The sequence below is a fragment of the Equus asinus genome, chromosome 2 (assembly GCF_041296235.1).
Source record: "Equus asinus isolate D_3611 breed Donkey chromosome 2, EquAss-T2T_v2, whole genome shotgun sequence".
NCBI lineage: Eukaryota > Metazoa > Chordata > Mammalia > Perissodactyla > Equidae > Equus > Equus asinus.
Genome location: NC_091791.1, coordinates 170653974 through 170725879, shown reverse-complemented (window position 1 = coordinate 170725879; position 71906 = coordinate 170653974). Strand labels below are relative to the sequence as shown.

Here is a 71906-nt window from a genome sequence, read left to right as displayed (position 1 = left end):
GCATGCTTCTCAGGAGAGCTTTCTTCCTTGGGGGAGACAGCACTTCCAAGCTAGTCTGCAGCAAATTGGCTCAATAAATATCACAGCATCTTTCTTATCTACTGATTGGCCATTGATTATTTTCGGCACCAATTATGACCCAGACAACCTTATTTTAGGATCGTGTATCCTTCAAACAGCACCACCAGTGAACTGGATGTGACAGAACACAGCAAATTCATGATAGCTCGATGAACACTGAATCAATTGGGACCAACATCAAAAAGAGAAGCACCATCATTAAAAAGAATAACAAATAAATCACACAGATATGAAAAGCAAAGTCCAGCACATTGAAAACTAAGATGAAAAGCAAAAGAAAGCTTATTTGTCATTCAAGACTGTCCCCATGATCATCTGCTAAGCCTCCCCTGGTGCTCACAGCACTGGCAGAAGCACAAGGGAGGGAAGAGCTGAATGCACATGAGGAGATGAGCAAGTGAATAGCAGAAGGTGCACGAGCCAGGGGACAACTTTGGGTCCCAGCAGTAGAAATGGACACTCTTAGGAGAAGCCGTCACACTACAGAATTAGAGACCACAGAAAGTCGGCCATGAGGAGCCCCACGGAGCCCCAGGGTGTAAGCCAGAGCCAGCAAGAGAGTAGCCAGGGAAATACGCCACCAGGGACGTGCATGTGTGTCCTCAAAGGACAGTGCCTGGTGGGTCACTTTCCCCTTACACCTGACAGGAACACTTGATATTGAATGACACACATGATGAAGGAAAACGATGACCTTCTAATGCCCGTAGCATCAGGAAGACTGGGCTGCTCCTGATGGCACCTGTTTCCTTAAAACGGCTTCCACATTATTTTACGTCTATTTCTGTCACTCAATCTAGTGATTTTTCTTATTCCTACATGAGATCTAAAAGCGTGTGTGTGTGTACGTATTTGTGTGCTATTCATAAAGATGATCATCACACTATTATTCAATAATGGACCCTAAATTAGAATCAGTATTAATTTCCAAGGAGGAAAATGGTGACATATGGTACATGCTCATTATTGATTCTATAGCTCTTAACATCCACGTTATCTATGGGTCTAAGAAACTTGACTAAGAACATTAATAGGCAAGTGATAAAAAGACTAATAAACATTTGGAAAAAACTAGAAGCTCACTAAAGGATCATGCAAATTAAAATATTAATAATTTTGTGCTTATCTAATTGGGAAGGATTTACAAAACCAATGATGTTTACACTCAGTATGGACATCGAGAAAATGGCTTTTTCACACCTTGTACACAAATGTCCTTAAAAGAAAAACAGGACAAAAAGTGTCTTTCACTAGTGATCAACCACACTGAGAAAAGTGGACAATGTTATTCCTTATAGACCTGTTACAAATGTCAAATCTAAATAGTACCAATGTTCAGCAGCAATCTGAGGATTAGTTTTGGAAAAGTTTCATACCATCGAACACTATGGAAACTTCAATGTTTTGAGATAGAATTACATTTTGTCACACGGAAGAATGTTCATCTGGTCTGTTGAAGTCAACACTAGTTAAAGGTCAGTATAGACTACAATCTTATCTTTGCTTATAAGTACATTTTCCTTTTGGCTTTTATTCCTCCTACATATTCATTTTCATAAGTTTTCTGTATTATTTAGATAACTTTAAAGTGTATTTATTAAATACGAATGAGATCATAAAATGATATTCAATAATAGATTTTTAATAAAATGAGGTTAAGTTTATGTTGAATAATCTAAATTATAGGAAGAAAAACTAAATATATTGTGATCACGCCTATAGAAAAATACACATAGAAAAACATCTACATGGAAAAACATCTCTTAACAGTGGTCAGTTGGGCGGTGAGATTAGAGCTGACATTTTTCTTCTTTCTATGTTTTAATTTGTTTACAATTTTGAAAGGTGTAATGATTAAAATAATTTTGTTTTTATGAATATTACAATTCAGAAAAAGGTAGGCTGCAGTAAGATGGTCCATGTGTTAGTTAACTTTAATTATTCTGACAAACTGTAGCATTTCAGTGACTAACACAATAGAAGTCTAATTCTTGCTCACACACAGAGTTTCGTGGTGAGTGGTGCCCCTCTTACTCTCAAGTGTCCTTGTTTGGCAGTAATTATGTGGTCACTCCATGATCAGAGACCAGGATCAGTCCCCTAAATGTGGCATCCGTGTTCCCCGTGTTCACCTGCGTCAAACCCTGGAAGGGGAGGAGTCTACACGGTCAGCGCAGGACTGTATTTGTGGCCTGGTCTGGAAGGTGCCCACAGCATTTCGACTCACATCCCATTTGTAGCAACAATCACACAGCCACACCCAAGCTCAAGTGAGGCTGCACAATGGGGTTCACCTGTGTCCCCTGGAAGAAAAGGAAATTGTTTCACTAAACTGCTAGCTCATCTGGACCACCGTGCAAAATAGTGTTTGCTGTTTATAGGGATCATGAGCCCTACATTTTTTTTTTCTGCTTGTAAAACTAATATATTTCTATTATAGAGAAAAATTGCATAATATAAAGGTGGAAATTAAAGCCACACAAAATGGTTGTTCTGGATCTTGTCTTTCACATTAAAAAAAGCGAGTTAAAATTGTATACGGCATTCGACAATCTACTTTTTCAACTTAAAACTGAATGACACAAACTGCCCCATGCCCCAAGCATGATGCTTTTTAACAGCTGGGCAGCATTCCATCCCATGAATATATCACAACTCTATTACCACTCTCCTATCTTGGATAATCGGACCTTCTGATGATTTGTGGCAGAGGGTCTTAGGGAACATGTCCACCTCCGCATCTTTCTACGTTTACCAAGAGCCCCAGGGTCAGAATCTCAGTCTCAGAAGTACCCTTTTCAGCCAAGAAACACTGAGGGTCTTGAAGTTCATTTAAACTGTTCTCTGCCACATCCAGGGTCTGGGTCCCTCTTTCTCACTGACTACTCTGTGGGCGAGACTGTGTGCAGATGTTACTGAAGGTTTTATGCTCCTTCCTACAAGGACAAGAGCACAGGCCACTTCTTGGAAAGAAGGTTTCTTGCTCCCAGAAGACACATGTGGTGGGAAGACACTGGCACGGGCACAGCCTTCTCCCAGCACTGACACTCCATGAAACATCACAGGCTCATCAGTAGAAACTTCCCAAGGAGCTTCCAAAACGTCCTTCTGAGAGTGACATTAAGGCCGCCCTGAGGACGTCTGGAATGGCTCAATAGTACACTGCTGTCCTACAAAGCCAAGAGCACTGAGATTGGTTTCTGACCACAGCAGCATCAGAGGGATGACGGGGAAGGGACCCAGCAGCAGCCTGCCCAGAAGATTTGCATGGTTGGCAGCCTAGGGGGCCCAGGGAGGAAGTGGAAACACACGACTTTAATGTCCTAACATCAGAGAAGAGAAAAAGATGTAACTGACAGAAATGTAATAAAACAGTCCAAAGTACATGTAGCCAGCTTTGAATGTGGTGAAAGGTTTCACATTCATGTTTGATCTAATATTACAATTTTCACTAAAATGGAAAAAAAACATTCATATCCCTATCTACTCACGTACGTTCCATTCTCCATGGACAACTTCAAGAAATAAATGAGTGAACAGCTAATTTTTTTAATTAAAGGAGCCAAGAACATACTTCAGAGAAAGTCCGGGCACCTGCAGTGTGTTCCCAGTGTGAGAAGACTGTGCTGATGGCAGCTCTCTGCTGGGGAACAGGGGGAACCAAGGAGCATCCTGGGCAACCGGTCACACAGGCCATGAAGAGTTCATAAGGGGACCATGAAAACCAGGGTGGTAGCAACGAAGGGGTGACAAAGAGACCAAGTAGGTCTGGGGGCAGAAACAGGCCAGTGTTAATGAGGAGAAAAGAAGGACGTGATCAAGAAGAGTGAGGGGGTAAAATGAAGGCTCCACTGGGGCCCAAAATATGAATTGAAGCTCTCTCTCAATATATTCCAGGGGAAGTAAAACTCAAGGTCCCTGTGTCCCCCACCATCCCCAGCTCAGGGCTTTGAGGAGCAGAGGGCACAGACAGCTCAGCCCCACAGCCCTCCCATCCCCTAAATTCCCTCAGCGACTGTCTCACCATCCTCCTTCCTTACAGCGCTAGTGGACCAAGCTGCTGCAGCTCACACCTACCTGTAGGCCACTTTTCCTTCCCAGCCCTGTAAATGTCATCCTGAGAGCTCAGAACATCAGGAAAGCACCCAGCAGTGCATAGCTGTGCTCAGAGCATCCACCACCCTGAATATGACCAGCAGAACAGCCTGAATGACATCGTGTTACTGCAGGCACCATCTACCTGATGCTCTGTTTCCCCAGCCCAGCTGGCTTTCTCCCAGCATGGAAGCTCCATCCTGTCTTGGGGCCAAGGAGGATGAGGCAGGCACAGAGTGGCAGATAATGGTGGGGGCAAGAGGTGAGTTCTGCCCAGGAGTCCCTGAGGGTCTGCACTCTTCCTACCAGCTGGAGAATAGAACCAGACTGAACCGAGTCTGAGGACAGCGCTCTGCCTCTGACTCAGGCCAGGCCAAGTCCTGGGACCAAGTGCACCATGGTGGGCTGGGGCCTGGTTGGCCTCTATTGTAGAACAGACATGCTCCGGGATGAATGACTGAGAGGGCAGAGGGATCAAGAGTGCAGCAGGTGCTTCAATTTCTATACCCGCCCAATGCAGATTTGTATGGGGAATCAAGGGAAGAGGAAGTCCACCTTCCTGATAAGGCCACAGGCATCAGCCAACATGACCCAAAGCAGACGGGCCCAGGTGGTACTGACCAGTCCAAACAGACGACATCCCCACAGCCTCAGTGCGGGGCCCAGACCTGAGTGATATGGGGGCCTTTTCTGAGGAGTCTGATCTCTAGGGGATTTGAGGAGCACCGGATACAAAGATACACATGTGCAGCCTTGTCCTGAGGAAGGGAAACATACCCTGACTTGGGTTGAGCTACAGACGGTAACCACAGTCAGAACCAAAGCCCAGCAATGGAAAGATCTGGAAGCTTTGCTTCTGCACCCCACCACCCACACTCAAGGAGCCCAGCGGTCCATATCTTCTCAGAGGGCTGTGATTTAGGGAAGCAGGAGTGGGGAGGCCTGACTTCATGTCCCTTCCTCTCATCATTCATAGGGGGACATCGAAGGCCCCTTGGTGTGTCACCATGAGGCCCAGGCCATCGTCTCCTATGGAAATAGGATGAGGACTCCTCCAGCAGTCTTCACCAGGGTTTGTAGCTTCCTGCTCTAGATAACGAGAACAATGAGATGCTTCATACAGAGAGGTGAGACTGAGATCCCCCCTTGTGACTCACTCTTCTATGGGACAGAGGCCAGCTCCAGGGGGTTGCCAGAGCCTAAACAAATGACCACATCTAGAGAGGAAATATCCAATTTCTCATTTGCTTAGTCAACATGATTCAGTACACAACAAGTATATGCCAGGACTAAGTCTGAACAAATCCAGGATTATGAAATCTCTTCCTCAGGACAAATCAAGCCCAGTCAATGTCTTGGAGATCAATATGGGCTTCTTCCCTCCTCAAAACCATCCATTCCCCCATCTCCCCTCCCTCCATGGTCTTGGGAAGGGCTAGAAGGACATCTCTCTCCCTAGGGCAAGGCTGCGCACTCCCCCCCTTACCAGCGACCCCCTAATAGTTATTCAAGTACAATCCAAATTCCATATTGACTGCGGATTCAACCAATGGGGATGAAAAAGCCTATGATGGTAGCGTCCTATTGAACATGCACAGATTTTTTTTGTCATTATTCCCTAAACAATAACTACAGTATTAACATCTATAGCATTTGCATTGTATTAGGTATTGTAAGTAATCTCGAGATAATTTGAAATATATGGAAGGGAGGATGCACATAGGTTACATTCAAATAATTTGTCATTTTGCACAAGGAATTGAACAGCTGCAGATTTTGATATCCACGGGCATCCTGGAACCCATCCCCCTTGGATACTGAGGGACGATTGTGTGCTCTAAAACTGTGTGCCATGGTGTGTGTGGGACAGGCAGAACAAAGGGCAGAACTGAAATGCCACACAAGGCCTAATTTAATACATGGTACAGGAGGCATCCCTAATCACTGGGAAACAATAAACGTCTGGTAGATGGTGATGTACAACTAGGTAGTTATTTGGGGAAAACGAGAAAGTTGGATCCACTCTTCACACCATAATCTAAAATAACTCTCACATATATCAGAGATCTAAATGTAAAAAAAAAAAATACAACGCTTGAAGGAAAGAAAAGAAAATGATTTGTTTGCTTACAAATAGTTAACAACCTACCATGTTCACAGCAGCACTATTCTCAATGGCCAAGAGATGGAAGCAACCCACGTGTCCATCACACCCAGAGTCCTTCTCCTAAATCCTTCACCACACCATCCCCACTTTACTGTGGACCAATGCTCTCATTGTCAATGTGAGGAGGGTCTGCTTCTTGTTTTGATGCTCTGAAGATACACAAAACTCCACACAAAATGCTCACCAAAATAAAATGACTTTTAGCCTAAAGATTAGCCCATATTCAAAGAAAAGATTACGTAAGTCACTTAATTTAAAATCATGCTTTAAAAACTTTCTTAAGGTAAGTATACAGAATGAGCTGTCAGATTTTTCTAGCTCCATCAAAATGTGAATTATTCTTACAGAAACTGATCAATAATAATGTACAACTGAAATTACACAATGTTATACACCATGATGACTTCAAAACTAATTATTTCAATTATTTATAAAATAATTTTTTAAAAAAAGTATAAGTTACTCTTTGCAGTGTGACATTTACCATCTTCACTTTCGCAGTTTCCGTGATCTTGCGTGGAATAATCACTTTGGACATATTTTGTCAAATCCGAGTGACTATACACAGAAATTCTCCTGTAAATGTGAACATTATTTTATGGGTTTTGCTTATCAGAAATTCATTAGCCTAACATTCAATGTAAGCCATGTATCAACAAAATTTTAATCAACAATACCTCTTTGAGAATACCCAGGCAACCTCTGTATTTGCTATCATGTCCCCAGAGAAATTCTCCTTTACTAGCGTGCTTGGGAGGAGAAAAGTCTCTTTACTAAATGTTTGCACTGGCAAAATGGAAAGAATCCTTGATGTGGGGGAGAGAGCAGTCACAGAGTCCCCCATTCAGCCCTTCCTCTCTGAAACAATTACTTAGAGCCCCAGAGCACCGCCCAGCCTCAGGTCTCAGTCCCCAGGAAACACCCAGGGCAGACATGTTCCACTCCCATGTCTTTCTCTGCCTGTCAGCACTTCCCAGGCAGCTCTCTGCCTCCAGCTGTTCTGCTGGAAAGGCTTCGGACATCATGGTGCTCACCTCCAGGAGACAATTCCTTCCTGACCATCCTAGAGGCCAGCCCCACCACCTTGCATTGCTCTGCACTCTTCTCTCTTAAGGAAACCTTGGCAGCAGAGCTCTGGAATTAGTGTTTTGCACATTGACGTCTAGTGCAAAAGGACACAATTCCTCCCACTCTTTCTCCAGGTGCAGACTGTGCATTAAAGTCACTACCGACTAGACTGGGAAGCTGTAAAACCATGACGAGCTCATGCTTAGCAACCTCACCTGGAACTGAAGTAGATTTCCGGTCTGCAGGGAGCACACACTGAACTCAAGCATATTTGTCATCAGCTGTCCTCTAAGGCTCCCCTTGTGGCCTTTCCTTCCCATTCTACTACTCTCCTTAACACCCCGTCTCCACCCCTCCCCCATCTCCATGCAGCAGCCGCACACCCAAGATTCTGCCGCAGTCTGAAACTACCCAGAAGTTGATGGATGACTGGGCTCTTGGCTAGCATGTTTCAGGTCAGACCAGAGCCGGGCAGTATTATTTTTTTTTAAGCATCCTCTTTGCTGAGGAAGTTGGGCCCTGAGCTAACATCTGTTGGCAATTTTCCTCTTTGTTCTTTTCTCCCCTAAGTCCCAGTACATAGTCATATGTCCTAGTTGTAGGTCCTTCTAGTCCTTATACGTGGGATGTTACCATAGTGTGGCTTGAGGAGCAGTGTGCAGGTCCAGGCCCAAAAGCCACACAGGTGAACCCTGAGCCACCAATGTGGAGCCCATGAACTTAACCACTTGACCAAGGGACAGGCCCCAAGGGCACTCTTGCATGAATACGGAAAAAGGGCTCAGGCTTCAAATAGTGAAAGACTAAAAGGGAAAGGATTAGGTCGAGTGATGATATTTTAGGAAGTAGCTTGATGCTAATCACACTCAAGGAAATGTGTGGTGATAGTCAGGTTCTTTGAACACCCAGAACTTGACCAAGGTGGGGAGCATCACTTCTGACTCAGGCCAGAGTCCCCCAAAGCCCTATTCATTCCTTCAGAGTTGCCAGTATCTCCTCCTGGTGAGTGTGGTCACACTGACTCAGCAACGCCTAAGAAGGGGGTTCTTACAACACCTTCAGCATTTGGCAGAGAGCCCCAACCAGGCTATCACTGTGACCCATCCTTGTCTCAGTCCTACCACGGCATTTGCCCACCCCAGTGCTATTGTTGAGAACAATTCACTGAAAAGATAGAAACTTCTCCAAGGGGCAATGGTGGGCCTCTCCGTTTCATGGCCCGCTCACTGGTAACCAGGACATGGATAAAGTATTAGGATGGCACATGATTCTAGTGGAAGGAAAGCTGAAAGGGAGCAATATAACTTTCCATCCTCCAATGCTAAGAATGATTTTCTATCCCAAGAGTTATTGTCTACATCAAAAATAGGAGAGCTTGTGAAGAGTTTCCTAGGTATCACCTTTACTTTGTCCCTCTACTGCTGTGCCATACAGCCCTACCAGGTCCAATACCCAGAACCTAACTGAGCCATCAGAGTATTCCATCACCACTACTCCAGTGGCCCAGGTGGAGAATGGATCCCACCCAGACCCTTCCTGCCAATTTCCCCATCTCACTCTGATTTCCCTTCCTTTCTATCTGCACTGATTTTTCTGAGATCTCAATGCCTTAGGAAGTTAAATCCATGCAGGAGTTCAGAAACCCATGTGGCCATCTCCCACACACATGCAAGCCAAAGCAAATTTGTATATTATTCACTCAGGCATCAAACACACTTTATGAATATTTCATATGTGTCCAACTCAGGATAGAAGAGAAAGTTACTAGACTATTCTGCTTGATCAGGTCCAAATATTCAGGTCTTAGAGACCAGCCTCATCCTGGAAGAGAGCAGGACACAGGGGTCTGAGATAGTCAAGGACAAAGAAGCAACCAGCATAGGCAAGAGAAAGTGTTTTCCATTTCTTCTGGACAGTCTACCCTAAAGATAGAAGCTTTCCCTGTGAGATGTATCTGAAGTATGCTTGATACAGACCAGAGGTGAGTTCCTTATCACAACAGGGAGAAACTGAGAACTAAGGAAGGACACGGGCCATGCCACAAGGCCGCCATGCTGTCCATCAAAGCCAGGAGCCCCATCTCAGTGTATAGTAGGCCTGATAAACAGCTCCCTTCCCCACCATGTCCACCTCCCCAGACCATCCCAGGCCCTAAATATCCTGTCTTCTGGTCACCAAACTTTTCCTCTTGTTTCTAGAATTCTCAGAGCACCAGACCAGGACCCCACAGACCTATCCTCAAGTTGAGATTTCTCAGACCTAATGCCAAGCTAACCTGTCAAGTAGTGAATGAGACCAGATAAGTGGAGGAAGATCCCATCCTCCACCCTACTGTGCAGCTCCACTGAGGATCAGCACTAGGGATGTGGTTTCTGGAGGCAATGCCACTTATATTCCCATTTCTCAGGGCAGGGAGTTTTGTAGAAAGACCATAGGAGCAGTGCACAGTCACTCTTTGTTTGGGCTAGTCTTTCCTTGGAAATAAGAACAAAGGCCCTCATGAGGCTCAAGCACCTTTCCGTTTTCCCTGATGACTTTAATACCCCATCCAGATGAGGAAATTTACTTCTCATCTCTCTCTTTGTCTTCCAAAATACTCAAAAGTGTGGAGAGCCAGGCCTCTCTTTCCCACCTGAACACCTTCAAGAGACGTTAGGAGGAACCTCAGCTTCCTCTTGGTGGTCAGGGGCAGAAGGATGAATTCAGGCAGGCTTGTGTGCCATCGCTTGCCCCTGCCCAGCTCTTCCTCTCTCCTTCCACTTCTCTTCAAAACTCTGCTTGCATTACTAGTTAAAATAATAACTCTCCTTATTAGTTTATCTACTTCCTAGTAAGGTCCAATTCCTAAAAAACAGGTAAATCTGAAGAGGAGACCATGCTCAAATTTCTTGCATTTACATAAGGATCTCTTGCAAATTGATGCAGACACAAAGGACAATGTTGATTCCCTGGGACTGTCAGAAGAGGGCAATGGGAAGTCCCTGTGTCTTGGGTTCAGAGTTTCAATTTGGGAAGATGGAAAAGCTCTGGAGATGGATTGTGGTGATGGTTGCACAAGAATGTGAATGCACTTCATGCCGCTGAACTGTACACTTAAAAATGGTTAATAGGGGTTGGCCCAGTGGTATAGTGGTTAGGGTCACTCACCCTGTGTCAACAGCCAAGAGTTTGCAGGTTCTAATCCTGGGCGTGGACCTACACACCTCTCATCAAGCCATGCAATGGAAACATCCCACATACAAAATAGAGTAAGATTGGCACAGATGTTAGCTTAAGGTCAATCTTCTTCACATAAACAAAAAAAGTTGATGGCTAAATTTTATGTTCAATGTATTTTACCACTATTTAAAAAGTAGTCGTAAAAACAAATCTCTTGTAATACAAAAGGAATAAAGCTCTAATGGTCGAAAACACTTCTTGTAGAAAGTGGGCAGTGATCTCCTCTGCATATATATGGCATCTTTGGAGCTACATTTTCCTTTTGAGCATTCAGGTTTCTAAGACAAGTAGAAAAGGCATAATGTCTGGTTGTTGTCACAGACTCACAAGTAGCTGCACACCAGCATTTCCCCCACTAACACGACATAGAAGCAGCAGCTGTGGGGAGAAGGAGCCAGAGGTCTGTCTGGAAAGAGGACTCGGCTGGAAATGAGACCATGAGATCTAGGGTAGAAGGGAGGGAGAAAGGAGGGAGATCTTGCCCATTCTTCTACGGTACTTTATCGTCCTTGAAGTTTCTTGAGCGTCTTCGGGGTGTATATTAAGGATTATGGTTTGTTTGGGGTCTATTTACAGCAAAATTGAGAAATTTTCAGCCATTATTTCTTCAAATTTTTTTTCTTCTCCTTTCTCTCTCTTCTCTCCTTCTGGGACTCCCATTACATGCATATTGCATGTGGTGTCCCACACATCCGTGACACTCTGTTCACTTCTCTTCTTTCTTTTCTCTTTCTGTTCACTGAAAAGTTCTAAAGCCATTGCAAATTTATTAATGAGAACCTCACAAGAGTAGCCTAGCTTCTCTCCAGACACAATGGCTAAGCAGAGGCACAGGTGCCTTCTGCCCTTGGCCAGAGCAGCAGAGTCATGATCAGCTAGGTGTGGGTCCAATGAGACAGGGGGCCAAGAGGGGCAGAAGGAGAGCAGACAGGGGCAACTGCTTGGCAATATGATCTGGATCCAGGGGGTACCCTGGGAGACCTGGGGTCTGAGTCACTTGTGGAGTAGACATGCAGCCCAAGGTAGTGTCCCAATAGCTTAGAGGAAAATTATCAGAAAAAATGTGATAGCGCAGCCAAACATGCAGGAAACCAGCTACAGCAATTGTGAGAACTCTCATGGATCTCTTGACAAGATGCACTCAAATGATAAATACCTACTTTGGGCCAAATTACATTCTATCATCTTTGATTTTCTATGCTTCCAAGACGTCATAAATATTATTTAATAGGCACTTAATAACCCAATGTGTTAACATGCAATTCATTAATAAATCACTTCAACATTGCTAAACAGATTGGGGTTTCCAAATCGAGGGTGGGGAGGAGGCCTAAGCCATCAAATGGAGTAAACAGTGATATCTCCTAAAAGCTACAGCCACATCTGGGATAGAGAAGGAAAGTGAGAAGACACTTGAGATGTTCCACCTTCTGGGTAATGACTGATCCAACAGATGCAAAAGCAGCATAAACATTATGCCAGTGTGAGAAAGATGTGAGAAGTATTCTCATATCTATATTAAATTATATAAGCACAAAGAAAAAGAATTTAAACTTTCATGCTCGATGCTTGTATTGTAAGTAGCATCATAACGAAATTTCACCTGTCTGAAAGGAAAGAGCCTCCAAGCATCTGTGTGCAGAGAGCTCTGAGAGCAACCATGCCCGGTTCCTCACCAGGGATGGGCAGCCTCGGGGGCAGAAACTTTGCCTACATCACGGTCTTCAATGGGGCATCAGAATACCTGTGCCAGGTGGGACAGGAGTGACTAAGGGAACTCAGAATGAGAGGCAAAGCTTTGTTTCTCCTCTTTCAGTCTCTATCTACATGACCCCCACCTACTTTAACAGTGGGGCCTTTAAAGCTTTGAAATATCAAGAAGTTGAGAACAACATTAGCTTTATCAGGACAACCTGCAACCACAGAGCGACCTCAAGTGCATTTCTCAGTCAAACCCCTCCTCTCAAGCTCTCCTATTCTGTCAATACCTTCTCTTCCTAGAACTCTCATCAATGCCCCATCTGTACTTCATTCCAAATCTCTGCTCCTCACTCTCATGCCCAACAGTTTGAAGTTGCCTGAAACTACCAAGAAGTTGATGAGTAACTCGGCTCTTGGCTAGTGTGTTTTACGAGAGACCAGTGCTAGTACTTTGGCATTTGTACAAAAAGAAATGTTCTTCAGTTAAAAAAACAACGAAGCTCTACAAAGAGTAGGATTGGATAGATGCATGTTGTTTTAGGAAGTACACAGTTGCCTAATTACAAATTCAAGGCATACTGTTGTCATATTCATACTTCGGAGGGTCTCATTTAGGGGAAAGGGATACCATTTCTGGCTAATCCCAAAGCCTCCAGAAAGACTGATCTCCTCTAAAGGATTCCAGAATTTTCTCCTAGAGAATGTGGTCTCCTAAGATTGTGTCTCTTGCAAAACCCTCACCGAACAGCCCTGTCTGAGTGAGGGCAATAAGGATGTAATGAAAGCTCTTACCTTGAGAATCAATAAAATTGGGTGGAAATTCGTGGTCACAGAGCTGGCTCCTTCTTCCTTCACCTCTAGGATTGAAAAGCCTGAGAGGAGAAGGCACAGAGCACTTCAGGCCTGATCAACCTTTCCGAGAAGATGCTGCTGCTCTGTTCTGGTTGGTCAGTCTCCTACCCTCCAGGGCTGAAGGAGGTAAGTGCCCCTGTAGAGAATCAGAGGCCTGGCTTATTCCAACACTGACACTTTCACAGTGTCCCAGTGAGGCTGCCATTATATCCTTCCTTGCCTCAGTCCATTCCCAGAAATTGGAAGATCTCCAGATCTGTCACTGGCTATGCAGTGTGGAGAAACTACAGAAAAGTAAGCTCCTCCTAAGGACACCTGGTGGATCTTCTCCCCGCAAGGGTCACATCCTTGTCACCTGGAAAATGACTTAGTATTAGGATAACACATGATTCTAGTGGAACGGGAAAGCTGAAAATGAGTGTTATAACATTCTCCATTCTCCAAAACTACCAGTGGTAATGTACACCTGGAGCTATTGTATGGATCAAGAACAGAAGAGCTAGCTAATACTCCATTCCCTAGGTGTCACTTTCACCTTCTCCCTATTCTTCGGAGCCACTCAGCTCTCCCAGGGCAGATATCCAGAACCTAATAGAATCATCAGAATGTTGCCTCACTGCTGCTCCCACCTTCCTAGTGGAGACTGGCTGCCACCCAGGCCCCTCTAGCCCATTTCCCCATCTCCCTCTGATTTCCCATCATTTGTATTCTGCTTTCTGGGTGACTTAGAAAGTTAAAGCTGTGATGAAGTTCAGATTGGATTAAAACCACTCCTCCTCTGCTGTTGACCAAAGCAGATTTGAGGACTGTTCATTAATGTACCCAGCAAGCATTTATGGGATTTGTAGTATGTGCCTGAGCCACATGGGGAAGAAAGAAACCAGAGTATTTGGCTCCATGAGCATGAAATGTTCAAGTCTAGGACCAGATCCATTCTAGAGGTAAGTGGATCACAGAGGTCTAAACAGCTTGAGGACCAATTCACCAGGCTAGGTCGGAGATATCAGTTTGCATGTCTTCTAGGAGAGTCCCATTAACATGTATTTGAAGTGTGTTTGCTCCAGAACAAGGGCTGAGCACCTCATCTCTACAGGAGGAAACAGAGAACTAAGCCAGGAAACAAGTCATGCTGCAAGCCCGCCAGCTGCCCTCTGAGGCCTGCAGCCCCCTCTCATTGTGTTGGTCCCTGAGGACACTCAAACCACCTCAGCCTCTGAACATCCCATGGGTTTAGGCCACGAGGCAGTGCTTGGCCCATGTTTGCCATGAACACAGAGATCCAGGGCAATTTTCTCTTTCAGGGAAGATCAGATGGGGCAGAGAGGCCAGACCACAGTCCCTGCCTTACATGGTGTCTGTACTTTCCTACAATAATGTAGATGGTGGGAGTAGATGTGGGGGGTCCTGGTACAAGACAACATTGTGACATAGCCCACTGCAACGGAAGGTGAGGAGCACAGATGAGTCCTTGTCTTCCTGGGATTCCATGGTAGCGTCTCAAGGCCTGGAACTCAGCAGAATCACTGAGCACACAGAGCCAATGACCAATCAGAGGAGCAACCTGATCTGCTGAGACCAGGACACAGTGACTGTGGGACTCAGGGGTGGACTGCATGGAGAGACATCTGGATGGAAAACAGGCTGCTGAAGAACCGGGCTGGGTCACTGCTGTCCAGCCAAGAAAGGTGACACTGTCCACTTTTCCCTTGCTCCCTATCTGACTTGGCTGCAGGTGTGCCTTAGGCTGGAACTTCAACCTGCCTTTCAGAGACTGAGTTGTAGCTCCTGTGATTTACCCAATCCACCTTTTCTTTATAGAAAAAGAAGTGTGATCCTGGGTGCTCACAATATCAGAAAAATGGAACATACCCAGCAGGTCATTCCTGTGCTCAAAGCCTTCCTTCAACAAGGATTATAATAATTATTCAAAGGTCAACGACATCATGCTACTGAACATACCATCTTGCTGAATTTCAGGTGCAATTGCACAGTTCACAAGGGAGCAGATAACTCATTCAGGGTCTCAGTCCCCCCCTCTCCTCCACCCTGTCTGCTCTCCTGGGCCTGTGTAATAGGAGGGGGCTTGGGAGACTTCGGGCAGGGAGTGGGGGCAACCTCACCTGTGGATCTGAGCCCGGCTGGACCCAAACTGCCATCTTTTCCCTTTCTGACCAGCTGCAGAGCAAGTCTCACCTCAACTCAGCTGTGAAGACCATCATCCTGCCACAGAGACAAGAGTAGGTGAGGCCCGGGCAGGGGTGCAGTGTGGCAGTCTGGGGACAAGTGACAAGTGGTAAAAAGGCAAACACACTCCAGGAGGTGGATGTAGACGTGCAGAATGAGCAGAAGTGCAAGGACCTCTTCAAAAACTCCATCCAGCTGTGTGTGGGGAAGCCTAAGGACAAGAAGGCCATTGCAAGCCTAAGGAGAAAAGAATCTTCCCATCCTTGCCCCAGGGACACAGTGATGCTGGGGTGACATTGCCAGGACTTCTCTCACTCAACAACCAATGGTTGACCTGGGTCCACTCATGGGTGGAGGCTTGCTGTTCCCAGCAGGTTTAACCCAGGCATCTCCCTCGAGCCAATCACTTGACCTTTGTCCAAGGACAATAAGATGAGGGCCTGGGACTGGGTGAAGCTGGAGAGAGGACACAGCCAGGACACAGGTTCATGGTGCAGGTAGATCACAGGGGATCCAGCAATCCCCCTGAAACTCAGAGCCAAGGTGTATGGTGAACACTCAGCCACTACCTCTCTGAACAGCTGGGCCCTGAGAGGTGGTCAGGAGAGCCCCAGGGAGAAAAGGATGCTGAGCAGGGTGAAGCCAGAGGGCTCTGACTGAGACTTCACCCTTCTCTGTGAACAGAGGGACTCCAGGGGCACACTCATGTGGAACAATGTGGCCAAGGGCATTGACTCCATGCAAGAAAGAATGGGAAGCTTTGACATAGCTTCACCAGGATCTTCAGCCTTCTACACCTGGAGAAAAGCACAATACTTCAGATGGCATGACCAGACTCAGGTACCCCCAGGATTTATCCGTCCATCTTTTCAGGGGCAGAGGCCAGCACTGCCCCCGCCAGAGTGGAGGAGAGGGGAGGCTGCCAGGGAATTAATAAACTCCCATCTCTAGAGTGGAAATCATTGATTCCTCCTTCATTCACCATAATATGCTAGAGCCTATAGCATATTGAGTAAATATGTCTTCTATTTATCAAGAATGTCTGTTTTATATGAGAATGGATTCAGAAAAGTAACCTCATTTTTAAAACATCCACCTTAGAGAAGGTAGAGCATAAAGAAGTAGTCTGCTGAATGCTTGCCGTTCATGAGTGTGTTTGACTATGGGAAAATGTACGCTGAGTGGAAAACTATTAATACTCATAGAGAAAAACAGTAGATGCAGAAAACAGCAATAAGAACATTAAAATTCCTGAGAATTCCACCGCCCAGTCATCTTCATCCTTAACGCTTAAGCAGGTTGCCTTCCTCTGTTTTCTATGTCTTCATAGGATGCTGTTCCTTCAGCAGAATTGGGGTTTGGCTGTTAGAACTCATGATGCCTCCCTTTCCATGACTCCTTCACCTCTCGTCACACTGGTGAGAGTGTTGGGATAATCTGTTTGCAAATGTTTATAACTGTTAGGCACAGGGACATCAGAGCCGTGATTCACTGCACCCCAGACAGACTCCTTAGTGCATAGGAATTATTAGGACAATTGGCATCCATTTCCCCATTGCCTGGCGACAGTGACCCACAGCTGTTGAGATGAACCCTCTCCCCAGATACCAGGCACTATGATATGGGTAACAGTCCCCACCTCGTGCTACAAGACCCAAGCATAAACCAATCAGGCCCCTCAATTCTGACAGACCCGCTAATGGTTTCTTTTGGTTCAAAGAATATCAAGTCCAGGAACTTGGTTCAAAATCGTGGGATAAGAGAAGCTCTGTTTGTCATAGAATATTTACATGAAAGAGGGGATTCTAAATATTCCAAAATACAAGCCTAGACTGGTGGCCAGTGAGGAATTGGGCTTACCATTTGGGGTTTGGGTTTGTCCAGCTCTATATGCTATTAAGGCAGGTCCAGCCTCTATCTCCCACCACCAAGCAGACCCCCACTACAGCCTTTACCAGCTGGTACCACTGATTCTCAGTCTACCCCAGCTGACCGCCATCTTCTCAAGCAGAGGAGCCATCATGCTCATCTCCCTGGAGTTAGCTTGGTAAATAATTATTCATGACTTCATCAGGATTGAAAAGGAGCCAAGAGCTGAGAAAAAGAGACATTCTTGATTTGGTCACTGAGGGGATCCTAGGGTCCAGCTCCTCTGCTGGCTGCAGCAAAGGCTCCCCTTTCTTGCTCTTTCTTCTTGCATTTACTTTGTGACTCAGCACTGGGAGTGCAAGTGTGATGAGACTGCTTCTGTCACCTACCCAAAGCCAGAGAACTTCGACAAATCACCTTGCAGATGATGCAGGATAACCAGCAGCACAGGTGGAGGAGGTCTGTAAGGCCCTGGGCCACACCCCTGCCTTCCTCTCCCCGACCAAGTATTTAGAAGGAAGAGCTACCAGCAGCTCTGACCTGGGCAGACTTTCAAGGAAGATGCAGCCACTCCTGCTCTTGTTGGCCTTTCTTCTGCCCCCTGAGCCTGCAACAGGTGAGTGACCATCCCCATGCCAGAGGCTCCAGCCCAACTCACAAAACCCTCTGGACTCCTGACCCTTCTACCCAGCACAGTCACTGATTTTCCTCAATTTCAGACCAAGAATTTTCTAGAACCCAGCTCCCAGCTCAAACAGACTAACAAGACTGATGCTACATAGACACACAATAAGGATGGCAGGAAGGCAGGGTGTTCACTAAAAGATTTAGTGTGTGAGCTTCTCTCTTATCAACTGGAAAGTGGGCTATTCATAGAAAGGCATTTGGCAGAGGAAATGGAGCTCTAAAAGATAAGTAATTAAAATCCCTCAGTCCAACTCAGGAGAGGGCAGATCAGACAAACCAGCTGCAGTAGTGGTACTGTCACTGGAACCAGCTAAAAAATAGTTTCACTTCTTGGTGCCCTCATCCCCTCACCCCTCCCAGGAGAGGACCCCAGGGAGCAGCGGATGTCAGAAGGGGCTGGGGGACTGCATGCAGGGCTCTCCTGTTGCTTTGGCTATGCCAGAGGCCCAGGGATCCCATTTTCCGCCCCACCACCCCCGCCTTCCCAAGCCATAGGCTGCTCCACACAGGGTCCTCCCTACATGGTGATGGTCTTCAATCCCACAAGCCTGATCCCCACCAAACCTCAGCAGAAAGCTAAGTGAAGGCCATTCATTCACACAGTCAAAATATTTTCACTGAGATCCCAGGACAGGTTAGCCCATAGGACATGAGGATTGTAGAAAATCCAACTCCATAAGCTCATGGACAGATTGGTAGATACAGGCACCAGTCACCTTAGCAAAGACTGAGAAGGGTTGGGAGACTCCCTGACACAGAAGGCGTCAGCAGAGCCCTGTCCACAATCCCTTCGGGCTCCACCATTGTGAAGACAGCTCTCATCCCTCCCATACGTGGTTTGAAGCAGGACAGGGACAAGAGGCACCATCCTCCGCTTTCTCACAGGGGCTTTGGAGGCTCCACATTCCGAAAAAGTTATTCTGCTCCAGGGAGAACCTGGGAGGACTCTTGCCTGGTTTCTGCATGGCATTGTAGACCCCACCCTCAATTGCCACATTCTGGAGCCTTCCCTCCTGACCACAGCTGTTTCCAGAAAGCCATCTTCCAGTTTTTCCTTTCAGGAATCATCATCGGAGGACATGAGATCAGGCCCCACTCCCGCCCATACACGGCATTGGTTCAGGTTTCCATGAAGAGGATGGCCAAGACTTGTGGCCGTGTCCTTGTGGAATTGGATGTTGTTCTGACAGCTGGGGACGGTGAGGAGATGCAGACAGCTGACACCTCCTGAGACCCCAACAGGGACTCCTGTCCTCTGCCCATGGACAGCAGCCGAGGGGAGCTCCCTCAGCTTCTGGTAACTCAGTGCCAGAAAAGCTCTTGCGAGGAGCCATCTGAGAGCATGACTGGGCCATGGAAAGTGAGAAATAGGACAGGGAAGCTTTGCAGTCCGAGGGTCAGAGGTGAGAGCAAGAGGCTCAGTTGAGAAGAGAGACCACAATGGCCAACTAAAGCAGCTGTGGAGGATGAAAGCATGCATTCTGGTCAAAAGGCAAACTCAGAGTCCTTTCACAATATTGCCTGAGGGCAAGAGAAAGCTTCCAAAAGCCCTCCTCTCAGTGTCCTTGAGAAGCATGGGACACACAGTCACTCAGAACCGGGTCCTCCAGTGCTCTCGATTTCCCCTAACTGGAGCCTTGCCCTGGCCCGGCTGGCACCCTCCCATCATGGCTCCAGGGCTGGATCTCCTGCGACTGATTGCCCCCACATCCCCACTCTCCTTTCTCTGCAGTTCAATCAGGGTGATTCTGGGGGCCCACGACATCCTGAATCAAGAGAGAACCTGGCAGGTCATCCCTGTGAAAGAAGCCATCTGCCACCCAGACTATATTCCTAGTGAATACTTCAATGACATCATGATACTAAAGGTAGGGATCCTCCCTGCTGCTCTTGCTGTCCTGGGTCCAGATTGCTTCCCCTCCCACTGGGACCTGTCCCTTCCCTCCTTCCCTTCCTGGCCACCTGACTAGTCCCAGTTGCTCAGGGGAGAGGGAAGTCAGTGCAGCCCCATCACTGTGTCCTGGCTCAGGAGGCCAGTGGCTGAGCTGGATTTACATGCCTCTTCTCATCAGCTAGAGAGAAAGGCCATGCGGACTGCAGCTGTGTGGCCCCTCATCCCGCCCAGGGGCACAGCCCAGGTGAGGCCCGGAGAGGTGTGCCGTGTGGCAGGCTGGAGGCTAATCGCCCCCAATGGCATAATTTCCAATGCACTGCAGGAGGTGGAGCTGAGTGTGCAGCAGGAACAGGTGTGCGAATCCTTCTTACATGATCATTACAACTGTACCACTCTGCTGTGTGTGGGGGACCCGAAGGAAAGGAAGATTTCCTTTCAGGTGAGACTGGGCATCTGCCTAGCTCGGCTTTGGGGAGAGGGGTGTTTCAGGACCTGGAGACCCAAGCAGTAGGGACTCCTCCATCCCCTAGACTCTGAGCATTCTCCTGGGAAGAGAATGGGGGAGAAACTGGAGTGGGGAGTCACAGGCCTTCTGGGAGCCGAACAGGGGCCTGAGATGCATCCAAACATGGTGCTCCATTTGGAAAATGAATTAGCAACACTCTGCCCCACGCCGGGCACAGGTGTTAGAAAACTGCTCCCTGAGTGTGCAGCAGTCAAACCAGGTGGTTCCTCAGAGCTGGCTCCCATGTTTGTTAAATGGCTCATCTGCCGTGCTGAGTGTCAGCCTCACCTGCCTGCTTCCATGTCCTTAAAGGGTAGAACGAAGCAGAGTCCCACAGCGCCCTCATGGGGAGAGGATCCAGGACCTAGTGGAGGAGAGGGAGCCGCCCCTTGAGTGAAATGAAGCTGGGACAATGTCCAGGGTCAGGACGGGGCAGCTGAGAGGGCCCACAGGGGCCTGCCCTGCTCTCTGATCTCCCACATGGAGGCCACGCCAGGCGGCCTTCTCTGAGAGGGCGCTTTGGATGCAGGTGGGCAGGATCGGGGAGCACGGACACAGTCCTCCCAACTCTCTGTCCACAGGGGGACACTGGGAGCCCTCTCATCTGTGCGAACGTGATCCAGGGCATTGCCCTCGGTGGACGAATTGACGGGACACCTCCACGGGTCTTCATCAAACTCTCGAGGTTCCTGCCCTGGATAAAGGAAACCATGAAATGCTATGAAATGCCCCTAAGTATAGGAACCAGCCCACCTTCTCTGGAGCTGATCCAGAATGTCACCAGCAACTAAATAAATGTCTCTTAGCTGAGCGGGGAGGGTTGGTTTCTTGTTTATTCATTGACCCTGATTCACAGACACTTACTTGTCCTTAGAAGGCCAATGATACAAATCTGCTGTATTCTGCTTCCTCCTCTTCCCCACCCCAGCAACACCTCCCGCAAACCTCAAGTAAATCTGTTACCCAGCTCGTTCTCACCCACATCTTTCTCTGGGCCTTCCCTTCTGCCAGGGCTGCAGCTGAGCACCATGAGAAGAAAACATGAACCTCTCTGGTCCTGGGGCTCAGGGTGAACTTCTTACCTCCTTCCCTGTGTTATATGGCAGAGAGGAAGGGGGATGACACAATGGGTCCCAGACACCAAGCAGGCAAGCCTGTGGCTGCAGCTCAAGGACATACGCACCACACTGGGGAGGAGAGAGGTGACCTGAGCAGGACATTTCTCTCCCACAGCCAGGGAGCTGGCGCAGAGTCAGGGTGGGTCGCTGGAGAAGCTCCTCGATCTCACCCAGCCTGAATTTCCTCCCTGCCCTCCTGTGACCTTGGGGCCCAGCTTGCCCTCCAGTCTCCTGGCTGCCCCTTCTTCTCCATCCCTGCTTTCCACGGAGAGTTCTCAGTGTCCACCAACTCATGTCCCCTTCAGACAAGCCTGATCTGAGTTGGCCACTTCTATATAGCCTCATTGCCTAAGACACCAAGAGCCCTGTGTGGTTCCAGCAGGGCCTCTCCCCTGAGAGGTCAGCCCAGCTCATGTTCTGTCCTAGAGGGCTACAAGGGACCAGGATCATGCTGGCAACAGGCGGACCCATGGAGTACACAACAGACAGGCTGTCTCTCCAGAACCCCTGCCCCATCTCTCACCTGGCAAGGCCGGCTCAACCCCTCACATCCAGCCCAGTGTCCCCAAAGTGCTCAGAGTGCATTGGCCACCTGGTCCCTTGATAACCTGAGTCCCTTTCAGCCTGTTCGTCTTAGTCACTGCTGGCCTCTAGGCTAAGACCCCTCACTGGCACCTAGGGCTGTCTCAGCCTTTTGAGTTATCCCTACCCTCTCTACAGTAGGGCTGAAAAGCACAATTTTTCCATCAATAAATAAACACACCCTGATTGAGCACCTGAGTGCTCAGCACTGGGGATCCACAGTTGACCTAACACACTCTGTCATCTGAAACCAAGGGACACTGACTGTGTGAGTTGTACCCAAATCATGTAAATTTCCTTCCCTCCTCACATGAGGCCACATGGCCTAGATCTCGTGGGTGGGATTTGTAAATGACATCAGTCATTTAGTTTCCAGGGGTAAAGTCACCAAACTCTGTCCACTGGAGCATCATCTTAACCTAGAGGCGAGGGCAGCCCATAGGGAGGGAGATGGGCAGCAAGGTGTGGGGGCTTGGAATTGGCCACACCAACATATCTCTCTTTGGCATGATGATTATTTGGCGCTGGTTACTTTGCAGACAGGGAAGCAACTGAAAAGTAGAATTTACTTACCCTTTGTAAGAGACATTTACATTGTAAAGGAAATCTCAATCTGTAAGGATATCTCCCTCTCTACCCTGAAGAATGGGGGATGACCTTATCGCTAGAAACTCTTAATCAATGGGGAAGGCAAGGACTTAAATCTGCATTTGTTTATTGTGCTTGTCTGGTAACCTCCTATAACTGACTCCCCCCACCCCCAACATCTTCCTTTGTCTTTAGCAGGATATGATATTTAAGGTGGGGGCTTCAGCCATTTTGGCAAGTTGCTCAGCTTGCCTGAGCCACTCCCATGTATACATGTTATAAAACTTTGTTTAATTTTCTCCTGCTATTCTGTCTCATGTGAATTTAATTCGTTATCCAGCCAGATGAACCCAGAGAAGGTAGAGGAAATGTCTTCCTCCACTACAGAGGACAGCCTTACCATCATTTGTCTTAAAAGTAGCAGGTAGGAATGTCATTGTACAGATTCAGATGGTAGGAAAAACTGTATTACGTATTTGTTCACAGGGAATTAGAGTCAGACTCTAAACACCCATCCAATTGGACTGCTCGGAAACATGATCCCTGTGGTTGCTGTACCTCCTGCCTGCGCAGAATCAAACGAGAATCAGGGAGGTTCACATGGTCTGGAAAACTGGAGATAGGTCTCTCCTCTTAGGCCACCGTGGATACTGCTGCATCCGTAGTTTCCAGACCACCCAGATTTTTCGACTTTGGGATGGTTTTGGCTTAGAGCCTACACATAGAGTACAGGATCCTTTGCTGAATGAGGATCTCCCTGAGTTGGGCTCAGCTCAGGAAACACTCCCAGCAGCCATCTCTCCAAGGGCTTGCTGCTCATATGGGGCAGGACCTGGGAGCTGAGCATACATTTCAGCTCTGAGCTCCTGCTCCAAACACACACAGCACTACCCTCTCATGACAAGGGGTACGTATTCTGGGATCATGTAACCCTCACAGGCATGGCCTTTCCCACCTTGTTGTGCACAGACCAGGCAGCAACACCACTTCTTCATGCCTGCACACACTTTCACAAGGGCAGAGCAGTGAGGACACACAGCTTCTGATCTAGAGCCGAGAAAATATCCCTGCTTCGAAGACATACTGACAAACTGGTTCCTTGATGGAAATAAAGAAAAAGGAACATGCCAAGAGCAAAACAAAAATAATATTTAAAAAATTTGCCCTGGCACATGCATATTGAGTGTATGTAACATGTACTTGAGGAAATGGTTCTGTGGCTTAAAACACGTTGACAACCCTGCTGTAAGTCTCCGTCCTCCTGTGAGAGATGAGGGAGGGACACAGTCCCAGGAGGGGGCACTGACCGACTGAAGGGACCACAGAGTTAGAACAGAGCCTGGACTGAGCCCAGGCACCCTGACAGCCAGGCCAGCAAGAGCCCTGACATGTTGTCTAACCCCTGCCTCATGATGACTTCCTGGCATCCCTGAACAAGAGCTGAGCTTCTGCTCACACACCTCCCTGGAGAGCAAACCTCTGGGCTGCTGTGCAGGCATTCTGTGACAAGGATTCCAGCACCTCGCTTAGTGAGCTGAGGTCTGCTCAGGGGCACATTTAGATGGGGGTGGGGAAACCCCCTAATCATGCTGATTCCTTCAAATCTCCTTTATCTGTTTAAGTGTCCATGCCCCACCCCTGCCTTTGAGGAAAAGATCCTTCTGTTCCTCAAATACCTCTGTAATGAAAATTTAAATAGAAATAAATAAAAGATCTCTGGAATGATCTCAAGGAAATGCCTCTACTCACCCAAACCCACTCCCATCTCCCCTCCTTCCCTCCAGACCCACCAGAAGAGCTGGGTCCCAGGATGCCAGGGAGAGAACCGCCAAGCCAGATCCTGGGGGAGAGAGCCCCAAAGGAATGTGAGATCTTGCTAATTTGGGAACATGTCTTGGGGTGGCTCTGCCTTCCTGCCCACCACCATACTTCTGCTGGTTCCCCTTTGTGGACTTACAGAAATCACAGTGTTGATTTCCTGTCTTGCTATGCCACACAACACTGCTTTTGTCCGGCAAACACATTTCACCATAAAAGAAGTGCAGCCACTGGTTCCTTTTCATCATAGGCCTATTGCTAGACTACATTCCTCATCCACAGATTCGGGAAGCTCAGTGAACCTCGGTGAGGACAAAGGAATCCACATGTAAGCATATAATAGTCAAACTGGTAAAAACCAAAGATAAGGGCCCACCGACTGGTGCAGCAGTTAAGTTCATGCACCCTCTTTTGGTGGCCCAGGGTTTGCGGATTTGGATCCCAGGTGCGGACCTACACACTGCTTATGAAGCTGTGCTATGGCAGGTGTCCCACAAATACAAAATGGAAGAGGACAGGCACAGACGTTGGCTCAGGAGTAATCTTCATGGAAAAAAAAAAAACAAAGATAAAGAGAAAATGCTGAAAGTAGACAGACAGGAAAGCAATATACCCTACTTTAAGAGAAACACCAATAACAGTAACAATGAGCTCTCATCAGAAACGACACAAGTCAGAAGACACTGGGATGACATTTCTAAGTAGTTAAAAGGAAAAGGCAACCAATATCTGAATTCTATCCTCAGTGAATATATTATTTAAAAATGAAGGCAAAGTAAAGACATTTCAGAAAAACAAATGTATGAGAATTTGTTGCTAACAGCCCTGTAGGGCAAGAAAAACTAAAGGCAGTTCCTCAGCCTGAAGGGAAATGATCCCCATTGTAGGCATGAAGCACAAAAGAGAAATAAACGTGTAAGATGTGACCAAATATAAAAGACTTTATATAAATTTCTTTCAAAGATGAATGACTATTAAGGCAAAAATGCTTTAGGATTTATGGAATACAGTGGCAAAATGTATGACAAAAATAACTCAAAGGGTAGGAGGGAGGATAAATGGAAATACATTACTCCAGTGTTCTTTCATGAAGTGGTATAACATTAGTTCAAAGTAGGCTGTGATATGTGAAGGAGGCAAATTGCAAACCTAGAGTAGCCACTAAAATATTATATACAGATCTAAGCGGAAGCCAATAAAGAAGACAAAATGAGATACAATAAAGGAAGTCTGGAAAAGAAGGAGAAAGGAACAAAAAATCAATCACACAAGTAGAAATCAAACAGTAATATGATATTCTTCAACCTAACCCTATCAGTGGTTGCATTAAATGCAAGCAGATTAAACATTCCAACTAAAGGGCAGAGATTGTCAGTCTGGATAAAACTGCAAGACCAATTTTGTGCTGTTTAGAGGAGACACTCAAATTTAAAGACATGGATAGGATGAGAGTAAAATTATGGAAGAAAAAATAAAGACATGTCCTGCAACACCGATCGAAAGAAAACAGCCTTGCCCATGGAGTGTGCTCTTTAATTTTAGAATTTTTGGCCACTTATGAGATGAAACAGAGTGTTTTAGAGACTTTTTATTTCCATTTTTTTCCATATTTTATTTCGATTTTTCTTAATCTGAGTGAGCTGAAAGTCTTCATTATGTTTTAAATATATTTTACTGTGAACTGTCTAGTCTTTTGCTCATTCTTCTTTCAGGTTCTAGATCTTTTTCTTCTGAATTTTCAGAGTTCTTTATATATTAGATAGATTAGCTCTTTAATTGTGATATGTGTTGCAATAGCTTTTTTTCCAAGTCCACTGTCTGTATTTTGAATTTGCTTACAGTGCTTTTTGACATGCAAATTTAAGAAGTTTTTTGTTTATATATTGAAGTTTATTTATCAATCTTTTCTTTTAGTGTTTCTGGATTTAGAGTCATTGCTAGAAAGGCTTTCCCCTTTCTAAGTTTATAAAGGAATTTACCCATGTTTATTTTTAGTGCATGCATGACACTATTTTTCATATTTGAATCTCTTATCTGTTTGGAGTTTCTGCTGGTGGTTTGTGTGAAATGTGACTCCAACTTAATCTCTTAGCAAATCACTGTCTAGTTGCTCCAGTATCATGTATTAAAAAGTCCATCATTTCCCCAATGATTTGAAACGCCCCCTATGAAAAAGTACATTTCCATATGTACTGGGGAATATCTCTGGATTTTCTATTCTGTTTGATTGGTCTCTCTGTCTGTTCATGAGTCAGTACCTGTCTGTTTTCAGGAAAGAAGTTTTCTAAGATATTCTTAATATCATTACGCTTAATAAGTTTACTTATTTGATTAATCCCCACAAAGATTTATATAACAAATCTCCCACATCCCCATTGTCCCCTATGTGGGTCCCCTACTTGCAACATGCAGGCTCTGGCATTCCACATCAGTAGCCCCTTTGTGCCAAAGCCCACCTCACCCTAATCAGCCTGCTCTGACAAATGACACCAGCCTGCCCCCTGTCTGTCTCCTCACTCGAGCTCTGATACCACCTACTAGGTCAGTCCCTGGTGTGAACATCCTGCTCACCCCACTTGGGCATCCACTCCCTGCACTGGGCTGCCATCCTCACCTCACAGGTAGTCTGACACCCCAAGCTGTGCTGCCCAGTGCAGGGTGTCTGAGCCAACGTGAGGTGAGGAGGGTGTCCTCTCAGGAGGGAGGTCTGGCATGAGCACCTTCCCCACTCCACACAGACACGACTTGGACACCTCCCTCTGGTTCACTGTGGCTCCACTGCCAGACTCACCATTGACATTGTGCTTTATTTCTTTAACTAAGGTTCCATCGTTTTTTAAGAGAATTGGGATCAACATGTTTAGAACCAGTAGTATTTTCAATTCCATGACTCACTCCTCTTTTTCCATCACAGGGAGATAATCAAGAGAACTCGTTTAGAGAATGTTATCAGCATATCAGAAATGTTGTTCTCTGGGCATGGTGTGAAAATACTGCTTTGGCTCCCTGGCATCTGTTCCCATTTCACGTGGTATCAGTAAGTCATTCAGGAGAATAACTTTGGGGAGAATCAGCACTCTTCCATTGTCAGGACCCAGGCTTTGGAGAAAGCAGACTCCAGCCAATCAAAGGCTGTGACCTGGGCTTAGACAAATCAGAGCCTCTGACCAACTCTACAGGCACCTAGAGCAGCGTGACAGATTGTGCTTTGCTGGGACAGCCTCTGTATATCTCCCGTCTCACAGGCTCTTCCTAAAGTACTGCAACATTCCTTCCCCTCACAGGTGGGATCTATGCCCTTTCCTATTTAATTGGGGCCAGGGATGCCTTTTGATGGCCCCAAGCAGTGAAATAGGGTAGAATGGATGCATTATGACTTCAAAGTCTAGGAAATAAAAGGAACACAGCTTCTGCCTGGCTGTCTTTTGGGAGGTGCTCACTCTGGGGAAGACAACTAGCACGTTGCGAGGAAGATCCGACAATCCCATGCACAGAGACTACTTGAGAGGCCCTCGTGGAGAGGAAGGGATATGCCGAGCAGACAGCCAGCACCAACATCTGGGCACATGTGAGCGAACCTTCAGGCGATTCTGGCCTCCGGGCTTCAAGCCTCCCCTGACTCCAAGGGGAGAAAATGGGAGCAAAGGGGAGCTGTCCACACTTAAATGTGACCAAAACGTAGATTTGTGTGCAAAAGCAATGTGGTTTGTTCTTTTAAACCACTCTCTCTTTAGTAACTGGAACCAGCCCTCTTGAGCAATACTCCCACTCCATCTGTAAATACCTCTAACCATGGCTTACACCAGCGTTATCTGATCACTGATGGCTTTGGCTTTCTGTCAGAAGCAAGGAATCTCATCTCAATGCCCCCGTCTCACACAGCAACGGGCTTCCTTTTGAGGCCAACAGTTTTTTCTGGTGACTTTGTAGGACTGAGCCCCACTCTTCTTTTGTTACTAAACTATTTGCCTATATAGTCATCTGATTTTCCCCACGAGATGCTTTGCCTTTAGAAGGCCCAAGTAATGCGTCCTTCCCTCAGTGAGGCAGAGAATCTCAGATTGCTCTTTGTAAGGCTGCCATGCTGGCTTTACTCTACCTAAAGAGAAAGCATTTAGGTGAAATTTCTGGTTCATTTCCCAGAAACTCCTTGTAAAAGGAATAAGAAAAGGCCTTCCAACGTAAACCCTGGTTAAGTGAGAGAGGGGAGAAATATCCCAAGACTGCTGGAAGGGAATCCCATGTGGAGAAAAGAGTGTAATGGAAGGACATCCAGGAGGATTATTTTCTTTGTGACTTATGAGACGACTCCTTCTGAACTTGAACTTCCAGCATGAGACACAAGGAAGAAATGCCAAATGGTACTTTCCCACTTTGTTCTGTTGTAACTCCTATAGAAAGCAGAGACTGAAGCAAAGATTATGGTGGGAACAATTTATTTGGGAGGTGCAAGGCTGACAATGACGGTGAGGAAAAAGGATTAGGTCAAGGAAAGATGCCATGCAGTGAGATATGTGACATTATCTCAGTTGGCCACCACTTCACAGCAAGCTGCTGAGAAGAAAAGGCAAGCTTCTCAGCAAGCTTAGTCAGCACATGGAACTTCTCCAGAACAATTGCAAGGTGTGTCACAGGAAGAGAAGAGCATTCAATATTGAAACAAAATATGAATTGAGTGCTTGCTAAGAGAGAGCTGCATTTGTAAAGAACAGTGTTTCTGAACCAAGCAAGAGCAAATCTTGTATAGGATTCAGAAGTGTGAAATCCAGAAATTAGTGGGCTTTCAGCAGTGTGAATGTTTTACATTTGCTGTCTTTCATCTGTGGGACCATGGACATTGGGATGAGGTTGTAGCTGGCTGGCTGATATGATCTGGCTCCTCAGTTGTCCATCGGGGAACCAAGTTTCATGCCTCATGGAACTTACTCTTTCATTCAAGACCAAAACTGGAGGGGCAAGTGGTAGAGATGGGGCATCAACTGAGAGGAAGAAAGAGGAGAGAGAGAGAGAGAAAGAGTGCACCCAGCTAGTTTAGTCGTGGAAGGAAAAGGGGCTTTATCAGTAAGTGAGAGACTGACTGAGAGAGTCTGGTCCAGGCCAGTAAGGACTAAGGAACAAACTCTTCCTGGGGAGAGGGCCTAAAGGGGGTTATCCACAGGGAACAATATCCCAGAATAACTGGGAATATCAGTTCTTCCTTCTCAGTTTTTCTTGAAAATAAACAGATCCCTTGAGCCCAACTGCTACCCCCACACTGTATCCGACAGTTTCTGACTCTTGTTGCCCAACACCTAGAGAAGCCAAAGCTTTTTCCGCATCCAGCTCAGTGAGGGACCATCACAACGACCTCTCTCTCTCCTGCACCCAGTACTTAGCAGTGGTTTGCAGGTGTGCCCTCTCAGGACAGGAGAGGAGCTTGGCCTCTGAGCCCTGATGATCTCCCCTGAACAAGAGAACCCAGGGCCCCAAATACAGGAACAACATGAGAGTCAGAGCATCAGGCCCAGGGAAGGGGCATTAAAGGTAGAAAAAGATCCAGCAGGGCTGCAAACCCTCCCCTTTGTAGCCCAGCCATGCTTCCTTCCTGGGTTCTGCTCTTCATATTCTCCCCCTTGAGTCTCCATAGACTTCCTGACAGGATCCCACTTGGGGTCATTTCCAGACTCAAGCCTGCCCAAGGGAAAGAGCTGGAGAACACCAGCATCACACACAGTGTGCAAAGTAGCTGAGAAGGAAGGGCTTTCTTGCAATCTTGAGGGAAGGATGGAAACCTTGGTTATCTTACTAGACAACGGGTTGGTTAAACGGTTTCTGTAGGTTTTACAGATACCATTTATTAGATTAAGGCAATTTATTTTACTTTTGGTCTGATAAAAGGTTATCTTTGTTATCATGAGTGGATGTTGTTTTTTGTCAAATGCCTTTCTGTCTATGGAGATAGTGATATGATTTTTCTCTTAGATCTGTTTGTTGGCAAATTGCATTAGTGGATCTTTCTAAGTTCAAATGAGATCTGCACTCTTAGTGTAAACTTAACTTGCCTGTGATGCTTTAACCTTTTTATGTATTGTTGGACTAGTTTTGAGAGTTGATATTGTTTAGGGTTCTGTGTCTATGAATCGTGCATGAGGTTGACCTGCATGTTTCCTTTCTTTTCCTGTTATTTGTGTCAAGGTTATGCCAGCCTTATAAAACGAGATGGTAGCATTCCTTCTTTTTCTCTTTTCTGGAAGCATTTGTAGATTCAAAGTTTTCCTTCCTTGAAATTTGGTAGAAATTAGCAGTGAAGCCGTCTAGGTCAGTTCCCTGTGTGGAAAATCTTTGATGGCTGATGCAATTTCTTTGATAGCTCCAGTATTACCTAAGGCGGCAGTTCCTTCTCAAGAAAGTGTTAGGCAGTGATATTTCTATTTTGTCTAAAATTTAAAATGTGTTTGCATAAAGTTTTTAATAACATTCTTGGGTTATCTTTTAATGGTCTGCAGCTTTGTAAAAATATTTCCTTTTTAGTTCCCGATCGTAAATATTCGCACTTCTTCTCTTTTTTCCATGATTAGTTTCTCCAGAGGCTTGTCAATTTTATCAGCCTTTTCAAATAATTAATATTTGCTTTATTAAACCTCTCTGTTGTATCTTTGCCTACTATTTCATTAACTTCTGCTACTTATTATTTCTTCCTCCTGCTTCATTGAATTTATTCACGTATTAATTCCTAACTTCTGGGGACATATGATCACCCCAATAATTTTGGGTTTTTGTAATATATGAGTTTTAAGACTATAAATTTTTCTCTGCCTGCTCTAGCTGCATGCTACAATTTTTAATAAGTACTGTTATTATTATTGTTACTCAACTCACAAAATATTCTATTTCTTTTTAAATTTTATTTTGACTTGTGGGTTATTTAAAAGTGTATTTCTTTTTTTCTAATATTGTGAGGATTTTTCTAGTTACCATTTTATTGATTTCTAGCTTGATTATGTTGTGGCCAAAAAATATTCCAAAGATTTACACTTTAGAGTTTCTCAAGATTTGCTTTATGGCCCAATATATGATCAATTTTGGCAAATGTTTTGTGTGTATTTTAAAAATATCTTAATATTGGATGCAATGTTCTAAATCTGCTATTAGGTCCAGTTGGTTCCTTGTTTTATTTAAATCATCTATATCCTTATGGAATTCTTTTATGGTCTACTTGCTGTACTAATTCTTGAGGTGATGGTAGGTTTATTTATCTCCTTGGAGTTCTTTCAATTTTCGTTTTATAGACTTTCTGGCCATATAATAGGTGCATTAAAGTGTAAACTCATTTTGTCTTCCTGATGAATTGATCTGTTTATCGTTTTGAAAGGACCCTATTTCTCTTCACAGACACTTTAGACTTGAAGTCACTTTTGTCTGGTATTGATACACCTACAATGGTTTTCTACGGTTATTGTCAATAACGGTAGATCCATTTCCTTTCTCTTACGTTCAACTTTTTAGACCTGTCTATTGCACAGAGCACACATTTATGTTTGTTTTCGTAGCTGACTTGATATTCTTTGAATTGTACCTGGCGTATTCAGGATGCTTACATTTGACGTAGTTATGGATACGTTTGCTTTTAAGTCTGCTCTGACTTTATGCTATGTATTTCTCCCAACTATTCTATGGGTTTTTTCCCTCTTCTTTCTTACTTTTTCTTGCATGGATTACTTTTTACCTTTCCTTTTTTCCCTTCTACTATTTGGAGGTTATACATTGCTTATATTATTTTAGCGGTTACATAAAAGTACAGGATGTCTCCACAACTTATCAAAGAATAAATTTAATCAGTAGGTTTACCCTTCTCCCTGAAAATGCAGGAAACGCAGGACTTTTCATCTCATTTATCTTCTCTCAAAATTTTGGATTTTATTCTATCCTATTTTCTTAAGTACATTAGAAATTGTGATTATCATTTTACATAAACAATGTTCATTTTTCTTTAACAGTGTGTAGTTACTAGGCTAGTTTTGTTTTTGCTGTATTGTACTCTAATAATTTCTTCAGATGTTTCTTCCACTTTAAGAATCCTCTTTTCTGTTGTCTTCAATGTGCAAGCAAATCCCCCCACTTCGTTTTTAATGTTGTTATTTTGTCAGAACGAATTACCCTGAGGAATTCAAGGGGGGGTGGTTGAAAGCATTTAACTGTTCTTCCAAATCATTTTTCTTCCCTTTTCTTATGTTAAGGAGATGCAACCAACCACCCTGAACCAGACCAAGCCTCACTAGGAGAGCTATGTCCATGACCTTGGCCGTATTTTAAGTGCTAAGATCTCTCCAGGAGGAGCTTAGGCCTTATTAACCTGCAGTATGCGGAAGCATGTTTTCCATCTGAGCCTGTGCAAGTGAACGCCCTCCTCTCCCTTTTCCTTTTTTTGAGGAAGATTAGCCCTGAGCTAACATCTGCCACCAACCTTCTTCTTTTTTCTCAGGAAGAGTGGTCCTGCGCTAACATCTGTGCCCATCATCCTCCACTTTATATGTGGGACACCTGCCAGAGAATGGCTTGACAAATGGTGCATAGGTCTGCAGGCGGGATCTGAACTGGCAAACCCTGGGCCACCAAAGTAGAACATGTGAACTTAAGTGCTGCACCACCAGGCTCACCCCATCCACCTCTCCCTTTTGAAACTCCCGTTCTCCATCTGAAATAAAAGTCCCTGCTTCCCTTTGTTTGGAGACACCATGACTCCTGCAATGATTCCTCATGGTCTCCTATTTGCTGCAAATACACATTACTGTGTGCGTCAACTCCTTCAGGGGGACAGTCTGATTTCACTTGCCAGGAGGAAACCGACTTTGCTTTCGATAACAATTTCGTTTTTTATATTTGGAAATTCTATCTAGTTCTTTATCCAATCAATAATGACATGTCATATTTTGCTGTTCCCTCCAGTCATTTTTGTTTGTCTTATAATATGTGCAAGATAATTCCAAAATCTCAAGCACACAGTTGCTGATCTGTCCCTACTAAGAGTTATTTCTGGTGGCTCTCGTTCACGGGGTCATGTTTTCATGTGTTCTTTGGCATTTTGATTATGTGCAGCTTGGTACTTTTTAAAAGATTTTGCATGTGTAGTGGGTAGAGGCCGAGGGTGGCAGGCTTCCCAAGGCCTGGAATAAAGGTATCTTCTTCAGAGAGGATTTGCAATGGCTTCTGCCTGGCCCCTGGAGGCATCTCCCTTCTAAACCACCTGAAAATCAAGACCAGTGCTGGAGACCCAATGAGAACCTGGGCTGTAAATCTTCAGGAAGGCTGTACCTGGTCACAGCTTCTCAGAATCTGGTTGTTTTTTGCTTTTCTCCATTTTTCCTGCATTGTTCAGTACCAAGGCTATCTTCTCTGTCTAGGGTAGATTTGCGTCTGCTCACTGTTATGCTAAGGGACGGCCTGTGGGGCCCCAGATTAACATGAGGACAGTTTCTTACTTGAGTCTCCATATTAGTTGGACCCAGGACCTTCACTTTTATCCCTCTTTCCCCAAGAAATCACCAAAACCCAAGGCCCAATTGTTTAGATGGCAAATACCTTCAGGGCAAAACCAGCTTGAGTTGTCTCGACTTCTGCTTATCTTTCTGGGTTTCAGAATTAAATCCAAAATTTAACCTGACAGTCCCTCAGTGTCTTCAGTTTGTCAATGCTTTAAAAAGGATTTTTCCCCTGTTTTTCCCTTAAATTTTTTTCATTCAGAGGCTTGGTCCAAATAACCTGGCCTGCTATCACTATGGATGGACGTCAGGGTGTTACCTTTGTATTTATTCAACCAACCTTGATTCAGTTTCTCTTATGAAGGATATAATTAGAACTATTTCATCTAGTCACTGCCCTATCATTTTGCAATTTATTCTTTACCTCACAAAATCACAGAAAATAGTTCAGTGACTACATTTTAGTGGAGTCTTGCCACTAAAAGGAAAGATAGTTTAACCTGAGTGAGCAATCTTCAAATTCATCCCAGGTTGGTTTTCTTCAGAGGAGGATTCCTACAAAAAGCTAATCCAATCCAGTGTGCAGACACTTTCCTGACTTTGGGATGCTATCCTCTTCCTGAATTTCAAAAATTCCCTTTTCTGGATTAGGGGCAATCTTGTACCACTTAGAAAAATCTATGAGTATGCAAGGACTCCATTTTCTAATGCATATCCAACAAAGCTAAGGACTATCAGGAACTGGGACCAGATGTCCGCCCCCACCTGGAGATCAGATGGTGGCCCCACCCAGACATCAGCTGCCTTCCCCACCTGGAGACCAACCCCCTATATAAGCAGCTTGTAGTCTTTGTTCTGTAAGATGATTCTTTTGGATGTTAGTCCTCCATCTTCCCTCTTGTTAGCAAGCTGCAATAAAGGAATCCTTTCTCTTCCACCACTTTGCCTCCTGACTATGGGCATGTCTTGCAGTCAGCGGAGGGCCCTCCCTTGGCCGGTAACAATATGACACAAGAACTCTCCTACAAGGAATCCATCCTGAAAACAGTGTGAAACACACACAGCAACATACACACACCCACACGTTCACACATTTCTACAACAAACTTTGAGCATAAAGATGTTCATCTCAACATTATCTAAAATTGTCAAAAATGAGAAACAACGTAAAGTACAAAGTGGAAAGCATTAACTAGGGTATATCCACATAATGGAGTATGATATAAACATAAATATGATTTTTAGGAACCTTGCAGAAAACCAGGCAAAAAACCTTAACTGGCTATTTGCATCCTCTCACTCCCAAAAGAGAAAAGTATTAAAACATCAAGTTAACACTTTAGCCTATTGGACTGGCAATAATTTTAAAAAATGACAATACTCTGTTTGGGCATATATGTGGAGTAACTGCCATAGAAATTTCTTGATATTGAGTACATAAATTGGCACTATCCTTTTAGAAAGCAAGTTGCTAATACGTGCAGTAAGTTAAAAAATACAAGTATGCTTTGAACTAGCAAACCCAGTTTATGTACTTATTCTCCGAAAATGAGACAAGTACTTCAATGTTGTTCATTGCAGTATGGTATATACTAGCAAAAAATTTAAAAATGAGAGCTACCTTGAAATAAAGCAAAAAGAGCATCAGTAAGTAAATTGTTGTAAGTTCATATATCACATCCAAATGACAAAATAGAAGCAGCCATTGAAATGATGACTAGTATTTCCTGACAGTCATATATGACCAAGTAACAGAAGCAGGTACAAAATCTCATGTGTGGGAGAGTAACGTCATCAAGATGGCAACATAGGTCATTCCCGACTTTGCTCCCCCTCACAAGATGAACAACTAACAATTATTCACGGACAAGACACCACTGAGAAAATCCTAGAACAGAGGACCGAGGCTGAAGCACCCCCTGCACTGCAGAGACCAAGACAAACCACGGTAGAAGGATGACGGATGTTAACTAAACTCATGTGATGACTGTTTCACAATATACGCAAGTCAAGTCGTTATGCTGTATACTTTAAACGTATGCAGTGCTATATGTCAATTATACCCAATAAAACAACGGAAAAGGTCTTATGTATAGCATGATCCCTTTTTTATTTTACTAAGTATACAAATTTTCATACTAAAAAGCCTATTAAAATGTACACCAAATGTTTGTTGGTGGTTGTAACTAGCTGGTGAATATTAGGTAATGCCATTCTTTTCCTGTTATCCTGGCTTATTTGTATTTCCTTTCATTATATTTTAGTATATTTTGAAGATGAAAGAAGAGGCCATGGACCAAGAAATGCACCTCCTGAAGCTGGAAGAAGAAAGAAACAGATTCCCTGGGAAACTGATGTTGGATTTCTGGCCTCCAGAACTGTGAGGGAATAAATTTGCACCCTTTTAAGCCATCAAGTTGGTGAGAATTTGTTTTGGGGGCCATAGGAAACTAATACAGCGCCTCATCTGGAAGTTTGCATTTGGAAATCATGTCCCCTGGGGTAGCTGCCTCAGAAAAAGCCACCCCCTCTGACAAGAGAAGTACAGACAGGCACCCCCTCAGGACTGTCACTCATGTGGCTACTGGGTATTAAACTACGCCATTGTGTGAAGAAAATGGTGGCCATTCCTCCAAGGCTCTGCAGCCCCAAGCTGGGGATTAGCCCCAGAGAGCCGAGTTCAGGCTCGCACCTGTGTGAGACCATGACCACCCAAAGCAAGGCAGCAGCTCCAGAGGTACAGCCTCACAGAAGTGGGCAGGGCCTAGGCCAGGGTCAAGCTGGGAGAACACTCGAGGCCCGGGCCGGCCCCCAGGACTGCCTCTGATCTCCCACGCAGACCCAAACAGAGACCACCCATGCCAGGAAGACGGGGAGAGCAGGACCACATGGAGGCCAGCTCAGTCCTCCCTTCCTCTGCCTGAAGGAGGCTCTGGGGGCCCCTCCTGTGTAAAAATGCCACCCAGGGCCTTGCCTCCTTTGGGTAAAAAACAGAACCCCTCCAAGTCTTCACCAAGATCCCGAGCTTCCTGTCCTGGAGAAAGAGATCAATGAGAGCCCCCTCTTTGATCATTTTCTTGGGGAAGAGTGCAGATCTCCCTGCATGGAGGCTGCCATGGCCTTAATAACTAGATGGAAATGACTGATTTCTCTTTTTTATTTATTGAACAAAGTCACTGGGTACCAGCTACGCACAGGCTAGCCTCTTCTTATGTTTGTCCCCAGCTTTCTGCATCCTCCTCTCTCCCACCTCCCACCACCTCCTCACAAACTCTTGCTGTGTTATCACCCAGCTTGATGCTTTTCCACATCTCTTCCTGGATGAGCTCTTCACATCCAGCCCCTTGCCCCCTATGGGCTAGACCTGACTCATAGACCTTTCACTCACAGCCTCGGCCCCATTCAGCCTGTCTCTTGGTCACCTGTGGTAATCTGGCTTCTGGCCTAGGATGTTGCAGGCCACTTGGGCTATAGCTGCCAGTTGAATAAGAGAGGGAGTCTTTGCAGAGGGACCGATCAGGACTACTTTTGCCATCAATCAGCAAAGAAACGAATATCGAGCACCCACTATGTGCCAGGCACTGGAGGCTCAGAAGTGGACGTGGCAGACACCAGTCCTACCCTCATGAAACTTACAGCCAAAGGACTTTCATCAGAATTTCCCCAAGTCTCCTTCCTTGTCCAGGCTGGTCAGATTGTCCTGAATCTGCGGGGGAAATCCAAACAAGTGAAAATCATCTTGTCGGAGAAAACAGCATTCATGTGCCTTACCACTTCCAGTTTTCACATACACTGTCACATTTGTCTCTAGAACAGCAGTGTTTGGGATTGGAAATGAAGTTTCCAGTTCTGTGGTCAGTGGAGCCCCACCTCTGGATGAAGGAGAGATACCAGGATGAAAAACACAATCAGGGCTGCCATTTCTTTATGGTTTACATCTAGGGTCCCCTATGGGTAAAAAGTTCAGTACAAACTCTGACATGGGAGACATACCACACTTCCTTGTCTTCCTTACATCACACCAGATCAGGGAGGCTCACATGGTGCCAGAAAAATGGAGAACAGCCTCCAATCCACAGGCCGCCATGGCTTCTGCTCCATGCTTAGCATTCAAGATCACAGTGACCCTCAACATTAGCCAGCTCTTAACTTGGAGACCACATGTGTGATAAGAGACTCTGTGTTGACATTGTGTCCCATGGGCCAGGTCAGTGGATCTGGGCATGCAGGGCAGCCATCCCCTCCCAGATCTTGGTGCTTATCTGGGTGCCTTATCTTGATGCTTATCTGGCTGTAGAGTTCAGTCCAGTCACAGCGGTAGATGAACATCCCCCGACCAAAACTCACACACACCAGACTCATTTTCACATGTGGTAAAGATCTCCCTCTGGGTTCTCGTCACCCTGGCAGGGGGGCCTTCTCACATCTTATTGCCACCAAGATCTCTGTAGCAGAATATCTTAATGATCTTGCCCACTTCCATGACACAGGGAGAACAGTTGACTTCACAGAGCTTTTGTTTGAGGGCCAAAAATCCTCCTGAAGCAAAGATGTTCCAAGATCATGCTCAGAAAGAGAAAAGGAAGGGAACAAAACAAACAAAAGTACACAATTAAACACACAAGCACACACAAATATATATGCACACACACAGACATATATTTGATTGTGTATCATATATGAAATATGCATGTGTGTGTCTATGTACATACGTATAGATACAGGTATAGGTATGGACATATGATTTCGAAAAGCAACCTTGGCACATACATACCCATTTGAAGAGAGATTTCTATGGCTAACAGTATTTACAAAGCCTCTGCTGTAGCCCGATGCTCTTTTGTTAGAGGAGGATAATGAGGCCAGAAATTGATATAATTGAGCAAGAGCTCAGGGCTCTTAAGCTCCAGGTCAGGTCGCTCTCAACTGAGAGATAACGGCTCAGAGCTGCGAAGTCTTAAGTGATCTTATGTCTACACCCAAGATAACCTCCCTGGCCCCTGAGGAATCTGTTTGCCAGCCTCTCTTCCAACAATTCCCTGGAGAGGAAGCTCCTGGGCCACCTGAGCAGCCATTCTAGGAGAACTCTGATTGTCAGAACACTCTCCTTTGCTGAGCTAACATCTGCCCGCTGTGGCTTCCACCACCTCTTAGAGTGATACAAAAGAGAGTTTGCAGCTGGGCAGGCACGCGTCCTGTGTGTGTATGTGTGTCTACACACTTTCTGTAACCATGTGACCTTGAGCACATCACTTAATTTCTCTGGGTCTGTTTCATTTTACAATGTGATTCCTGAGAATGCCCATGCCAAAAGTGGAGAATTCAGTGAGATCACATATACGAATCACATATGCCTGGGAACATAGTGAGGTGTGGATTCATAGTAATGCCCTTTGCCTTCTCTCTTCCCTGATTTCCCCCAAGCTGTATTTGTGTTAAAAAGCAGCTACCAAATAACAGCCCATTTGAAGATAGCATGGTACACACCCCTCCCCCACCCATATTTTTCCTACACGCATCAGCTGGGAGTTGGTGTACCACTGGGGACCCTCCCTTTTGGGACACTCAGCAGAGCCCAGGGTGGGCACCCTCTTGGAACGAGGATTTCCTCCTCTTATCTGTTATATCCTTTATGGGGTCAAGAAAAAAGTTTAAATTCCCTGCCCCTGTGAGACTTCAGGAGAGATGAGATTTCTGGGAGGCAAGGGCCAAGTCAAAGACACAAGCCAATGCTAATCACACTCATTCTGGTCCCCATTATCTCCTCAGGAGTTTTCAAGTGTCGCTCATGACTAGGTATTTATGTGTAGGTATGTGAGATGCTCATAGCTGCTCAGCCAAAGTCGTAGCATTTGATGCCCAGGGGGCCAGAAAGCTGACTCCTAAAAACCTCAGTGGTGGAGTTCAATGCCATCATGAATTAAGTGTGGTCCAGTAACAGATCCATCCTCCATTTTCCAGGCTTAGGAACCTGAGACAAGGCAACATTAAAAATGTTTAGAGTGTTGCAATCATATGCTGGAGGTTCTGGCAAATTAAGCCAGAGAGAGTACAGACAGAACAATAGTCTTTGGTATCTCAGTAAGTTATCCTGCTGCAGTTCCATTGGTAAAACACTCTCAGTGGCCCAGCAGGTTTCTGCAATGCCTGATTTCTCATGTACAGCTATTGAAGGGCTGGCTAGAATGGTCCAGATCTTTTGGTTTGTCCACACGTGGTTCCAGTGCTACTTCCTAGTACTTGGTCAGTCATAGAAGTTTAATATCAGTGGGCGACGGGGCCCTACTAGTAGGAGATGTCATGTCAAGACTGGAGGACAGATAGGGGACGTGACACAAGAATTCTTAGGTGTGAATTATATTTTGCAAACACTACACTACCTTATATCTATGCTGAAATATGAGACAGAAAGAAAGATAAAGACCTACCAAATTTGCAGTCATATACTAGGGGTTCTGGTAAATGATTCAGCAGCACAGCTCTTACCTACCCAAAAGCAAACCATTTGCCATATCCTGCACAGACACGGTAAGAAAGCACACAGCACTAGCTCCTGAGAGAGATGGGAGAAGAAAGAACTCGTTCACTCCAGAATGGCGAGGTGTGACCTTTAGGCCCTGTGGGAATGAATGCTTTGGAGAAAGGAAATAGCCTCTGTCAGCAAAATTCCCGGGGAGGTAAAGACCCTCAGGTGTGGATTTGGGGGAGAGAAGTCTTGAGTGTGATCCAAGCTCCCATTAAAAGTGACATCAAACCCAGAACATCACTCCCTTCCAACCTGCTCCCACTCAGAAGTGCAGTCAACACCTGTCCCTAGTTGGGAGGGGGTGGGCACACTGTTCTTACTCAAGCCCACGTCTCCTTCCTGTTCCTCTATAGTCCTCTGTCTACTCATCACCCCGGACATTGACCCACACCAGACTTTTACTGAATTATCCCCAACCCAACATCCACACATTGCTCTTTGTTGGTGGCTGGGCAATGATTAGAAAAGGCAACAAGGAGAAATTAAAGGGTGTTCTAGTGGTTACCAAAACTCTGGAAATCTCATAAATTTATATCTGTCTTATAGACATTTTTCTCTCCCCAATCCTGCCCTCTCTCCCTTATCCTTACCACTACAGAGGCAAAAAGGAAGTACAATCTTGCCCACTCCCACTCATAACCTAGGTTCTCCTTCACTGACACGTCTTTCCCTGAAAACTGTTTTTGATGCCCTGGAAACACCCCAGAAATTCTGACTATCATCCCAGCTTCCTAATAGGAATGTAGACACAACTCCTACCTGAGGCAGGAATCTCTTCTCAACAACATGGCTGTGTCTCATGGTCAAAAGAAATCACCTCGGGCCCTTTATGCTTGTAGGTTCTGATTTCAGGCAGAACTTAAGAGAATGATCAGACTCAGGGAAAGTGGTTTATAGCAGCAGACTCAAATGCCATGTACGAGTACAGGAATGCCATGTCGTTGTGCCATTGTCATTGCTGCAAGGAATGGCCCTCCCCACATCCAATAAGTACTAGATGTGATTCGGTAAGAGGCTAAGGCCCAAGGGGATTGCCCCCCATGGGCGAAGCATGACATTCTCCTACATATTGGGGAAGAAAATCAGGAGAATGAAGACTAAAAGCAAAGGGAGTGTGTGATCCCAAGGACCTTTTCCATCACAATATGATGGAATTTCCGTCACACTGTGGTGGACACTGAGGGACCTTTCTTTTCTAAGAGAATTAGAGCCACATATTAAAGATATAGACAGAAACTTTTACTCCTCAGAACCTCCTTAAATTTCCCCCCGGATTCCTTGAACACTGTATGATATGGTTAAGCTTGTAGAGGTGTGGAGAAGATCACAGACTTTGGAATCAGATCCCTGCATTCTAATCCCAAGTCCCCCTCCATTCTCATGAGCTGAGTCATGTGGAACAAGTCCCTTGGCTCTTCAGGGTCTTAGCTTTCTCATTTGCGAAATGGAAGAAACATCGGTAGGAACTCTGATGGTGGGGTGAGGATCTGTGGTTGGTGATCAATAAACATCAGCCGACATTATGACATTGGATATTATTGTCTCACTTGTTCGACAAACTGAAGAATCATATCTTCTTTTCTAGATATATTTTTATTATAAACTTTCGCCAATGAACAATCCAAAAAGGAAACTAAGAAAACAATTCCGCTTACAATAACATCAACAAGAATAAAATACCTAGGATTAAATTTAACCAAGGAAGTGAACAAATCATATATCGAAAACAATAAACATTGCCGAGAAAAATTAAAGGGCTAATTAAATAGAAAGACATCCAATGTTCATGGATTGAAAGACATATAGTGTTAAGATGGCAATACTCTTCAAAGCCATCTACAGAGTCAATGCCATCTCTATCAAAATTCCAAAGGCCATTTTTGCTGAACTGGAAAAGCCAATTCTAAAATTTATGTGGAATTGCATGGAGCTCCAAACAGCCCAAAGAACATTGAAAAAGAAAAACAAACTTGGAGGAATCATACTTCTTGGTTGCAAAACTTACTACAAAGCTGGGGCTGGCCAGGTGGTGCGGTGGTTAAGTTCACACATTCTGCTTTGGTGGCCTGGGATTCACCATTTTGGATCCCAGGTGTGGACCTACACACCACTTGTCAAGCCATGATGTGGTAGGCATCCCACGTATAAAGTAGAGGAAGATGGGCCCAGATGTTAGCTCAAGGCCAGTCTTCCTCAGCAAAAAGGAGGAGGATTGGTGGCTGATGTTAGCTCTGGGCTAAGCTTACTGAAAAAAAAACTTACTACAAAGCTATAGCAATCAAAAATAGAGTGGTACTGCATAAGGATATACATATAGACCAACGGAATAGAATTGAGAAGCCAGAAATAAACCCGAACATCTATGGCCAATTAATTTCTGACAAGGGTGCCAAGACCATTCAGTGGGGAAAGAGTAATATCTTCAATAAGTGGTGCTGGTACAACATGATAACTACATGAAAAGAATGTAGTTCGATCCCTACCTAACACCATACACAATAATTAATTCCAAATGGATAAACAGCCTAAATATCAGAGCTTAAATCGTTAAACTCTTAGAAGAAAATATAGAGTAAATCTTCATGACCTCTGATGTGGCACTGGATTCTTAAATTTGACACCAAAAGGACAAGCAACGAAAGATAAAATCAATAAATTGGATTTCATAAAAATTAAAAAGTTTCTTGTACTAAAGATAGTATCAAGAGAGTGAAAAGTCAATCTACAGAATGGGAGAAAATACTTACAAATCATGTATCTGATAAGGGTTGAGTATCCAGAATATATAAAGAATTCTTACAACTCAACAACAAAAAGACAAACAACTCAAGTAAGAAATGGGCAAGGACTTGAACCAACATTGTCCCAAGATATACAAATGACCAGCACTCAGAGAAAAGGTACAAACACCATTAGTTGTTAAGGAAATGTAAATCAAAAGTGCAATGAGATGTCACTTCATAACAACCAGAAAGGCTATAATCAAAAAGAAAGAAAGAAAGAAATATCACAAATGATGGCAAAGATGTGGACAAATGGGAAGCCTTGTACATTGCTGGTGGGAATGTAAAATGGTGCAACCACTGAGCTAAAAAGTTTGGTGGTACCTCAAAAATGTAAACATAGGATTACCATATGACCTAGAAGCTCCACTCCTAGGTGTGTATCCAAGAGAAATGAAAACGTATGATCCACACAGAAATGTCTACACAAATATTTATAGCAGCATTAGTCATAATAGCCAAAAGGTGGGAAAAACCCAAATGTCTACCCACAGATAAATGGATAAATTGTAGTATAAGTATACAAAGGAATATTATTTACCTTTAAAAAGAATGAATATTGATACATGCCACAGCTTGGATGGACCTCAAAATCGTTACGCTAAGTGAAAGAAGCCAGATACAACAGGTCAAATACCACTTGATTCCTTTTATATGAAGTATCCAGAACATGTAAATCCATAGAGACAGAAAGAAGATTATAGGCTGCCAGGGAGTGGGGCTGGGGGTTGGAGAGGGAGGAGGGAAATTGATTCCGTTCTCACTGTGCTGTGGACCTACAGCTTACCGGGTATGGTTGGATGTTCTTCTGGGTGATGAAAAAGTTTCAAAAGTAGGGAGGCGGGTAGTTGCACAATATTTTGAATGCACTAAATGCCACTGAGTTGTACTTTAAAATAGTTAACTGTATGTTATGTGAATTTCACCTCCATTTTTAATAAATGGTCATAGAGTTATGTTTAGCATAACACCCTTTTAATTTTAAAAAATGCAGATATACACAAGAGAAAAATGTTAGACCATACTTGAACACATTAAAGATGATTGTCAATGAGTGATGGGAAATCAGGTAATGATAATTGTTTCCTCTTCACTTAAATTATTTCAAAAATTTTCCAACAATGTTAGGAAATAGTTGCATGCTGAATTCTTTAGTATCTGGGAAAGAAATACTATAGTGATATTGACTAACAGATTTTCAAGAGCATGAGGAACATGCTTAAATTGTAGAGTTAAATGAGGACAAAAGAAAACTGTACTGTGTATATAACATGATGGCAAGTATTTAAAATGCACTGCTCATGGTAACAGGCTCTCTGTTGGTGAGAGGAAAAGGAGTGGCATTTTCCCTTTCTGCTTTCCAAATTTTCTTAACAAATATTTATTACCATTATAATCAGAGAAGTGATTTTATTTTTAAAATGTCTGCTACTGGGTAAGCTAGGCGCAAAAAGGTAGAGGTTTGATAAATGTACTTGGTTTGATAAACAGAATATTTACACTGGAATCATGGATTTTGATACGGAATATTCCTCATAAAAAAAATTGTAAAATACAGAAAATGTACACAGAGAAACTTAAATCACCAGGCCCTAACCTCTCAGATATGCTTAGTTGTTCTCTGAACAGGATTGGGCTTGGGCTGTTTAGAAACAACAGTCCTTCACTTCCATCATAGCGAGATCATCAGCAGAGTTTGTTCAGCAAATGTGAGTCTATGATGTGCCAGGCCGGATCCATCAGACGTGTGGATCTCTAGTCGGAGAACAGAGAATCCTGAAAGGATAATTACTGGTCTTTGGTTGCCTGGTAAGCTTTCTCACTTCACAAGGTATCGGCAATGCAGTCATCTAAGCTTCCTCTGGGGACTCAGCCCTTTCCCAGTCTTAGTCCATGTGGTTTGGGTGGGACTGACTCCAGCCTACCCAAAGGAAATTGACCTAGGCTTGAGTCAATTAGTGGGTTCACTTTCTAGGGTCATAACGATTTGTTAATTTAGGCCAATAAAGGTCAAGTGAAGGACTTTTGTTAAAAACATGGCCAAGAGAGATGGACTGTATCACTCTGAGCATTTGTAACTTAAAAAGAGATGTTAAAATTCCCTAGGAAGGAAGCTGTGATGACGAATGGGTTGCTACATGGATTTGGTAGATGGTGGCCATGCTTTGTTCTCATCTTGTGCATCCCTCTGCTATAGCCCTTCCCATGCTGTGCTCTGCTCACTGATGCTTCTGTCTCCTCCACAAGACAGACAGCTCTCTAAGGGAAGGAGACACATCTCCACTATGTTTGGTCATGGCACAGAGAAGGGCCCAAACGCATATCTGCTGAAGAAATCATCCTGATGGACTTAGCAACATGGAAATGAGGTATTGGTGGTTCCATCACTGGGGACTCAGGTTTCCGGGGCTCCAATACCTCTACTGGCCGATACCACAGCACACAGTCTCCACTATGTACCCTTGGGTTCCTGCTCTAGGCTGGCACAAGTGGTCCACCCTGAGTCATCCACTATTTGTTCCGATGTGGCCACTGCATGATTCTCTCATAACCACCCAGAGGATGTCATCAGGAAGAAGGAGTGGGGGCAGGGAAGCTTTCATAGATGGCCATCTAAGATGAAGCACCACACAACCACAGGGGGCCTTGAGGTCACTGATCCCATCTGTACCTCCTTCCTCTCCTCAGGGCTAAAAGAAAGCAAGGAGGAAGCACCAGCCTCCCCAACCTGGGCAACCTTCCTGGAAAGATGCAGCCTCTCCTGCTCCTGCTGGCCTTTTTACTGTCCTCTGGGGCAGAGGCAGATAAGTGGCCATCCCCGCCCTCAGATGCCCAACCCCTCCCACCAAACACAGTGGGCACAGGTCTCCTGCCCCTTCTGCACATCCCTGATCCGTCTATCATTCTGAATGCCAGCTCGTGTCCCACCTCAGAATCCCAAGTGTGACGTTGGATAAGCTACCAGCAGGAATGGAAGGGCAGAAGGCAGTTCTCAAGAACAACCAGTGGGTGCTATTCCCACCCTAGGCCCTACGTTTGCCATCTGCAAAGTGGAACTTAACTGGAAGTGCATGGCAGGGGGAGGGAAACTGGAAAAGAGAAAATAATCAATTCCCCTGCAGAGGGCAGACTGGGCCTGGCTTCCAGGTCTGGGATGACACAGATGCTCCCCTCGGTGTCTGCTTAGGAGAGAAGTCTAGAGCTCTGCAGACCCCGGAGTTGGTGGGACCAGTGTCCCCAGAGGACTGCTATGCCTTGCTCAGTCCCAAGGCCCCTCAGTCCCTTCTCCAACTCTGCTTTTCTTCCCAGGCCTTTAGCAGCTCCCTTCTTTCCAGGATGGAGCCGCTGTTTGGGGACCTGAACTTCTCTGCTTTCCAGAATCCCATAAGCACTGGCCCTACAAACTCTCCTTCAGGCCCATCGGGGGCCATTCCTTCATGCAGCCGTCAAACAGCTTTTGGGCCCCCACTATGTGTCAGGCCATGGAAAACAGGCTATGACAACATCTAGGTCCCTAAACCTAAGTCCTGGCCACTGGAAAGCAGCATCATCCCAGACATCACAGGACAACAGTGCCTTATACAGGCTCTTGAAACAAAGCAAAGTCAGGAGAGGAATTCTCAGGAGCCTCTAGACCTCACTGTCCCTAGGACGCATATGCTCACCTCCAATTATCTGTGGAGGACGCATTCACAGGCCAAGCCTGCTCCTCCTCCTTTTCCTAGAGGGAAAGCCCCACCCAAGCCCCTCTCAACTCCAGGCCATCTCGGGCTCCCAGATGCCCAGCAGTCCTGAGCATCAAGGTGACGCATGCCCGGTGGACTGGCTGGGTGCGTGCAAGTAGATAAGACTTTTCCTTCAGGGGAGATCATCGGGGGACATGAGGCCAGGCCCCACTCTTGTCCCTACATGGCATTGGTTCAATTTCTGGTTGAAGAGGCAAAGCACAGGTGTGGCGGTGTCCTCGTGCGACAGGACTTTGTTCTGACGGCTGCTCACTGCTGGGGAAGGTGAGGGGCCAAAGACCATTAACACCTCCTGAGACACCCCCCCAAGGGACCCCTGTTCTCTGCCCAGGGCCTGCAGCCCAGGACAGCTCCCCCAGCTCCTGGTAACTCAAGGCCATGAGAGCTCATGAGAGGAGCCATCTGAGAGCACGACTGGTGCCTGAAAGTGAGAAATAGGACAGGTAAGCTTTGGGGTCAAAGGGTCAGAAGTGAGAGCTAGTGGCCCAGTTGAGAAGAGAGACCACGCTGGCCAAATGAAGCAGCTGGAGAGGATGAAACCATGCACTAGGGTCAAAAGGCAAACTCAGAGTCCTTTCACAATATTGCCTGAGGGCTGAGAAAGCTCCCAGAATCCCCTCTCAGAGTCACCCACTGCCCAGTGCTCCCATTGTTTTGATTTCTCCACCTGCGGCCCTGCCCTGCCCCAGCTGTCACCTGCCCTTCATGGCTCCTGGGCTGGATCTCCTTTGACTCCAAGCCCCCACACACCCCCACCCTGCTTTCTGTGTAGCTCAATCAAGGTGACTCTGGGGGCCCACAACATCCAGAAGCAGGAGAGGACCCAGCAGGTTATCTCTGTGAAGAAAGCCATCCCCCACCCAGACTATAATCCTAAGAACCTCGCCAACGACATCATGTTACTAAAGGTAAGGGAACCTCTCTGCTGCTCTTGCTCTCCTGGGTCCAGATTGCTTCCCCTCCTACTGGGACCTGTCCCTTCTCTCCTTCCCATCCTGGCCACTTGGCTAGTCCCAGTAGCTCATGGGAGAGGGAAGTCAGTGCAGGGCCATCATGGTGTTCAGGCCCAGGAGGGCAGTGGCTGAGCTGGACTTTCTTGACTCTTCTCATCAGCTGGAGAGAGAGGCCAAGCTGACTGCAGCTGTGAGGACCCTCAGCCTGCCCTGGGGCACAGGCCAGGTGAGGCCTGGAGAGATGTGCCACGTGGCAGGCTGGGGGAGAGTCACCCCAAATGGCATAGCACCAGACACTCTGCAGGAGGTGGAGCTGACCGTGCAGCAGGACCGGGTGTGCGAATCCTACTTACGCAATTACAACAGTAACACTCAGCTGTGTGGGGGGGATCCGAAGCAAAAGAAGTCTTCCTTTAAGGTGAGACAGGGCATCTGCCTAGGTCAGCTTTGGGGAGAGGGGTGTTTTGGAACCTGTAGATGCAAGCAATAGGGACTCCTTCACCCCCTAGACTATGATGTTTCTCCTAGGAAGAGAAGAGGGGAGCAGCCAGACTGGTGAGTCACAGGCCTTCTGGGAGCCTACCAGGGGTCTGAGATGCATTTAAACAAGGTGGTCCATCCGGAAGATGAATTTGCAACACTCTGCCCCACGCCGGGCACAGGTGTTAGAAAACTGCTCCCTGGGTGTGCAGCAGTCAAACCAGGTGGCTCCTCTGAGCTGGCTCCCATCTTGGTTAAATGGCTCACCCTCCACGCTGAGTGTCAGCCTCACCTGCGTGCTTCCATGTTCTTAAATGGTAGACCAAAGCAGAGTCCCACAGCGCCCTCATGGGGAGAGGATCTGGGACCTGGGGGAGGAGAAGGACAAGACCCCTGAGTGAAATGAAGCTGGGACAACGTCCAGGGTCAGGACTGGTCAGTGGAGGGGCCCACCAGGGCCTGCCCTGCCCTCTGATCTGCCACATGGAGGCCACGCCAGGTGACCTTCACTGACAGGGTGCTTGGGATGCATGTGGGCAGGACCCGGGGGAGCATGGACTCAGTCCTCCCCACTCTCTGTCCACAGGGGGACTCCAGAGGCCCTCTCGTGTGTGAGAATGTGATCCAGGGCATTGTCTCCAATGGACAAAACAACAGGAAACCTCCACGGGCCTTCACGAAAGTCTCGAGTTTCCTGCCCTGGATAAAGGAAACCATGAAAAACCTCTAACTCTGGGAATGAGCCAATCTTCTCTGGAGCTGATCCAGAAACACCCAGCAACTAAATAAATGTCTCTGAGCTGAGCAGGAAGGGCTGACTTCTTGTTTATTCACTGACCCTCATTCACAGGCACCTACTCTGTGCTTAGAAGGCCAATGGCACAAATCTGCTGTTTCCTGCTTCCTCCTCTTCCCCGTCCCAGCACCACCTCCCACAAACCTCAAGCACAGCTGTTCCCCAGCTCCTTCTGACCCACACCTTTCTCTAGGCATGCCCTTCTGCCAGGGCTGCAGCTGAGGACCATCAGGAGAAAACATGAACCTCTCTGGTCGTGGCTCAGGGTGAACATCTTACCTCCTTCCCTGCGTTATATGGCAGAGAGGAAGGGGGATGACACCATAGATCCTGGACACCAAACAGGCAAGCCTGAGGCTGCACCTCAACATCATAGCCACCCACACTGGGGAGGGCAGAGGCGACCTGAGCAGGACAGTTCTCTCACACAGCCAGGGAGCTGGTAAGGAGTCAGGGTGGGTCTCTGGAGAAGCTCCTCCTTCTCACCCAGCCTGAGTTTCCTCCCTGCCCTCCTGTGACCTTGGGGCCCAGCTTGCCCTCCAGTCTCCTGGCTGCCCCTTCTTCTCAATCCCTGCTTTCCACTGAGAGATCTCAATGTCCGCCAACTCCTGTCCCCTCCACATAAGCCTGATCTGAGTTGGCCCCTTCCTTCTAGCCCTCCTGCCAAGGACACCAGAGGTCCATGCGGTTCCAGCAGGGCCTCTCCCCTGAGATGGCAGCCCAGCTCATGCCTTAGCAGAGAGTGGAACAAGGACCAGGCTTGTGCTGGCAGAAGGCGGGGTCCATGGAGGACACAGCAGGCAGGCTGTCTCTCCAGAGCCCCTGCCCCATCTCTCACCTGGTACGGTCACCTCAACCCATCACATCCAGCCCAGTGTCCCCCGAAGTGCTCAGGGTGCATTGGCCACCTGGTCACTTGATAACCTGTGTCCCTTTCAGCCTGTCCCTCTTACTCACTGCTGGCCTCTAGGCTAAGACTCCTCACTGGCCACCTAGGGCTGTCTCAGCCTTTTGAGTTAGCCCTACGCTCTCTGCAGTAGGACTGGAAAGCACCCTTTTTCCATCAATAAACAAACACACCCTGATTGAGCTCCTAAGATCCCAGCACTGGGGATCCACAGTGGACGTAATACAGACTCTGTCGTCTGATCCCGGGTGACACTGAAAGAGTGTTTCACCCAAATCATGTAACACTCTCTACCTCCTCACATGAGGCCACATGGCCTAGATCTCGTGGGAAATCCACAGGAATAAAGTACTTGTGTTGTGTTTCTATTGCTGGTCACAGTCCGTGTGAGCGTGAACACGTGTGACTCTAGAACAGGAGGCATGGGATTTGGAAATGACATTAGTCATTTAGTTTCTAGGGGTGAAGTCACTGCACTCTGTCCACTGGAGCCTTGTCTTAACCTAGAGGAGAGGGCAGCGCGATGGGAGGGAGAAGGGCATTGAGGGCAGCCTTACATTCCTTTGCCTTTAAAGTGGGAGGTAGTGGGGCTGGCTCCAGGGCCAAATGGTTAAGTTTGCAGGCTCAGCTTCCCCAGCACAGGGTTTTGCCTGTGCGCCTCGTGGGTGCAGACATAGCACTGCTCATTAGGCCATGCTGAGGTGGCATCCCACATAGCACAACCAGACGGACCACAACTATAATATACAACTAGGTACAGGGGGGCTTCGAGGGAAAGAAGAAGAAGAAAAAAAACATGATTAGTGACAGATATTAGCTCAGGTGCCAATCGTAAAAAAACAAAAGTAGCAGGTAGGAATGTCATTGTACAGATTCAGATCATGGGAAAAACTGTATTACATACTTGCCTGCAGGCAACTAGAGTCAGACTCTAAACACCCATCCAACTGGACTGGCCAGAAACATGATCCCTGTGGTTACTGGACCTCCTGCCTGCACAGAATCAAACCAGAATCATGGAGGTTCACATGGTCTGGAAAACTGGAGAAAGGCCTCTCCTCTTGGGGCCACTGTGGTGACTGCTGCATCCATAGTTTCCAGACCACCCTAATTTTCAACTTTAGGTTTTCGGCTTGGAACGCACACATAGAGTACGGGATCCTTTGCTGAATGAGGATCTCCCTGTCTTGGGCTCAACTCACAAAACGCCCCCAGCAGCCATCTCTCCAAGGGCTTTGCCGCTCGTATGGGGCACGACGTGGGAGCTGATCATACATTCTAGCTCCGAGCTCCTGCTCCAAACACACACAGCACTACCCTCTCACCACAAGGAGTAAGTACTCTGGGATCATGTAACCCTCACAGGCACGGCCTTTCCCACCTTGTTGTGCACAAGGGAGGCAGCAACACCATCTCTTCATGACTGCGGGCACTTTCACAAGCGCAGAGCAGTGAGGACACACGGCTTCTAATCTGGAGCTGAAAAAATATCCCTGCTTCTAATACATACTAAGAACCTGGATCCTAGATGGAAATAAACAAAAAGGAAAATGCCAAAAGCAAAACAAAAATAATATTCAAAAAATTAGCCCAGCACATGCATATTGAGTTTAGATATCACATTTACTTGAGGAAATGGTTCTGTGGTTTTGACACAAGTTTGAGGACCCTGCTGCAGGTATCCTTCCTCCTGTGAGAGATGAGGGAGAGACACAGTCCCAGGAGGGGCCAGTGGCCGACTGAAGGCACCACAGAGTTAGAACAGAGCCTGGACTGAGCCCAGGCGCCCTGACAGCCAGGCCAGCAAGAGCCCTGACATGTTGTCTAACCCCCGCCCTGTGATGACTTCCTGGCATCCCTGAACAAGAGCTGAGCTTCTGCTCACACACCTCCCTGGAGTGAAAACCTCTGGGCTGTTGTGCATTCTGTGACAAGGATTACAACACCTCGCTTGGTGAGCTGAAGACTGCTCAGGGGCACATTTGCATGGAGGTGGCTCAGCACCCTAATCATGCTGATTCCTTCAAATCTCCTTTGTCTGTGGAAGTGTCCCCTGCCCCACCCCTGCCTTTGAGGAAACAATCCTTCTGTTCCTCAAGTACCTCTGTAATGAAAATTTAAATACAAATAAATAAAAGATCTCTGGAATGACCTCAAGGAAATGCCTCTACTCATCAAAACCCACTCACATCTCTCCTCCTTCCCTCCAGACTCATAAGAAGAGCTGGGTCCCAGGATGGCAGGGAGAGAACTGCCAGGCCAGCTCCTGGAGGGGAGAGGCCCAAAGGAATGTGAGATCTTGCTTATTTGTTTCATAACGTGGCTGGGGATGGCTCTGCCTTCCTGCCCACCACCATACTTCCGCCACTTCCCCCTGTTATTTTCCTGTCTTACTATCCCGCACAACACTGCTTTTGTCCAACAAAAACTTTTCACCATAAAAGAAGTGCAGCCACTGGTTCCTTTTCGTCATAGGCCTATTGCTAGACTACATTCCTCATCCACAGATTCAGGCAAAGGAATCCACATGTAAGCATATAACAATCAAACTGGGAAAAACCAAAATAGTGACCTGCCGACTGGTGCAGCAGTTAAGTTCATGCACTCTCTTTTGGTGGCCCAGGGTTTGCGGATTTGGATCCCTGGCAAGGACCTACACACCGCTTATAAAGCCATGCTATGGCAGGTGTCCCACAAATACAAAATGGAAGAGGACAGGCACAGACATTGTCTCAGGACTAATCTTCTTCAGGAAAAAAAATGATAAAGAGACAATGCTGAAAGTAGACAGACAGGAAAGCAATATACATTACTTTAAGAGAAACTCCAATAAGAGTAACAATGAGCTCTCATCAGAAAGGACACAAGTCAGAAGTCACTGGCATGACATTTCTAAATAGTTGAAAGGAAAAGGCAACCTATCTGAATTCTATGCTCAGTGAATATATTATTTAAAAATGAAGGCAAAGTAAAGACATTTCAGAAAAACAAATATAGGAGAATTTGTTGCCATCAGCCCTGCACTGCAGGAAATACTAAAAGCAGTTCCTCGGTTTGAACAGAAATGATACCCATTGTAGGCATGAAGGACAAAAGAGAAATAAACACATAAAATGTGACCAAATATAAAAGATTTTATGTAAATTATTTCAAAGATTAATGACTATTAAGGCAAAAATGCTTTAGGATTTATGGAATATAGTAGCCAAATGTATGACAAAAATAACTCAAAGGGTGGGAGGGCGGATAAATGGAAATACATTACTCCAGTGTTCTTATATGAAGTGGTATAACATTAATTCACAGTAGACTGTGGTATGTGAAGGAGGCATATTGCAATCCTAGTGTAACCACTAAAATATTATATACAGATCTAAGCAGAAGCCGATAAAGAAGAGAAAATGAGATATAACAAAAGAACGCAGGAAAAAAAGGACAAAAGAACAAAAAATCAACCACAGAAGTATAAATCAAATAGTAACATGATATTCTTCAATGTAACCCTATCAGTAGTTGCATTAAATGTAAGGAGATTAAACATTCCAACTAAAGGGCAGAGATTGTCAGTCTGGATAAAAACTGCAAGACAAATTTTGTGCTGTTTAGAGGAGACACTCAAATATAAAGACATGGAAAGGATGAGAGTAAAATGATGGAAGAAAAAATAAGACATATCCTGCAACACTGATCCAAAGAAAACAGCCTTGCCCATGGAGTGTGCTCTTTAATTTTAGAATTTTTGGCCACATATGAGATGAAATAGAGTGTCTTGGTAGAATTTTTATTTCCTTTTTTTTCCACATTTTATTTCCATTTCTCTTAACATGAGTGAGCTAAGACTTCATTATGTTTTAATTATATTTTACTGTGAACCGTCTTGTCTTTTGCCCATTCTTCTATCAGGTTCTGGATCTTTTTCTTCTGAATTTTCAGAGTTCTTTATATATTAGATAGATTAGCTTTTTAATTGTGGTATATGTTGCAATAGTTTTTCTAAATTTGCTGTCTGTATTGTGATTTTGCTGACAGTGCTTTTTGACAGACAAATTAAAAAAGTTTTTATTTGTATATTGGAGTTTATCAATCTTTTCTTTTAATATTTCTGGATTTAGAGTCATTGCTGGAAAGGCTTTCCCCTTTCTAAGTTTATAAAGGAATTTACCCATGTGTATTTCTAGTGCATGCATGATATTATTTTTTATATTTGTATCTCTTATCTGTTTGGAGTTTCTGCTGGTGGTTTGTGTGAAATATGTCTCCAACTTAACCTCATAGCAAATCACTATCTAGTTGCTCCAGTGTCATTTATTAAAAAGTCCATCATTTCCCCAATGATTAGAAATGCCCCCTTATGAAAAACTACATTTCCATATGGACTTGGGAATGTTTCTGGATTTTCTATTCTGTTTGATTGGTCTCTAGGTCTGTTCATGAGGCAGGGCCTGTCTGTTTTCAGGAAAGAAGTTTTCTAAGGTATGCTTAATATCATTACGCTTAATATGTTTACTTATTTGATTAATCCCCACAGAGATTTATATAACAAATCTCCCACATCCCCATCGTCCCCTATGTGGGTCCCCTCCTTGCTCCATGCAGGCTCTGCCATTCCACATCAGTAGCCCCTTTGTGCCAAAGCCCACCTCACCCTAATCAGCCTGCTCTGACAAATGCCACTGGCCTGACGCCCTGTCTGTCTCCCCACTTGAGCTCCGATGCCACCTACTAGGCCAGCCCGTAGTGTGAACACTCTGCTCACCCGACTCGGGCATCCACTCCCTGCACTGGGCTGCCATCTTCACCTCACAGGTAGTCTGACACCCCAAGCTGTGCTGCCCAGTGCAGGGTGTCTGAGCCAACGTGAGGTGATGAGGGTGTCCACACAGGAGGGAGGCCTGGCATGAGCACCTTCCCCACCCCACACAGGCACAACTTGGACACATCGCTCTAGTTCACTGTGGCTCCCCTGCCAGACTCACCATTGACATTGTGCTCTGTTTCTTTAACTAAGGTTCTATTGCTCTTTAAGAGAACTGGGATCAACATGTTTAGAACCAACAGTATTTTCTATTCCATGACTCACTCCTCTTTTTCCATCATGGGGAGATAATCAAGAGAACTCATTTAGAGAATGTTACCAGGATATCAGAAATGTCGTTCTCTGGACAGTGGTGTGAGAATATTGCTTTGACTACCTGGCATCCGTTCCCATTTCACGTGGTATCAGTAAGTCATTGAGGAGAATAACTTTGGGGAGAATCAGCACTCTTCCATTCTCAGGACCCAGAATTTGGAGAAAGCAGACTCTAGCCAGTCAAAGGCTGTGACCTGGGTTTAGACAGATCAGAGCCTCTGACCAACTCTACAGGCACCTAGAGCAGCGTGACAGATTGTGCTTTGCTGGGATGGCCTCTGTGTATCTCCCATCCCACAGGCTCTTCCTAAAGGACTGCAACCCTCCTCCCCTCACAGGCGGTGTCTATGCCCTTTCCTATTTAATTGGGGCCAGGGATGCCTTTTGATGACCCCAAGCAGGGAAATAGGGTAGAATGGATGTAGTATGACTTCAAAGTCTAGGAAACAAAAGGAACACAGCTTCTGCCTGGCTCGCTCTTGGGAGGTGCTCACTCTGGGGAAGCCAAGCACCACATCGCGAGGAAGACCCGACAATCCCATGCACAGAGACTACTGGAGAAGCCCTCATGGGGAGGAAGTGATGTGCCAAGTGGACAGCCAGCACCAACCACTGGGCATGTGTGAGTGAGCATGCAGGTGATTCTGGCCACAGGGCATCAAGCCTCCCTTGACTCCAAGGGGAGCAATGGGGAGCTGTCCACACTAAAACCTGACCAATAGGCATTTGTGGGCAAAACCAATGTGGTCCGTTCTTTTAAACTAGTCGATCTTTAGTAAGTGGAACAAGCCATCTTCAGCAATACTCCCACTCCATCTGTAAATGCCTCTAACCATGGCTTACACCAGCGTTATCTGATCACTGATGGCTTTGGCTTTCCTTCAGAAGCAAGGAATCTCATCTCAATGCCCCCAAGTCTCACACAGAAACGGGCTTCCCTTTGAGGCCAGCAATTTTTTCTGGTGACTTTGTAGGACTGAGCCCCAACTCTTCTTTTGGTACTAAAGTATTTGCTAATATAGATGTCTCATTTTCCCCATGAGATGCTTTGCCTTTACAAGCCCAAAGTAATGCTTCCTTCCCTCAGCAAGGCTGAGAATCTCTGAATGCTCTTTGTAAGGCTGCCATGCTGGCTTTACTCTACCTAAATAGAAAGCAGGTAGGTGAAATTTCTGGTTCGTTTCCCAGAAACTCCTTGTAAAAGGAATAAGAAAAGGCCTTCCAACGTAAACCCTGGTTAAGTGAGAGAGGGGAGAAATATCCCAAGAGTTCCAGAAGGAATCCCATGTGGAGAAAAGTTTGTAATGGAAGGATATCCAGAAGGATTATTTCCTTAGTAACTTATGAGACGACTCCTTCTGAACTTGAACTTCCAGCATGAGACACAAGGAAGAAATGCCAAATGGTACTTTCCCACTTTGTTCTGTTGTAACTCCTATAGAAAGCAGAGCCTGAAGCAAAGATTATGGTGGGAACAATTAATTTGGGAGGTGCAAGGCTGACAGTGATTGTGAGGAAAAAGGATTAGGTCAAGGAAAGATGCAATGCAGTGAGATACGTGACATTGTCTCAGTTGGCCACTACTTCACTGCAAGCTGCTAAGAAGAAAAGGAAAGCTTCTCAGCAAGCTTAGTCAGCACATGGAACTTCTCCAGAACAATTGCAAAGTGTGTCACAGGAAGAGAAGAGCATTCAATGTCTGAAACAAATCTGAATTGAGTACTTGCTAAGAGAGAGCTGCATTTGTAAAGAACAGTGTCTCTGAACCAAGCAAGAGCAAACCTTGTATAGGATTTGGAAGCGTGAAATCCACAAATTAGTGAGTTTTCAGCAGTGTGAATGTTTTGGCATTTGCTGTCTTTCGTCTGTGGGACAATGGCCATTGGGATGAGGTTGTAGCTGGCTGGCTGATATGATCTGGCTCCTCAGTTGTCCCTCGGGGAACCAAGTTTCATGCCTCATAGCACTTACTCTTTTATTCAAGACCAAAAATGGAGGGGCAACTAGTAGAGATGGGGCATCAACTGAGAGGAAGAAAGAGAGAGTGAGAGAGAGAGAAAGAGAGAGAAAGAGTGCACCCAGCTGGTTTAGTCATGAAAGGAAAAGGGGCTTTATCAGTAAGTTAGAGAGTGACTGAGAGAGTCTGGTCCAGGCCAGTAATGACTAAGGAACAAACTCTTCCCGGGGAGAGGGCCTAAAGGGGGTTATCCACAGGGAACAATATCCCAGAATAACTGGGAATATCAGTTCTTCTTTCTCAGTTTTTCTTGAAAATGAGCAGATCCCTTGAGCCCAAACTGCTATCCCCACACTGTATCCGACAGTTTCTGACTCTTGTTGCCCAACACCTGGAGAAGCCAAAGCTTTTTCCATGTCCAGCTCAGTGAGGGACCATCACAATGACCTCTCTCTCTCCTGGACCCACTACTTAGCAGTGGTTTGCAGGTGTTCCCTCTCAGGGCAGGAGAGGAGCTCGGCCTCTGTGCCCTGATGATCTTCCCTGAACAAGGGAACCCAGGGCCCCAAATACAGGAACAACATGACAGTCAGAGCATTAGGCCCAGGGAAGGGGCATTAAAGTTAGAAAAAGAGCCAGCAGGGCTGCAAACCCTCCCCTTTGCAGCCCAGCCCTGCTCCCTCCCTCGGATCTACTCTTCATAATCTCCCTCTTGAATCTCCATACACTTCCTGAAAGGATCCCACTTGGGGTTATTTCCAACTCAAGCCTGCCCAAGGGAAGGAGCTGGGAGGACACCAGGATCACACACTGTGTGCAAAGCAGCCGAGAGGGAAGGGCTTTCTCGCAATCTTGCTCGAAGGATGGAAATTTTGATTATCTTACTAGATGAGGGGTTGGTTAAACGGTTTCTCAGATACCATTTATTAGATTAAGGAAATTTCTTTCTGTCTTGGTCTGATAACAGGTTATCTTTGCTATCATGAGTGGATTTTTTTTATCAAATGCCTTTCTACGTATTGAGATAATGATATGATTTTTCTCTTGGATCTGTTTGTGTGGCAAATTGCATTAGTCAATCTTTCTAAGTTTAAGTGACATCTGCACTCTTAGTGTAAACTTAACTTGCCTGTGATGCTTTAACCTTTCTATATATTTTTGGACTAGTTTTGAGAGTTGATATTGTTAGGCTTTTGTGTATTTGAATTGTGCATGAGGTTGACCTGTACGGTTCCTTTCTTTTCCTGTTATTTGTGCCAAGGCTATGCCAGCCTTATAAAACAAGATGGTAGCATTCCTTCTTTTTCTCTTTTCTGGAAGCATTTGTAGATTCAAAGTTTTCCTTCCTTGAAATTTGGTAGAAATTAGCAGTGAAGCCGTCTAGGTCAGTTCCCTGTGTGGAAAATTTTTGATGGCTGATGCAATTTCTTTGATAGCTCCAGTATCACCTAAGGAGGCAATTCCTTCTTGAGAAGGTGTTAGGCAGTGATATTTCTATTTTGTCTAAAATTTAAAATGTGTTAGCGTAAAGTCTTTCATAATATACTTGGCTTATCTTTTAATGGTCTGCAGCTTTCTAAAAACATTCCCTTTTTAGTTCCCGATCTTAAATATTCGCACTTCCTCTCTTTCTCTCATGATTAGTTTCTCCAGAGGCTTGTCAATTTTATCAGCCTTTTCAAATAATTAGCATTTGTTTTATTAAATCTCTCTGTTGTATATTTGCCTACTATTTCATTAACTTCTGCTACTTACTATTTCTTCCTCCTACTTCACTGAATTTATTTACTTACTAATTCCTAACTTCTGGGGATATATGATCACCCCAATAATTTTGGTTTTTTGTAATATATGAGTTTTAAGACCATAAGTTTTTCTCTGCCTGCTCTAGCTGCATGCTACAATTTTTAATAAGTACTGTTATTGTTATTATTCAACTCATAACATTCTATTTCTTTTTAAATTTTATTTTGACCTGTGGGTTATTTAAAAGTGTATTTCTTTTTTTCTAATATTATGAGGATTTTTCTAGTTACCATTTTATTGATTTCTAGCTTGATTATGTTGTGGCCAGAAAATATTCCAAAGATTTGCATTTTTAGAGTTTCTCAAGATTTGCTTTAGGGCCCAACATATGATCCATTTTGTCAAATGTTTTGTGTATATTTTATAAATATCTTAATATTGGATGTGTGGGGGCCTGGAATTGGCCACCCCAAGAGATGTCTCTTTGGCATGACGATTATTTTGGCTGGTTACTTTTAATACACTATGGCCAGGAAAGCAACTGAAAAGTAGAATTTACTTACCTTTTTGTTAAGAGACATTTACATTTGTAAGGGAAATCTCCACTTGTAAAGTTGTCTCCCTCTCTGTACCAAGAAGAAGGGGGATTACCTTATCTCTAGAAACTCCTATCAATACAGAATGCAAGGACTTAAATCTACATAGTAGTCTTATTCCTGCTTATTGTGCTTGTCTGGTAACCTCCTGTAACTGACTCCCCACACCCCCAACATCGTCCTTTGTCTTTAGCTGGATATGATATTTAAGGTGGTGGCTTCAGCCATTTTGGCAAGTTGCTCAGTTTGCCTGAGCCTCTCCCATGTATACATGTTATAAAGCTTTGTTTAATTTTCTCCTGTTATTCTGTCTCATGTGAATTTAATTTGTTCTCTGGCCAGACGAACCCAGAGAGGGTGGAGGAAACGTCTTCCTCCCCTACAGTTTGGCAACTTAGACGGGATAAAATTTCACTGGCTGGACACTGCTTGCTCCTGGACTGCTGCAGCTGAGAGATCCCAGACCCCTGACGAGAGCCGGCAAGAGGTGAGAGTTCTTACCACTTGAGTCTCCCAGAACTCTGCCTGCAGGGTCCAATGGAAGCAAGGGTGGTGAGTTTTTTTGCTCTTCTAAATTTAGATTAGCAGGAGAAAATGTTGGTGAGGCTAGCTTCTTGGATTCAGTGACTCTAGGATTTGGTTGAGCGCTCACTGGTTGTAGATCTTTTTCATCCCAGAGATAGTAATTTTCCTTGTCTCTGTCTTTTTTTGTTGTTTGTCATAAGACACAGGCGTCTATAAGCCTGTTGCCTAGGTTTTTTGTCTTGTTCTATGTCTTGAGAGCTTGGCCTTGTGAGCTTTCTGGTCTCCGCCATTGGAGGATGCATGTACCAGCACGCATCTTGGTGGCCAGTTGCGTAGACTGGGGTTCCGGGACACACTCTTTTTGTCCAGCTGTGTTAGCTCTTAGGGGAGTTTGTCATAAAAGGTCCCAATTGCCTTCATAAGGAGACTTTGTCGTCTGAACCTTTGTTGCTTGCTGTGCAATGAAGGCCTTTACTTTCTTAGACTATTTTTGGGAGTGAACTTTCTGGATCTCTTTTGGGGACGCCTCTTTGTGTCCTTGGTTAAGCTTTGGTTGAGTCGCTGTTAAGATCCTACTTGTCAATTTGGCCAGACAATGGATCATTTAAATTTGGAAAACTTCTAAGTTGGGGGAAAAAACTGTGAGAGCTCTCATCATAATTTTTATTGGTATCTATGAAAAGGCCAAATTAAAAAGGAACCACAAGAAAATGATGACTAGGTTTAAAACCCTGACTCAGGTTATAATTGATTTGGTGAAATATAAAGGTCTAAGTGTCAATAAGATTGTAAAAGTTGGAATGCTTGAGCTGATTTTATTTATAAAGAGGTTATATCAACTTTGCCTGAGCATGTATGTTTTAAAATGTCTGGCTGGGAATACTTCCCTATCCAATAGTATAAGACCAAGACCTGTTAAGTCCTGGCCATGGGTCCTGCCCCCATGCTGCAGCTCTTCACTGCCCATGGGCCCTGTCCCCACACTATTCTCTGAATAAAGGAGCACTATTTCCAACCCTTGAGAGTCCAAGAAATCTTTCTTTTGGCTCCTTGGCTTGCTGAGCCCACTTGCTTCACCACCTTGTGAGCTGAAGTTATAGTCTTCCTTGTGCCTTTCTCTTTTCAAGGATGGATCTAAATTCACTTCTCCATCGGGAACCTTCTCGGACAGCTGTGTGAATCCATGTTTGCTGCCCATGGCTACTCTATGGGGCAAATTGTGGCATTCAGCCTGAAGAGAATCAGTACCTTAAGACTGAGGGTGATGGACAATGACTTAATCCATTGTTTCCTAATTCTATCTCTAACATATAAATTTTACATGGGTGCGGGCCCACCGCTTAAGTCATTAGGATGGTGGCCAATCTCCAAGACTCCTGTGACAGGTTTCTTTTCCTAAGGCTGGATTGGGATTCCTCCCTATGGCTCCTGACCACACTCTGAACCACGGGAAAGTCCCAATCAGGACTCTGGTTCAAGGAAAGTACCAAACTCTAAACTTTGGTTGAGTATGGGAACCCCTTCTTGGGTGAACGGCTCCAGGATGCAATTGGGTAGAATGTCCCCCAGACAGGCAGAAAATTCTTCACTATTTTTTGCTATTCTTTGTCTTTGGGACAATTCACCCAGCACTTATTACAGCCAGGCATAATAGGGAAGGTATACAAGGGATGCAATGCAGAGGGAGGCCCCCATCGCCCCCACTATAGGAACCCCGCAGGCACAATGGGCAGGATGCTGCCCTAGGTTCAGGGGAGATTTTCAAGGTAATGGACCCTTTTCTTTCCTCTCTGTTAAAGTTACAGTGGCCATTTTGGGCTCCTTTTGAGCTTTGCAACAGAGAAACCACCCCTGGGAGCCCCCACTCAGGTCTTTGGGCCTGATCACCCCAGCAACCAAGTGGGGTGCTCTCTCTTGGCAATTGGCACATTAAGCATTTTAGGTGGCCTACTGAGTTGGTTATGAGGGTAGAAGACCTGTGATTTATTCTTTGAACTGTCCTGATGGTGTTTTATGCCCCAGCACAGGAACTGTTGTGTGACTCTTATCTCAATAACCCTTGGGGAAGAGGCCATGAGAGCGAGGCCTGATCTCTTTTCCTTTCAGTTTGTCACTTCCTCTCTTGTCACCAAGTTGAGGTTAAGTTCAGACTGGACCTAACCTTCTCTACTTAACTCTCAACCCCAGACACAGGGAGCCCCAGCCCCCAGCCAGCTCCAGGCCCTTGCCTCCTGCTTCCCTGCCTCACCTTGTGCTGGCTCAGGGACTAAGTGCCCGGGCTAAGTGAGACTTGACTACATCTTATAACTATGTTGATGCCCACAGTCAGGCTCTGCACCTTTTCTCTGGCCGCTGTCAGTCAGGCACCAGCTTTACTGCCATGAGGAATGCCTCACGCATCCCCAGAGACTCACCCCTTGGGTGCATTTTAACTAGTTGAAAACGCTTTCAATTGGGTGGTTTATGCCCCCAGAAACTCCATCTGAAAAAATAAAAAAATCTTGAGTGATTTCTCTGTGCTGTTGTGATGAAGTTAATTCCCAGGACTGAAGGAAAAAAAAAAAAAAATGAGGGGAAGACCATAAGCGTGCCATTGCCAAAAAGGAAAATCTAGCATCTTGAGTGTCTTCTCCACAAACATTAGTAAAAAGGCTCAAAACAAAATTTGGATTCATAACTAGGGAGCTTTGTATTATTGTACCTGATTCATGGCAGTGATTTTTAAAACTATAAGTGTGAAGGCTCTGTGCATGTGTGTCTATATGTATCTTAGATGTGTGTGATATTTTTACCCCCGGGGTGGTATGGCCAAAACTAAAAGCTCTGTTTAATTGGCTTAAAGTAAGTGCTTACATAAATTCTAAATGCAATAGAAATTAACCCAACGTCTTTTACGTTAAGATGATATAGATTAATCTTTGGTTAATGAAAGTTTAAGTTTGTTGGTTTGATTGAAAAGGCATGTCCTCAAGAGTTGTCAGTATTTGGATATGATGCAAACATGCAGCCTGGTTTTACTAGTTTAAAAAGAAGAAAAACAAAGCTCATGTTATCCCTGTTACAAATTTGTCAGCATAATAACTTTAAATGATAGCTAATTTTGTCTAATATCTCATGAGGTTTATAGGCAATCTAAATAAGTATTGGGAATGAGTAAACTAAACACATGTGAAAAAGCTAAAAGTTTTGGTTAACCTTTTTAAAATAATTACATCTTATGACATATATACTTAAAATAACTTCCAAAATATTTTGGTAACTTGAAACTTTGAAGTTTTGCTAGGTTAATTTAAATGAATGATAAAATTCGTCCAATACCTAGATCATTTCCAAATAAGATATCAGACATTAATTATTAAATGTAAGTTTATCTACTTTTGGCTTCTTATTGCAAAGAGGCTAAAAGCGTTTGGGTCTACTAGAAAGTGTGCCTTGTGTTTTGTTGTGAAGTGGCATGTTTCTAGAAATTATGGAAAGTGTTTAGAATGTTGATATAAAAGTTCGTAATTGCTTAGTCTTTAGTGTTTACTAGAGTCTGCTAAGGGTTAAAAGTTCTAATTAATATGTAATTAAAGCTACTGGAAATTAGTAAGAAAACAGCTCTGTATTCAAGGAAAGTAAAATATATGTTTTCAGTAAAGAGGGTATAATGAATGGAAGCATTTTGTTTGTTGGGTTAAGAAAGATAAATTTGTCCTAAAGTACTAGAAGGAAAAAAAAAAAAAGAGCGTGGGACAAATTCTGAAGGTAAAAGAAAGTTATAGAAGGTTTGTGAAAAACTGAAAGGAATTTTATACATGATCAAGCTGGCTAAGATTAAAATGAATCTAATTAAGTAAATGGGATTTAATATGAAAAAACAAATTGGTATAAAATTAGAATTTGGTTTTCTCTCTCAAAAGGATGATTTTGTTGAACTTTTGGCCTTCTCTAAGTCTACCTAAAAGACAGAAAATCTGTTTTGTTAAAATAATTTCTTATCTTCAAAACAAAAAGAGGTCTCTTAAGATTTTGACTGTGTTAGCTCTTTACCCTTGACTATTCTGTTGTCATTTTGAGTATATACCTGAACATTGTTTCACAGTGAGTGTTGTTTCCTATTTGAACAAGTGTTTAAAACCTTTTGATATTTTTGACAAGCTTCTCCCTCAAAAATATTCAAATACTGAATAAAGGCTTTCTTTTGACCTGGATGAAGGAGGAGGATTTCTCTGGGGATTTTCAGAGGGGCCCTGGGACTTCACAGAGAAATTTGCTCTCTCTCCCGCTTCCTATAAGGTGTAAGATTCTAAACTAATTAGGCTTATTTGGTCTGTTAAATTACATTGGAAGCATTGTCAGATAAGTGATACTAATCTTTCTTAGTTGGTATTATGTGGGTAAATGTTATTGATATAAGAGTTCTGAAATTATATAATATTCCTAAAATTCTGATCTGTCCTGGCTATCAGCCATAATTCTAATTATTATTTTAAGGTCTTGTATATCACAGAAATAATAAGTTTCTCTGTCAATTGTCATTTTTAAGTCTTTTGTTGTTTGCAGTCAGTTGTTTTACTCTGATGCTTTTTGCTTTTGCAAATATGTCTCATCTTCGGAGGGATTCATGGAGAGGACTCTGACACTTACTCTGGAATACAGGTTTCTGATAAACTTTCAGATCATAGAACTGAACTGGGTAAGAAATTACAGAAATCTAATGGAGAAACTGATGATGTCATAAAACTGCTAACAGAAGATTAAAATCAAGAACTGATTATACAGAACTGAATGAACTGAGGATGATCATAATTTTTATGACTTTTATCTGAAGTATTGTTGATTTTTTGATGTTTTGTTTTCTCAGATTTAAGGAAAGCTTTTTCTCTTTTTCTCATGCTAGCTATGACTTTTAGCAATTTAGTGAAATTATACCTTTATGAGCAGAACTGAAACATTTATCTTTTTCTCCCTACCTGATCCGTCCAGAATTTGGAAACTTAGTAAGTGAGTGAGTATGGTTATTTCATGGAAATATAGTTATTTGCATAAGTTCAATAAGAATCTGTTCTCCTTATAACAGGACACAATTGGAAACATTGGTTATCTTACCAAAGGTTTGACTGGAATGTCATATTTGAGAGAAACATACAGACTTGGATATGACAATACTGCCTTTGAGGAATAACGTTGACTTTGTGGAAATAAGCCACTTGGAAATATGGGCCTGGTACCTTGCTTTACAGAGAGAGATTCCAGCAATCTTACCTGGTAAGTAAGGAAGCTTGCTTATCTGGCAGGTGCAGGGAACCTCGAAGTATTTTGGGGAATCTCAAGAGAAGAGAGAAATTCACCCAAATCTAAGGTATTGCAGGCAAGGCCTGATGACACAAATCCTTGGCGTGGCTGTCCTGGTCTCAAGGAGTCTTTAAGGCTCAATCTGAGATTCCTCATAAAAAAAATTCCAGCAAAGCAGATTTAAGAGCCTGTATGATCAATTGCTATTCTTGCTGCACTTATGTAAATAATTGGGCCAAGTTTCTTGAAACTAAACTTATATTGCAAACCAATTAGTCTTAATTTGGCTATCTTTGGTAAAAATGAGGGTGAGTTTAGCGAGAAGAATTATGTTTCAGTGAAAAACTATAATACACATTAGTGGATATTAGATCCTAGTTCTGTTAATTGTCTTTGAGGCTTTTTTTGTCTACCGGTGAACTGGACTAGATCCTGAATTCTTCTACTGAAATATCTGGTTACAAATCTCCAAACTAATGTTTTCACTTTTTCCCTCATTTTCATTTGGAATCATTGAGAATTGAACCTACTCTTTTTCCTGAAGCCCTGCAAATTGAAGCTGAACGAATTGATAGAAACTAAAGAGAGATTCCTGTCTGTTGCTGTGTAAGCTGCAAGCCACTCAGAAAGATACCTGAATGTCTGATGACATCATCAGAGACGTTTCAAGCTGTAAAAAGATGCATTGACTCTAACATCTAGAAGTCGTCTTGACTGGCTGCCCCCTGGACTCATGAACTAGTTTATAATTTGCTCCAACAATTAACCTTGTTTTTCTTTTTATTTCCATAGAAGTACTTATTACATACCTGATTGATTGCTTCCAAAATATAGGCCTAATGTAGGAAGCATACCTGTATCACCGGCTTCTAAAATGGGTTTAACTGAACTGATCTATTACCAGGGCTAAGAAATGTGTTCAGTGAGATGAAACAATCTACCACTCAGCTTCTGGACTATGAAACTTCTTAAAGTTACAAAGGACTGTGAAACTTTTAGTTTCAAAGGCAGGACTGTGGGGCCCTGGAATTTGCCACCCCAAGAGATGTCTCTTTGGCATGATGATTATTTGGGGCTGGTCACTTTTAATACACTGCAGACAGGAAAGCAACTGAAAAGTAGAATTTACTTACCCTTTTGTTAAGAGACATTTACATTTGTAAGGGAAACCTCCACTTGTAAAGTTGTCTCCCTCTCTGTACCAAGAAGAAGGGGGATCACCTTATCTCTAGAAACTCCTATCAATACAGAATGCAAGGACTTAAATCTACATAGTAGTCTTATTCCTGCTTATTGTGCTTGTCTGGTAACCTCCTGTAACTGACTCCCCACACCCCCAACGTCGTCCTTTGTCTTTAGCTGGATATGATATTTAAGGTGGTGGCTTCAGCCATTTTGGTGAGTTGCTCAGTTTGCCTGAGCCTCTCCCATGTATACATGTTATAAAGCTTTGTTTAACTTTCTGCTGTTATGCTGTCTCATGTGAATTTAATTCGTTCTCCGGCCAGATGAACCCAGAGAGGGTAGAGGAAATGTCTTCCTCCCCTACAGTAGCAATGTTCTAAATATGCTGTTAGATCCAGTTGGTTCCTTGTTCTCTTTACATCGTCCATATCCTTATGGAATTCTTTTATGGTCTACTTGCTGTACTAATTCTTGAGGTGATGATAGGTTTATTTATTTCCTTGGCGTTCTTTCAATTTTTGTTTTATAGATTTTCTGGCCATGTAATAGGTGCATTAAAATGTAAAATTATTTTGTCTTCCTGATGAATTGATCTGTTTATCGTTGTGAAAGGACCCTGTTTCTCTTCACAGACACTTTAGATTTGAAGTCACTTTTGTCTGGTATTGATACACCTACAATGGCTTTCTACGGTTATTGTCAATGATGGTAGATCCACTTCCTTTCTCTTACGTTCAGCTTTTTAGACCTGTCTATTGCACAGAGCACACATTTATGTTTGTTTTCACAGCTGACTTGATTCTTTGAATTGTAACTGGAGTATTCAGGATGCTTACATTTGACGTAGTTATGGATATATTTGCTTTTAAGTCTGCTCTGACTTTATGTTTTGCATTTCTCCCAACTATTCTGTGGGTTTCGCCCCTCTTCTTTCTTACCTTTTCTTGCATGGATTACTTTTTGCCTTTCCTTTTTTCCCTTCTACTATTTGTAAGTTAGGCATTGCTTATATTATTTTAGCAGTTACATAAAAGTACAGGATATCTCCACAACTTACCAAAGAATAAATTTAATCAGCAGATTTACCCTTCCCCCTGAAAATGCAGGAAGCACAGAACTTTTAATCTCATTTTCCTCCTCCCAAAATTTTGCATTTTAATTCTACCCTGCTTTGTTAACACATTAGAAATTGTGATTATCATTTTACACAAAGAATATTGATTTTTCTTTAATAGTGTCTAGTTACCAGGCTAGTTTTGTTTTTGCTGTATTGTACTCTAATAATTTCTTCAGATATTTCTTCCACTCAAGAATCCTCTTTTCTGTTGTCTTCAATGTGCAAGCAAATCTACCCACTTCGTTTTTAATGTTGTTATTTTGTCAGGAATAATTACCCTGAGGAATTCAAGAGTGGGTTTGAAAGCATTACCTGTTTTTCCAAATCATATTTTTTTTCCCTTTTGTTATGTTAAGGAGATGCAACCAATCACCCTGAACCAGATGAAGCCTCACTAGGGGAGCTATGCCTATGACCTTGGACTTATTTGAAGTGCTAAGATCAGTCCAGGAGGAGCTTAGACCTGATTAACCTGCAGTATGTGGAAGCATGTTTTCCATCTGAGCCTTCACAAGTGAATACCCACCTCTCCCTTTTTTTTCTTTTGAGGAAGATTAGCCCTGAGCTAACATCTGCCACCAATCCTCCTCTTTTTGCTGAGGAAGACTGGCCCTGTGCTAACATCTGTGCCCATCTTCCTCTACTTTATATGTGGGATGCCTGCCACAGCATGGCTTGACAAATGGTGCATAGGTGTACACCCAAGATCCCTACTGGCAAACCCCAGGCTGCCAAAGCAGAACGTGCAAACTTAACTGCTGCACCACCGGGCCTGCCTCATCCACCTCTCCCCTTTGAAACTCCCGTTCTCCAACTGAATTAAACGTCTCTGCTTCCCTTTGTTTGGGGACGCCATGACTCCAGAAATGATTCCTCAAGGTCTCCCATTTGCTGCGAATACACCTTACTGTGTGAGTCAGCTCCTTCTGGTGGAGAGTCTGATTTCACTTGCCAGGAGGAAATCCACTTTGGTTTCGGGTAACAATTTCATTTTTTAATTTGGAAATTCTATCTATTTCTTTGTCCAATCAGTAATGACACTTCATTAAGTTTGTATTATAATATGTGAAAGATAATTCCAAAATCTCAAGCACACTGTTGCTGATCTGTTTGTAATAAGAGTTACTTCTGCTGGCTCTCGTTCACGGGGTCACGCTTTCATGTATTCTTTGGCATTTTGATTATGTACAGCTTGGTACTTTTTAAAAGATTTTGCATGTATGGTGAGTAGGGGCCGAGGGTGGCAGGCTTCCCAAGGCCTGGAATAAGGGGACCTTGTTCAGAGAGGATTTGCAATGGCTTCTGCCTGGCCCAGGAGGCACTTCTCTTCTAAACCACCTGGAAATCAAGACCACTGCTGGAGAGTCAATGAGAACCTGGGCTGTAAATCTTCAGGAAGGCTGTCCCTGGTCACAGCTTCGCAAAATCTTGTTGTTTTTCCCTCTTCTCCATTTTCCTGCATTGTTCAGTACCAAGGCTATCTTCTCTGTCTAGGGTAGATTTACTTCTGCTCACTGTTATGCTAAGGGACGGCCTGTGGGGCCCCGGATTAACATGAGGACAGTTTCTTACTTGAGTCTCCATATTGGTTGGACCCAGGGCCTTCACTTTTATCCCTCTTTCCCCAAGAAATCACCAAAACCGAAGGCCCAATTATTTAGATGGCAAATACCTTCAGGGCAAAACCAGCTTGAGTTGTCTTGACTTCTGCTTAACTTCTGGGTTTCAGAATTAAATCCAAAATTTAACCTGACAGTCCCCTGCTGTCTTGTCAGTTTGTCAATGCTTTGAAAAGGTTTCCTCCCCCTGTTTTTTCCCTTAAATTTTTTTCATTCAGCGGTTTGGTCAAAATAACCTGGCCTGCTATCACTAAAGATGGAGGTCAGGGTGTTACTTTTGTATTTATTCAACCAACCTTGATTCAGTGTCTCTTGTGAAGGGCACAATTAGAACTATTTTACCTTGACAATGCCCTATCATTTTGCCAGTTATTCTTTACCTCACAAAACCACAGAAAATAGTTCAACAACTATATTGTCGTAGACTCTTGCAACTATAAGAAAAGATAGTTTAACCTCAGTGAGCAATCTTCAAATTCATCCCAGGTTGGTTTCCTTCAGAGGAGGATTCCTACATAAAGCTAATCCAATCTGGTGTGCAAATTCTTTCCTGACTTTGGGATGCTATCCTCTTCCTGAATTTCAAAAATCCCCTTTTCTGGATTAGGGGCAATCTTGTACCACTTAGAAAAATCTGAGTATGCAAAGGCTCCATTGTCTAATGTACATCCAACAAGATGAAGGACTGTCAGGAACTGGGACCGGATGTCTGCCCCCACCTGGAGATCAGATGGCAGCCCCACTCAGAGAACAGCAGTTTTCCCCACCTGGAGACCAATCCCCTACATAAGCAGCTTGTAGTCTTTGTTCTGTAAGATGATTCTTTTGGATGTTAGTCCTCCATCTTCCCTCTTGCTAGCAAGCTGCAATAAAGGAATCCTTTCTCTTCCACCACTTTGCCTCCTGACTATGGGCATGTCTTGCAATCAGCAGAGGACCCTCCCTTGGCCGGTAACAAAACGACACAATAACTTTGCTACTGGGACTCTACCCTGTAAACAGTGTGAAACACACACACACACCAACATGCACACACTCACACGTTCACACGTTTCTACAACAAACTTTGAGCACAAAGATGCTCATCTCAATATTATTTAAAATTGCCAAAAATGAGAAACAACCTAAGTAACAAAGTGGAAAGCATTAACTATGGTATATCCACATAATGGAGTATGATATAAACATAAATATGATTTTTGGGAACCTTACAGAAAAGCAGGCTAAAAACCTTAACTGGCTATTTACATCCTCTCACTCCCAGAAGAGAAAAGTATTAAAACGTCAAGTTAACACTTTAGCCTATTGGACTGGCAACAATTTAAAAAAAAGACAATACTCTGGGCATAGGTGAGGAGAAACTGCCATAGAAATTTCTTGATATTGAGTACATAAATTGGCACTATCCTTTTAGATAGCAATTGGCTAATGTGTGCAATAAGTTAAAAAAAAATGCAAGTATGCTTTGAACTAGCAAACCCAGTTTATGTACTTATTCTCAGAAAATGAGACAAGTACTTAAAGGCTGTTCATTGCAGTGTGGGATACACTAGCAAAAAAATTAAAAATGAGAGCAACCTTGAAATAAAGCAAAAAGAGCATCAGTAAGTAAATTGTTGTAAGTTCATATATCACATGCAAATGACAAAATAGAAGCAGCCGTCGAAATGGTGACTAATATTTCCTGACAGCCATATATGACCAAGTAATAGAAGCAGGTTACAAAGTCTCATGTGTGGGAGAGTAACTTCACCAAGATGGCAACATAGGTCGTTCCCGACTTTGCTCCCCCTCACGAGAAGAGCTATTAAGAACTATTCACCAACAAGACACCACTGAGAAAATCCTAAAACAGAGGACCGAGGCTGAAGCACCCCCTGCACTGCAGAGACCAAGATGAACCACGGTAGAAGGATGACAGATAGTAACTAAACTTATCGTGATGACTGTTTAACAACATATGCAAGTCAAGTCGTTATGCTGCATACTTTAAACGTATGCAGTGCTATATGTCAATTATACCCAACAAAACAAGGGAAAAAACCTTATGTGTAGCATTATCTCTTTTTTATTTTACCACATATACAAATTTGGATATTGAAAGCCTATTAGAATGTAGACCAAATGGTTGTTGGTTGTTGTAACTAGCTGGTGAATATTAGATAATGCTATCTTTTTCCTGTTATCTTGCCTTATTTGTATTTCCTTTCATTATATTTTAGTATATGTTGAAGATGAAAGAAGAGGCCATGGACCAAGAAACGCACTTCCTGAAGCTGGAAGAAGAAAGAAACAGATTCCCTGAGAAACTGATGTTGGATTTCTGGCCTCCAGAACTATGAGAGAATAAATTTCCACAGTTTTAAGCCACCAAGTTGGTGAGAATTTGTTTTGGTGGCCATAGGAAACTAATGTGCCTCATCTGGAAGTTTGCATTTGGAAATCATGTCCCCTGGGGTAGCTGCCTCAGAAAAAGCCGCCCACTCTGACAGGAGTAAGTACAGACAGGCACCCCCTCAGGAGTGCCACTCATGTGGCTGCTGGGTATTAAAGTACGCCTTTGTGTGAAGAAAATGGTGGCCATTCCTCCAAGGCTCTGCAGCCCTAAGCTGGTGATTAGCCCCAGAGAGCCGAGTTCAGGCTCGCACCTGTGTGAGAGCATGGCCACCCAAAGCC

The 71906-nt window shown here is 44.5% G+C and overlaps 2 protein-coding genes across 7 annotated transcripts; both read left to right on the top strand.

The window, feature by feature from the left end:
• Positions 1–19590: 19590 nt before the first annotated feature.
• Positions 19591–21113, top strand: LOC139046501 (granzyme B(G,H)-like). Its single transcript, XM_070519951.1, has 3 exons — positions 19591–19791; positions 19996–20256; positions 20904–21113. Exons 1-3 carry the CDS (start codon positions 19591–19593, stop codon positions 21111–21113), a joined length of 672 nt encoding a protein of 223 aa, XP_070376052.1.
• Positions 21114–45929: 24816 nt separating this feature from the next.
• LOC123283067 (granzyme B-like) lies at positions 45930–49104 on the top strand. Of its 6 annotated transcripts, XM_070519090.1 has the most exons (6): positions 45945–45979; positions 46129–46138; positions 47045–47205; positions 47714–47849; positions 48055–48312; positions 48961–49104. In XM_070519090.1, exons 1-6 carry the CDS (start codon positions 45945–45947, stop codon positions 49102–49104), a joined length of 744 nt encoding a protein of 247 aa, XP_070375191.1. The 6 variants fall into 6 exon arrangements, with proteins under 6 accessions (XP_070375202.1, XP_070375191.1, XP_070375187.1 ...); XM_070519101.1 differs by lacking the exon at positions 46129–46138 and having other exon boundaries at positions 45930–45994; positions 47053–47205; XM_070519086.1 differs by lacking the exon at positions 46129–46138 and having other exon boundaries at positions 45945–45989.
• Positions 49105–71906: the final 22802 nt, after the last annotated feature.

Coding starts and splice junctions, on each gene's coding strand:
- LOC139046501 (XM_070519951.1), top strand. CDS start 19,591: ATGGCTCCAGGGCTGGATCTCCTGCGACTGATTGCCCCCACATCCCCA. Junction 19,792..19,995: donor ATGACATCATGATACTAAAG/GTAGGGATCCTC, acceptor TCTTCTCATCAG/CTAGAGAGAAAGGCCATGCG. Junction 20,257..20,903: donor AAAGGAAGATTTCCTTTCAG/GTGAGACTGGGC, acceptor CTCTGTCCACAG/GGGGACACTGGGAGCCCTCT.
- LOC123283067 (XM_070519077.1), top strand. CDS start 45,945: ATGCAGCCTCTCCTGCTCCTGCTGGCCTTTTTACTGTCCTCTGGGGCA. Junction 47,206..47,713: donor GCTGCTCACTGCTGGGGAAG/GTGAGGGGCCAA, acceptor CTTTCTGTGTAG/CTCAATCAAGGTGACTCTGG. Junction 47,850..48,054: donor ACGACATCATGTTACTAAAG/GTAAGGGAACCT, acceptor TCTTCTCATCAG/CTGGAGAGAGAGGCCAAGCT.